Genomic DNA, 72,089 nt, shown 5'->3' on the forward strand with positions numbered 1-72,089 from the left:
CCTTTCTCATAATGTGAGTTATTATTCTTCCTGACTCTTGGAAGGCAACAATAGGCTTCTATTTTCTCGTGTATTTTTTTCCAAGGCTCTCTTTAACTCGACTGATATGGAAGAGAGCCTCCACCTGGCTTTGGAACTCACATTTGTAATGTTTATTTTCAAATGAAATCCAGATTGCTTTGTTAGAACAGGCTACACATTAAGCATCCAAGCTACTGTGTCCGTAGCTTTTCATTTCTTCTGAGAGAGTGAAAAATTGTAAGAGAACACCATAGGCTCATACTCTAGAGCGCAACCTTGACCATGGGGACTTAGTCTTCATTTAAATGTCATGGATCCAGAAGAACTCTGTCACCAAGCTCAGTTAGATAACTACACTGATCAGAAGGATCCCACCCCACCATGCACATCTCTGTGTATTTCAAGGAGCGCAAACAGAATTTTAATTACACTTGAAACACTGCCCGAGGTAATCACATTGCAGAAGCTACAGAAGCGCTCATCTGAAATTCATTTTTTTTTCCTATTGCAGGCAACACAGAAGACAGCTGGAATAAGAGTAAAACTCTTGACTGCCAGAGAATTTGAAAAATAAACAAGCTGGTTCGGATGGATTCTATCTTCTCATTGACCAAGTTCAAGTCTCTTAGTGTTGGAGGCCAAAGGGCCTAATAAGGTCACGTGATCACATCCCTCCACTAAGTTCCATCCACATTATTCTAGACAGAGGTGGGCCTGGCATGTCTGACTTGGCGAAGTATTCTGGCTCAAATGGTTTACAAAGGATTCTCCATTTATTGTGTTTCCCTAGACTGAGGCAAAACAGAGCTCCCCCAAAAACTTTTTATTGTTCTTTGCACTGCCCGGTGGAATTAGCCGAGTAAATCTAATTAACTCCTGTTTCACATGACAGTCTTTCAAATATTGGATGATACCTTCCGTGACCAGTCATCTGTGGGTTCTATGGTTCAATGGTGTTAATTTTATTTCTTTTGATTTTCTCTGCCCTGCAGGGATCCGGCAATGGGGTTAGTTCCTTCTTGTTTCTGAACCAGAATAGAGGTGTGTTGTCTAATGGTTACTTTTCTATGGCCTTTAGAGAGGCTTTTTGCTAAATTAGGCACCATGCCCACTTTTACCACGTCAGTTTGTAGGTGGACATATGTGCCATCTGCTGTGTAAACTTTCTGATCATGGCTGATAAGCCTTGGGATTTTAAATGAAAGACTATTCTGATGAGACCATGTATAATGAATATAATGAATAGAGCCTCTTATTGTAATTTAGTTGAAGTGGTATCTCCCGTGTGCTCCAGCTGAGTGATGCTTGCTAGAAGTGTGCTCGTCAGGTATACGGGTATCATAGATATGTATGGGGCTGACTCATCTTGTATTCACAGACCTCAGGTTATGATGACGAGAACAGCAGTTGTCACTCACACACTGTTATCTGATAATACCAGGGAGACAGGAACTTGGCAATAGCAATGGAGTCTCACACCTGTAAGCGTGTTTTTCTCAGATATGCAAGCAGACATATGGCTTACGCCTTGGAAATTCACTTGGTAAATGTATTTGCTGAGCCTTTCTGATATGCATACATTGCAGATGAATGGCTACTTTTCTGAAGCCTGGATGTCATTCCTCCTGTTAGTCTAAGTGACAGGTGGAAGGCAGTGTAGCCAGAAACTTCCCAAAATTCCAGGTCTTGATGGTGGCCAGGTGTTCATCAACCAAACGGCATCACGTGTCTTGTGTGTTACTGTAGATAAACCAGTTCTCTCAAGTGAGGTTCTGTGTACTTGGGAAAAAGAAAAGAAACCCGAGCAATTGCATAGGGGCTTTCCTAGACTACTTCGTGATGCCCAGTTTTGTGTGAACACTCATGGTTTCTCAAAAGTTACTATCTGAAGACTGAAGCTTTCAAGTCCATGAAAGCGGGGGGAAACTTTAATTTATTATGGACGTTCCACATATCCGGAAGATAAAACTTGATTCTGTGGCTGCAGCAGTGCAGAAATCCCATAAAGCTACTCAGCCCTTAGCTAATGGCCTAATATCACTAACCCACCAGTTAGAGTGTGGGAGAGAAGCCGCATTCAACTGGGCATCTAAGGTGCTTCACCGATGAAGCAGGACCAACAGCTCTGTCTGAGGAACCGCTGTGTGGCATTCCCCTGAACCTAATGGGATTTCGGTACTTTTATTAGCCTTTCCACCAAGCACCCATTTAATGAAGCTTCGGGTAGGAATTAACACTTTTCCCCCTTTAGTACTCAAAGAACTTCTATGTAGTTAAGGTCACGCCACTTCAAAGCATTTTTCTCCCTACTCCTCAAATACAGGAAAGAAAGAGGACGTCTACTGCTTGCCCTTAAAAAGTCCAAAAGCAGTCTGATCAACTTAGAGCCTTCTCAGATGATACACAGAACCAGGGGGAAACAGACTCCTGAAGATGAGTGGTTCAGGAAGATGAACCGTTTTATCAAGCTGGAAAAGTCAAAGATGACATCTCTTTTCCACATAAAAAATTTAAAACCAAACTCTGGATGCTCTGGAAGTCCTTAAATGTTTTTTTCCTCAAGGGAGATATAAAACACAGAATCAAAAATACATGAGTATTTAGAATTTTTCAAGTGTCAGTACAGATTTTGGATGATGTAATAGACTATAAATATTAATTTAGAGACATTATGATTTAGAGTTTGGTATTTTAATCTTACACGACATTCACATATGTGTTGGCACAAAAAAAGTTAAGGAATTTAAGTATATAATTATTATTGGTCAGTGAATCTTTATAGCACGTATACCAAGAACAATAATGTTTAGAGATTTCATTAAGAAAAGAAATGTCAGACAAGGCCTTTCAAAGATACCTGATCTGTTGGAAAATAAGAGCAGACTTGCAAATAACAATGGGACATGTATAATGTGGAATGGCCTGGAATACAGTTTTAACAGGGGGGACAGCAATGCAAAGAAAATGTCACTGTGGGATACAGCCGCCACAGAGCACTGACCCTTTTCATTTGAGAATTCTTCTACAGGATTAATAGGTATTTAAAGTAAGTATATAAAGCAAACAATTATTGATAATAAACCACAAGGAAATTCATGTTAAAACAATTCTTTGATAGTGAAGCACATTTACCATGAGATAAAAAAAAATCTGCATGCTGTTGAGATGGGTTTGCTCATGTTTTCTTCCATAAATAATTGCGACTTGGCCAAGTATTGAATACTTCAGGAGGCAGACTTCCTTCATTGTTGATAGATACTTTGATTTTATTGGAGTTAGTGCTGAGAACGTCACTTCACATAAACATGTAGCTCAAAATGCTGGAAGTAAGTTGAGGGCTGTTTCAGAAATTCAGTCCTCTATTTATGATAAAAATCTACTTGATGAAAGGTTTATGAAACTCCTGTCAGCGACTCAAACAGGGAATCTTTCAAGTGAGATATTACAATACAACACAACCTGAAGAAATACTAATTTAACCCTTGTGTACTGAGAAATGATCTTAGGAAAATAGCCAGACTTTGTTTTCTGGAATTAAACTGTTATGTTTCTGAAAGAGCCAAGGATTTGCAGATAACAGTAGAGGCCCTGCAATTCACAACATACAGGCCTCTTGAATCTGAGACTAGATTCAGGAACCATTTGTTGAAGCTGTATGGCAAAGTGGCAGGCACAGCGCAAGGTGTGTGTGGTGTGTGTGTTCAGAACGCACACCCCAGTGAAGTCACACAACACAATATGGGTGGGTTCTGCCAGCAACAGTTTCTATTTGCTACACCTTGGGTCTTGAAATAATTGTTGCTCATTGAACATTCAGACAGCAGCATGGGGGGGGGGGGGTTACAAAAGCTCCAAACTTTACGGGAGTAAGGTTCTTTCTAAAGCGTATGAAAAGATGAAAGGATGGAACAACTGGGTATGTAAGGAAAAAGACATTTGTCTAGACATAACACTGGGAGACACAGCTGAGTGAGCGGAGTGGTGTCATGGAGGTTTTAAATACTGAGGGGCTGATCAATGTAAGTATCGGAGAACTTCGGAGGACTTATGAGTAAGGTGGAGTAGCACAGCAAAGAGCAGAGGACAGCAGTGTCCTACTTAACCCTTCACATGCCTGTGTAATGTAACCCAGGTAGCACCCAAACATCCCGTGACCAGGATGCCCTAGACTGTATTGTGAAGATGCAGGGTACTGCATGAACTACAGACCGATACACTGCAGGGTGGTAGCTGGCTTCTATTACTCTGGCCATAGTGATTTTATAAAAATGTGTATGGATATGTGTGTGTGTAGGTGATGTATGAAGGATACATACATGTTCATTGTACATGTGGATGCACTTTGCTGTCCAGTATGCAGATAGAAGCAGACGACTTTGGGTATGAGCCTTAGGAATGCCATAGTCCTGTAAGAAGGAGTGTCTCATTGACTCACTTATCATCAAGGCTAGATTGACTAGCCAATGGGCTTTACAGATGCCTCATGCCTCCATCCTTCAATGTCTGGGTTTTAAGTGAGTACCATGGAGCTCAGCGCGTAATAGGGGCTCAGAGATCAGAACCGCAGACCCCAAGCTCCGGAGGCAAGCATCTTACTGACTGAGCCATCTCCCCAGACATGAGGGTAGTGTCAGCAGGAACAAAGAAGGAAACCAGGAGGTGGTTGAAGGGTGTGTGCACACGAGGCGAGGAGGTTCTGAGCCACAGTTTTATAAATAACCTGAGATTAAAACAGGTCTTCAATACAAGGTCCAGAATGATTTAGAAGTGTTCTAACTTCTGATTCTGATCTAATGAGGTCAATATCCTTCCTGCTGCTTGGACTCAAATATACACTTTAGCTCAGAAACTTCTCCGTGTCCACTGGTGTTTTATGTAAAAGGTACCCATTTGTGATTCATTCACTCAGTGATTGCTGAGCAAAATAGCACACAGCTAGCGGCCAAGGACATGTTAACTGATGCCAGTTGTAAGTATGTTTAACAGCAACAGCAAAAATAAGCAAACAAGAAACCAGATCTGAGCAAGATCCTTACAATTCAAATGAGCAGAATGCCCCGAATGGCATTAAAAATGTCTGTGTCTTCATTTGGGGAGAGGAGTCAGAGACGGCTCAAATCTCTGATGTTTCTCAGAGACGGTGTGGGGAGGGGTACAGAGCACATTTCAAGGTCCCCTTCGTCCTGATTAGTGGAGAAAATGGAGCTGATTATGTTAGTGAGCATTTTATCCCTGAAAGCAAATCACCGAAGACTACTTTAAAACACATTCCATTAAGAACGAGCGATAAGCAAAAGTCTCGTTTCTAATCCATACACTCTGCAGATGCACTGATAGCCAGGAGTGGAATTCGATGGCCTCTGTGTATTCGCACACACACTCTCAGTTGGGGAGAGGGGTTCAGGTGTGAGTTTTCTTTTTATTTTAGGGGCCCTATACATGTTAAGCTGGCAAAATCTATCACATTTTGTGACAGGAATGAGAGATAAGAACACAAGGAAAGGATGCCCTTATCCTGAAAAGAGCTTTACAAATTCACATCACACAAAACTGATGAGAACCTAACATGCAGGGCACCACCCTAGACCCCACGTTCAGCAGGTGATGGCCATCACAGACAGGCTCAAAGATAGTTTTGAAGATTTTTTTGTCTCATATTGCTTTGTTTGGACATTTAAAAGAATTTTTAAACTTATTGGTCTTTTGCTTGTATAAAACTTCTAATTCTGTGACTTTTTGAGGTGTGTGTATGTGTGTGTGTGTGTATTGCCTGTATGCGTTTTTCATGTTCTCTCTTTGTTTCTTTGTTAATTTGTTCATTTTATTTTATTCTTTTTGTTTAATTTGTCTGTTTGTTTTCTCAAGGAAGAAATAAAGAAGACGTGGAATTACAAGGGTGGGGAGGTGGGGAAGCTCTGGGAGGAGGCAGGGGTGGTAAGCATAATCAGAATATATTGAATGAAAAACTTATTTTCAGTTAAAAAATGTCAAGGGCTAAATGAAGCTCCTTATCCAGCAGAATTAGCAGTGCAATGCGTTCAAAGCCAAGAATGGTCGAGGGTGAGGATACAGAAAGGAAAAGGATTCTCTCACTGAAGATTTGCTGTGCTTTAAACCCCTGGACCCCAGGAAGTGACCTTATTTGGAAGATAGAGGTTTTGTAAGCACCATTAATAGATCAGTTGAGATGGGGTCAAATTGGACAGGATAAACCTACTTAACCCGATATGACTGTTGTCCTTTGAAGACACGAAGACAGAGACACGAAGCATGGGACCAGTGCCAAGTAGCAGTAGTGGGAGAGATTGGAGAGCTGTACTCAGAAACCAAAGGTCAAGGATTTCAAGAATGATTAGGACCTAGTAGAACTAGTTTGGAATGGATCCCTCCACAGGGTGCCAGCCCCTTAATTTCAGTCTTCCAGCCACCAGAATTGAGAGATGATAAATTTCTTATACTCCAAGCTATATTGCTTATATATAGCATTTTTTTCTTTTTTTCTTTTCTCTCTCTCTTTGGTATGTGATTGTGTGTACATACTTGTGCACTTGAACTTGTGTGTGTTGTGTGTTTGTGTGTGTGTGTGTGTGTGTGTGTGTAGAAACCAAAGGTCATTTTCCAACTTATATTTCCGTACCTTTTCTCTTACTGAACTTGATGATCATGGATTAGCTAGACCTGTTAACCAGCAGGTTCTCTCCTTCTGTTCTGGTGTTGTATGTCCAGGCCACCACACCTGGATTTTTACATTGAGTGACCGGAATCTGAACTCAGAACCTCTGAGTTCACCAGCTGATGAATCACCCATCCCTGTGTCTTTTTCATCCATAGTGCTCTTAGTCTACTACACTGATCAGGATGCCCTGTGAGTTGTTTTGTATAGCATCTCTCATATGTCCCTAAGGGGCAGTAAGAGACCTCCATGTAGGCAGGATGCTCATTCTATATTTTTCCCATCCGTCCCCGCACCCTAAGCACTTAGCTCCCTGGGACAATAGAAATGAAATTCTTTATTGAAATCAACAATGCTGAGCTGTGTTCTGCAGTACAAAGTTAAGACAGCAGAACAGGTGGCAAATGGGTGCTAAAACCTGCTGGATGCTAATTGCCAAATGAATGAAGCCTCCGGAGTGTATTGGTCCTAAAGCTGTCTATTTTACTTTGTAATTGTTTGCTAATGATTTCTATGTTGCCTGCTTCCATAAAATATTTTCCTTAAGTGACACAACTCACAAGCAAACAGAACAATTAGAAAAAATTAAAATGTGGTGGGGGAAGAAGGACAAGGAAAGATCTAGTTTCGGCAGGAAATTGATTACTATAAAAGAGTGTTAAATATACTTCTGAGATTCCTGGCAGCCAAGGAAAAATGGTTCATAAATGGTTTTGACTCCAGGGAAAATGTTGAACTTCTACCTGAAGAGGTGATTTTTCTCATAAATAGTATTTATGTGAATTCTTTATGTGAAATTGCACAAATCTAATGTGTAGTCAGTCGACTAAAGTGCTGGATTCTTAGATAATCATGCGGTAAAAGGAATTGATGTGCTATATAAACAGAGTGTAAATAATCCATGAAAGGTCTTGGAGGATTTTATGTTTAGTTGTTCACTTATCTCGCAGTAATTAGTGAGTACTTATGTGTGGATGTGTGTGTGTGTCCACGCATGCACAGGTGCATGCATATATCCAAAGACTAGAGAACAACCTTAGTATTATTTCTCAGTCACTGTCCACTACTGTTATTGAGACATGGTCTCCCCTGTGTCCTGGTTCTGGTTAAGTGGTCTAGGCTGGTTGCCTGGTGAGCCCCCCCCCCCCATGCCTCTGTGAGTCTATGCATTCCCAGGGTGCATCATGATGCCCCGATGTTTTAAGCTCCTGAAATCTGTTGACCATATACAAGACGCTAAGCTATAGCTGCAAAATGTGGACACACACACACACACACACACACACAATAGGGCCTTGAGACACACAGAGTCCATCTAGAAAATGCCATCAAAGTAAAGTTTTAGGGTCTTAAAGTCCTAGGGTCCAACTGCATTTTTCCCCAAGTAAGCTGGTGATACTAGGAGAGGTATGTAGACGGTCCCTAAGGCTGCAAATTAATAATCTATGATCCTAATATGACCACCAAAGTGGATTCATTTTACACGTCCAACCATGTGCCACCTTTTGGTAAATGTAAATAGTAAAGTTTATTTTTGGCTTCTATTAAAATGTTAGAGACCTGGACCCCAGAGCAACAGCTGGCTTCATGTAGTGGTCATAGGTGTTTGATGAGCCAGTTTTCTGGGGTGGATCCCAGAATAGCTGAAACTCTAGTGCGCTTATGGGGTTTGCGGAGTGGATGCCTGGGACACTCTGGGGCTCTCTACCAAGCATCAATGCCCATGGTGAGGTTTGTAAATCAAGGTCCTTCAAGATGCAGATGTGTCACTTGACTGTGGAAGTCTCAGAGTTTGCTTCCTTTGCTGCCCAAGTGCAAGGTCCAGCTGCTGTCAACCAATGTGGGCTGCAAAGGCCCTGCAAAATAGGCACACAATATTCTTCCCAAGAGAGAAGAGGTCCCCTCCCTTCCAAGCACTAAGAAAAAAGAGACTCAGAGCCCCTGAGCCCTCCCACACATTGCACAGCATGTTACATGGAGAACAGACATCAAGGCAAGTCACACTGGGCACTAACATGTCAAGTGTTATGCTTTGTGTGTGGTTACATCATGTTTCCCATTTCATCCTTACAACCATCACCAAGGATCTGAGGCTTAGAAGTTTGGCCATCTGCTCAGGGGCCCAGTATTAATTCTCAGGCAGACTCTGAACTCAAACCCAAATCTGCCTGCCACCCAAATCCAAGCTTCCCAACCCAGGATGCTTCCACCTTCAAAGCTAAAGGTCACGACAAATCTAAAGTGGACATCAATCATATATGTGTGCATATATGTGCACATAGACACATGATATGTGCCTTTGTAGCTGTTCTATTGCTGACACCATGAACCATACCAACAAAGCAAAGCCTTTAAGTGGAGACTTACAGTTTCAGAAGCTTAGTCCCTTGTTCTCATTGCAGGGAGCATGGTGGCATTCAGAGAGGATCTGGAGTTGAGAACTTTACACCCTGATCTGCAGGCAGAGAGTGAGAGAGACTGGGTCAGGCATGAGCTTAAGAATCCTCAACTGCCCCCCCCCCACCATGACACACTTTCTTCAACAAGGTCACACGTATTCTAAGGCTATCTAATCCTTCTAATCTTTTCTAACAGTTCCACACCCTGGTGACAAAGCATTTAAATATGTGAGCCTATGGGGGGCATTCTTGCTCAAGCCACCACTACACATAGCATACAATTCTATTATTTCTGTAATTTGCCAATGATGGGAGACACATCCTGTCTCAAACCATTCTCATAATTATGGGTTGAATGAAGATATTATGAAATGAGGAAATTTCCTGAATTCCAGTTTCAGACAGCTTGGCAATCTACAGGGAGATAAATCAATGAGGACAGTCAAATTGTTTAGCAGACAGTATTGAGAAAATGGATTCATTATATTCAAAGAACTAAGCATATCTATAGAAATCCCATTAGAAATATTGATATAATATAACACTTTTATTGACAAAATCAAAGTCTGGGAAAGCCAAGTACTGTTAACAATGTGGACAAAGGAAGAAAAGGGAGTAAGGAGGGGAAGGAAGGAGGGAGTGTGAGAGGGAGGAAGGGAAAGAGGGGGGCGCAGAAAGCTGTTTTCAATCAAACAAGTCTGACCTCTTAAATTGCAATTGTATGACTCTAAACTCCCACAGACAAATGTCTTATTTATTTTCATTTCCTATTCTAGAAATCTGTTTGGAATGTTTTGCAACAACACTGAAAACAGGAGCCTCAGGAGACAGCGACTATGTTTATAGCTATGACAGAACTTCCCCCATCCTGGTCCTCATGACACGCAGCTGTCATGGAGAGCTACTTGCCTCCATTCTTTCTTGCTACCTCTTGATTCAGAGTTCGAGTTAGGAGTCAGAAACCAAGTCTGGGCTGAGGAGACAGGTCAGCCAGTAGAGTGCTTGCAGAACAGCCCTGACAATCTAAATGTGCTCCCTGAAACTCATGTCATAAGTCAGGAGTGGTGGTGGGCATTTGTAATTGCCGTGTTGGGGAAGCCGAGACCCGAGAATGTTGGTGGGTTCACTGGGCACCTAGCCTAGCCAAATGGGCAGTTTTCATGGCAGTGAGAGACCCTGTCTCAACAAACAAGGTGAATGGTTCCTGAAGAGTGACAGGCATGCACACATACACACACATGCACTCACTCACACACATACACACACACACACACACACACTTATGTACACACACACAACACATACAAAAATGTTCCCGGCAGTGTTTGTGAAACAGGCTGGGGACGTACCCTTTTGCACCAACGGTGTTGATGTTTACATTAAGTAGATCTTACAGCCCAAGTGATTATGTCAACCCAGTCTAAAAGTGACCGCCCAAGGATGGAAGCAGATCAAAGCTAATTATTAAACAATCAATAACACTGTCACTTTGTTTAGAGATTTGGGTCTAACTCCCCCTAGGACAATCCTGTATGTGCTTTTAAAGTAATTGCAGCAGTAATTGCTTACAGAAGACACAAAGATTTTTTTCTTCTAAAAAGACACTGGAGAGTCAGTATGGGAAGCAGGGTGAGAAGGCAGCCTACCCCACCCAGATAAAGGATTGGACAAAGCCTGTAAAGCCAGTGCCTCTAGGCATCGAAGTCAACAGACTCATTTAGATTGAAATGAATCTGGAGGTACCAGCTCATTCTAGACTGTCTGGGCTCCACATACACTTGAGAGAATGAATTTTTCTTTCTCGAGTAGCAGTCTCTGGACTTGGATAAATACATTTTCAATGCATGTAGCAGCTAATCCTTTAATAACAAAAACCAGTGTAGTGGCTGACACTTCAATGCCCTAAAAATTACTGTACTCAAATAGTAGCTGTGAAACTATGTACTTATATGCAGGAGATATGCATGAAGAGCTGTGTCTTTAAAATGCCTAATCTGTTAGAAACAGTCTCCTCAATCTGTCTGAACACAGTCTCTGACACTTGAGGCCCCATCATAGCCATATGAATGCATGTGTGTGTGTGCGTTTATGTTCATATGTGTGCATGCGTGTGTGCATGTGTGTGTTATTGAAGAAAATGTATCCCAAATTATGCTCTAGAATAGGAAGTAAAAAGCAAAATATTTGTTTTGCCAGGGCATAGCATCATGTGATTACAGTTTAAGGTGCCTAACTTAATTTAATTAAAAACACAGATTTTTTTACTCTCCCTTATCCCTAACCCTTTCTCCTCTCCCCTTCTCACTCCCTCCCTTCATTTCTTCCCCCTTGGCCTTCTCTACACTAGTTATTGGGAGTCACAAAAAAAAAAAAAACTAGCGGACATGAAAGTTATCCTCAAGTATGACAGAAAAATATTCTTGTGCTGACTAATTCTTGTTGGCAGCTTGACTGAGTCTGAGGTCAGCTGAAACACGAGCCCCTGGGCATTCCTGGGAGCAGAGTTTTTGATCAAATTATTTGAAGCGAGGCAACCCACTCTAAATGTGGGTGGTACCTTCCGGTGGCAGACCGGAGAAAAGGACACTGAAGAAGGAAACCACTTTGCGTTTGCTTGCTTTCCCTCTTGATGGCAAGTTCATCTAGCCCGTTGCTGCTGTTGCTGCTGCATTCTGTCTATGATGTTAGAATTGCCTTCGTTGGGTTGTCAGTGTAGACTAAAGACAAGCAGCTCTCCAGAAATCTTCCATGTCTTCAGCACAAGATTGGGACTGCCCAGATGTCAAGCCTTGTGAACTGAGTAACTACTGTGAACTGTAACTACTAGGTTCCAACTCTCCAGTGTGTGATAGCTTCGTTGGACTACACAGACGGTATTGTATGAGCCAATCTAATAGATTAACAAAACACATATATTATGTATTCTTTCAATTTTGTCCTTTTAGAGATCTCCTAATTCCATACTAAAGAATAAAGCAGAGTGGGCTATAAGAGAGAAATAAAATTCTCTAAGTGAGCAAGTGAAGAATCTCATAATTTGAAAAAGAGCCAAGACCTGGATACGTTAGAGAGTTTTCAGGTGAAGGTGACACTTCAGTTGGAATGATTGAAAGGTAAGAGGTGACTAGATTAAGAGAACTGATATTAAATAATAGTGCAAAGACTCAGGGAAATTTTGATGGTATATGACTGGCCTTCTCAGATTGGACAGTTTCATTTCAAAATGTAATGGTTCTGAAGATGTTGCATTACTTTTGATAGCTAACATAAGTTTAATATCCACATTCTGGAATTCCTTAAGGTACCAGGTGTGTGTGTGTGTGTGTGTGTGTGTGTGTGTGTGTGTGTGTGTATGTGAGTGTGTTTGTGTGTAGATAAATATTTTATTTATTTTAGGTTCCCATTCTAGCATGTCATTTGTAATGTTTTTCAGTAACACATACATCAGATGTTAAAGTCACAGAGTACAATTATCAATTAAAATAAATAACATCAAACATAGACTACAAACTTTGAGTGGACCCTCATTTGAAAAGACCAGCATTAAGAAGTAGTTTTAAAGGCCACCAATGCAAGACGGATCAGACTTCTATGGGCAGGGCTACAAATGTGTGGGATTTTCCTCCAATCAAGAATGACCATGTTCTCTTGTCGACATAAGAGGATGCTATTTTTCTTTTCAAAAGGGACGTGCAGAAAAGATTTTTACAAATGCAATATTATGGTTTATGTAACCTACCTCCAAGTGGTTCCAAAAACACAGATGTCGGATTTGTATTTAAATAAACTATAAGTAGAAAAACACGAGTCAAATTATTAACTCTGGGAGATGGATCTATTCATGGTATCAATCTTCCAAATTTTCTGTATGCTTACAGTTTTTCACAAGAATACCTCAAAGGATAAAAACTCCATTCAATAATTGCCAGCAGTTGCAAGACCTCTGAAGAGGAGCAGGCTTTCATAGTTCTGCCTGCTCCCAGAGCTTTGGCCATTTTCTTTCCCTTTGGAAATAATATGAGATAATTTCCAGTCTAATCTGCTTGGATCTCTCCTATCCGAGAAGCAATTTTTAAATGCCATACATGGCTCTGAATACAGAGTTATAAAAATGAGTTCAGGAGAGAGGTGTTTTTTATTGTCTCTGGAACCTTACACTGAAGAAAGAACCCGAGTTCACACACCTGGATGTAAATATCCCATCTTTCTGCCTGCTGCATCTGTGGCTTGTTAATGCACAGTACAGACTGCCATGGACCCCAGAATGTGACAGTTTTATTCCATTTCAGCAGACTGAGGAGCGCTCCCTTTGAAGGCATTCTATTGGGGGTTCTCTCGCCATTGCCCATGGAGGTGCGTTCCCAGTCCTTCCCCTCTTCATGCCTGAAAGAAAAGCCATTGAATTGTTCAATCAGCCTCATTAGGAGGCGAGTGTCGAGTGCTTTTACAATCTCTGTTGCGATTTGATGGTATCCCCTCACTTTGTTATTTTTTTTCAGCCCTAATTGCACCCTATACTTTTGACATCTCTATTGGACTGATGTTAATGTCAAGTTGCCCCGATTCATGTGTTTCATTGAAATCTGGGACTGAAGCAGCTGAGATAGAAATCGGCTGAAGATCGTTTGAAGTGCTCTGCCTACGAGCCTTTCTTTTTGACTTCCGTAGAACCTAGGAGTATTTTTATTTTTTTTTTCAGAAAAGAATAAAGGCGTATGAGTTTGAAATCGTACACAGTGCTAAAAGTGCACCCACTTATGTTCAAATTAGTAAGGGAAAAAGCAGAGAAAGTGGTACTTAATAGCATGCAAGTTTGAAGAAAATGAAAATGTTTAACCAGAAATTATTTTATAAAGTTAGTACCTTCTTATGGCAGGGAAATAGAAATTTATGTGCATGTATGTACATGTATGTACACATATATAAGTTTTAAAAAGAAAATGGAAAATTAGTCATAAATCCCTCTCATTTGTTACTCTTGTGGAACAACTTCAGAGATGTTTCCTCCTACGCAAATATCCAGTTACTTATTTTTAACAAAAGCTAAAATCTGAAAATAGATATGCATTAGCACCTGTAATCCATGCATCAAATGCCATAAACCATACAATTTAATGTAGACATTTATAACTTGAGTTCCGTGGTGGTCCTTTCTTCAAGACTGAAGTCTCACAGTTCCCTGCTGATGTGTGGCTCTCCTGTTTGAAAGCGTTCCTTTAATGGCTGCATGTGTCTACAAACTCTTCCACTCCCACCAAGCCAAGCAGTTGCTCATTTTTCACATTCCTACTGTGTGAAAGTTTAGTCCATGTCCTCCCAAAATGAATTCTGTGACAATTCTTCCTCATGTAAATTTGGGAACCATTCACAACAAAATAAGGCAGTGTTCATTCCTCTTGGGATTCCTGGAGTTTTACTGTGGTAATAATTCCTGAGCATCAACAAGAGCAGGGCAGCAATCATCTCCCAAGCATATTTTTTCTCAGCGTTTGGGAAGGACTTTGTGTTCCATGGAAAACGATTGAAGACACCAAGTTCTGACCCTCATGTGACCCCCCCCCACCATAAATTCATTTCTCTATAGATATCTTGCTGCCAACTCAAGTTCAAACTTGTTCCCCATAGATCTGTCATTTTTATAAATGGTTAAGAAAGAAGAACACCCCCATGAAAGAAAGTTTAATGGGTAGCTCTTACAGCCAAGAGTTATCTAAAGTGCTGGAATATACAAGAGAGCCAAGTCCATATGTTCGAGGAGTTTGTAGTTATAAATTAATAGGTGATTTTATAGCTTTAATGACTTTTAATGTTTTGCTGTCCTATCAAAGAGTCTTAGTGTCTTGACCACAAATACTCAGTCAAAGCCAATCACTTGTAACCCGGGGCTGTTGGTGTGCCTGCTGGGAAACATCTAAGTCTTTTTTTTTTCTTTTTTCTTTTTCAGTCTGGACCAACCATCATTCTCTTCACTCTCTTCATTTGTTTCTGGTAGGACCAAAGGAATTGCTACTACAGTAGCTAATAGCCTTCTGGTGGGTATTCACCATATTCTCCAGGGACTTGTTAAGTCTTATGGTCACTGGGACTTTTGGGCACATCTCATATCTCTTGATACTGCTAAAGCCACAGAAGATATGTGTCAATTGTTTCCTCTTTCCTTTCTTTTTTCTTTTTTAAAGATTTATTTTATTTATTATGAATACAATGTTTTGTCTGCATATATGCTGGCAGGCCAGAAGAGGGCATCAGATCTCATTACAGATGGTTGTGAGCCACCATGTGGTTGCTGGAAATCATACTCAGGACCTCTGGAGGAGCAGTCAGGCTTCTTAACCACTGAGCCATCTCTCCAGCCCCGAAACAGCTACCTCTTACTGCCTCTGTCTTTAAATCAGAGAGAAGCCAATTATGAGAGTAGTTTTCACAAAAATTCAAAGTCTGGAGGTCAAGTCAAATCCCTGATAGCTGAATAAAAGATGCGGGACAGGTTCCTGCCATCTACGATGTGGAATCCCATCACATGAACTAACTTCAGTTGCAGCTCCTGTTACTTGTATTTAGCAAGGTCCTCACTAGTATTTTGTTTCTCCTTTTAATGAAAACTGTCAAAGTGCACCAAGAAGCTCCATTGGCTGTGGACGAGCAGAACTAGGTGTAAAGGAAATTCTCTTTTCATGATGTGGTAATGTGTAGCATGACTCCTAAAAGCTGGGATTTTAAAAACTCTTGGATCTCAGCTTTTTCCCCCTTATATTCTATCTAATTTTTTCTAGATGGGGAAGCACAAGGAATTATGAAGAATTCAAGATTTTGTTCTGGTTGTTTTTAGCTGCTTGAGATTTTACTCTATGTTGTCAAATATCCAAACTGTATGATCTTACATAAAGCTACATTTCACAAAGCCTGAGTGAATCCAAATGGGTTATCACAGAGGTCCCTGATTCTGAGTACCCTCAATGTTCAACATCAAGCCCCACCCCCAAACTTAATAGTATGTTAACTCATCATCTTGTAGGCGGCGTAATAACCAGGCTAGCTTAATATGAAACAGCAAATTTTAATGAAGGGATATCTTACAACACCAGCGATCCAGCGATGAGCAGGAAATACAAAAAAAGAGACGGGGGGGGGGGGGGGGGGGGGGCTCACGCTCACCAGATTTATATGTAAACATTAGCCTGAGGCGAACACGCCCCCTAATGGGCTGGGCTTATCCCTACATCATCTGTTTCATTCATCCCATCCTGTAAACCCCTTTAAACAAGAACTCTTTCTCTGGCTGCCTTCTGCCAAATCTCCATATCAATAATTGATAGCATTTTAAATTTTACCTACTTTTTAAACAATTTTTTAAGTTAGCATACAAAGAAATGAGTTATGGTATGGTATTTTTATATATGCTTTGTTCTTAGTCTTCCCCAACCCCACCCCTGCTCTTGTCCCCTGTGCCCCTGCCTGTCACACACTGGTCTCATTTCTTCACCCCAATAACCCTTCTTCCTATTTCCTGCCATATGTAATTCAATACCCTCTCCACCTCCACCTCCTACTCCCTCAAGCCTCTTCTTCATTTCATTTGCTATTGGTGCCGGAGAGTTTTATGTCAGCTTGACACAAGCTATCATCATCTGACAGGATCTCTTGATTTGGAAAATGCCTCCTTAAGATTGGGCTGTAGGCAAACCTGTAAAGCATTTTCTTAACTGGTAATTGATGGGGGAGGGCCCAGCTCATTGTGAGTGATGCCGTCCTTGGGCAGGTGGTCCTCGGTTTTATAAAAAACAGGTTAAGCTAGCTCCGAGGAGTAAGTAAGCCAGTAAGCAGCACCATTCCATGGTCTTTGCATCAGTATCTGTCTCTAGGCTCCTGCTGTGTTTGAGTTCCTGTCCTGAATTCCTTTGATGATGAACAGTGATGTAAAAGTATAAGTCAAATAAACCCTTTCCTTCCCAACTTGCTTTTGGTCATAGTGTCTCATCACAGCAATAGAAACCCCAACTAGAAGACTACTTTTCTAGTTCATGACCCCCACCCCGTATATACACACCCTCACACACCACACAAATTTAAAAAACAGGTTCCATATATGAGACGAAACACAATGTCTTGTTTCACATGTTTTATATTGAATAAGGTGATGATTTCTGAATGTGTTGTTTTTGAAAATCTCTCTCCAGAATGGCATTTTTCTGAATCTCCCTGCTGAAGGTTGAACCCTTCAGACTGTTTCTCCTCGGTATTCACACTCAGGTTCCTGGCACTGAGATCTTTTTGTAGACTGATTGATGCCGATATTTTGAATAATAAAACATGTTATATTGTGCTCTTTGTCAGTTCAGATGAAGTAGGCCTGTAAGCTTTCCTTGTACAATTCTAATATTCCAAGCTGTAAGAACTAGATCAGATATGATCAAACTGGATAGATCCCGTGATGTCAGATGAGTGAACGTGTGTCTTGCAAACTAGACTTCTTTCCTGAGTATGCCAGAGCAAGGCTTTGATTGCAAAGTTTTCCATTAATTTCATTTAGACTTGAGATTGACTTTCAACAGTTATTTATTTATTTATTTATTTATTTATTTAGATAGGGTCTCCTGTATCCCAGGCTGGTCTCAAACAAATAGCTGAGAATGACCTTGAGCTTTTGATACTCCTGCTGGAATGTCAGGACTTTCCCATCAGAGCCTTATGGAAGCTAGGTAAGCATTGTACTAACTGGACTACACTCCCATCCCCAAAGAAAATAACTGAGACCCCTCCATTTCAGGTCTTTTACCCACCCCCGTTATTTCCCCTGACTCATGAGTAAGACACACTGAATTCTAATGCAAAACAAAACATCTTGCTACCTAGGTGCCTTTGGGCCCATAAAGCTGACTTTCTTCCTTGATCCAGAAGGGAAAATAGAATATTTCACTTAGGAAATTATTTTATTATTTTGTGTGCATGGATGTTTCACCTGTATGTACATCTGCACACCATGTGTGTGCCTGGTGCTCACAGAGACCACAAAAAAAAAAAAAAACAAACCATCAAATCCTCTGGAACTGGAGTTACAAATGGTTGTGAGCTGCCTGCCCTGTGGCTGCTGAGAATTGAACCCAGGTCCCCTGGAAAAGCATCCAGTGCTCTTAACCACTGAGCGATCTCTCTAGCCTTGATGTTTACATTTTTCGATCCATCCACCAGCTTGCAAGCAAAACGAAATGTAGGTTTATGACATTCATTTGACCGTCTTTAGAGCCACCTATATTCATGTGCCCAATGACTCTACAAGATTGAGATGCCAAATCAGGGAATACTGTGGCCTGTGGCTTCCCTGGAACAGGATGGAAAGAAAAACCAGTTTCTTTCTTGGCTAACTCTTTAGGGCAGAATTAAAAAAAAAAAAAAATAGACCCTTTGGTCAAGAGTCAAGGGGAGCAACAATTTTATAAGACAGAAGAAGAAATATAACACAATAAAAGGACTCCCTTTAAAGAGGCAAATAGAAATACAAAGAAAAACCAGGTAGAAGCCCCTTGAGAAATCTTGAATTTAACTGGTTTTCTCCTTAGAAATTTTGCAGTGCAGGCCTTCATCCTTGGCTGCATTATCACGGAAAAGTTGTATTTGAGGCCAAAGCTAGACATGCCATGACTTCCAAAACAGAAATTATGGTAACACAGTGCTTACCAATATCAGTAGGTTAACTTTTCTAATAATGATATTCCTGTTTCCATTTTCTTTGTGTAAAAGGTGAGCTTTGTAGTTCTTTCGTAAAACAATATAAATACATTAAGTAAACGTGGTGTCGTCTGTTTAAAACAGGTATTACAATAATATGCATCACTTCCAATTAACAAACTGACTTGCTTATCTGCAATTTCTGAGACAGTTTTCACTGATAAGAACTGCTTGGCATAAAGCAGAATATATAATGGGGCTGCTCAGCATTAGCCAATCGGAGCAGTCAGTGCATGTGAAGCTCAGGTTAAATGAACGACTTATGGAACAGGGAGGGTTTATTTGAAATCCATCAACATTGTGTGCTGCATGCAAACCAGAGCTGATTCTCAGTGTCTGTCCTTCAGCCACTTAAAAGACCGCACAGACATCCGCCTGGGAGAGCAACTAGAAGAAGTTCTCTCCTCCCTTCAGAGGGAAGGCTCTTCAGTGCTTGTCATGCTTCCCAAGACATTGTCCCCTGGATGGTGGAAGATGCTGGCCTCAGAGTTCTACTGGAATAGTTTCAGCCACTTTAACTGGCTCTAAGCCAACAAGCCTGTGCCATTATTTATTTTGCTTGACCTGGGAAGATGGCCAATAGAGTATGGGAAGGCTTGGGACATAGTTGTTTTTCCAAAAGTCTTCCTTGAATTTTGACTTTCTATCACTTCCTTCTAAGCACTAACAAGATCTCTCTCATATTTATGCTGACGGACACATCCTCTTGGATTCTGGAGGACTGGGCACATCCCATGGGGACGTTGCTAGCTTCTGATTAGTGAGTGCTTCAGATGAAGGATCACAGGGGTTCTCTCTCTTTGACTTAACTCCAGCTAGCTTCCTCTGAGTCCTCTTTTTGACAAAGTTTCAGTTTGAACTGTGCCTTTGGCTCACTTATTCCAGGTTTATCAAGAATTCTGCAGGGTCAGTTTAGCAGGAATCCTTTACCACGCTTGGGATAGTTCTCCCTATCTCAACATCTGAAAAAATCCTGCTAGATCAGGATGGCAAATTCCACCCTTAGTACATTCCCCTTCCCTGACTTCACACCCCCTCCTTGGCTATAAATTCCAACTTCTTATTGTGTTTGGAGTCCAGTCCAGTCCCACTCTGCTATGAGAAACTGCCTTGAATGAGTCTCTCCTATTGTCCTTAGCAAGTGGCGTTGGTGGTTTTTTTTTTTTTTTTTTTTTCTTCTTTAACAATAAGAAGTTAACCCCACAGGAATGCTGCCAGCTACCAGGAGGACCCAGATGCCTGGGTAGAAAGATCCTGGGCTTTGCTGTCAAAACTCAACACACACTTTGACATCTGTCAAGTAACTTAATTTGAGCTGCAGGTTCTCATGGGTAAATTTGGTTTAATAGTATTAGCCTTTCAGGTTCTGTGAGCGTTAAAGTAAGTCGTACTTGTGAACTTCCTTTGTGAACTCAGAGCAAAGTCCTAAGCTTTTGTTATTGTTAAAGGCATTTTACTCGTTTACATTCAGTTAGTATGTTTTGCAATAAAGCAATTTCCCCAGGAAAAAAATCAAATCATACTTAAACTTAATTCTTGAGATTTTAAATATCTAAACACATAATTGAGTTCTATGTTATAGGGATAACAGACATTAGTCAGTATGCCTGATGTATGAGATTCAAGACCAGAATGTCTTGCCATACCTTAATGAAAAAACAGTTACATAACTCAGGAAAACAAGATGAACAGAATGATCTTCTTCATGCTTTCAGGAGCCGCTTCATCTTTTAATAGTAAAGGCCCAGATTTTCAGAATTTATGTGGCTTGAGGTGTGCAATAACGCAAACTTCTGTCCTACTTGATAAACCGCCATACTTATAGACTCTTTGGACATTAAACCTATCCCTCCCCCCCCCCCCCTGCCGCCAGAATTTAGTGGTCCTTAGCTGGTTCCCCTGGTTGAGCTCTTCTGCACAATTCTTGCTTAACGAGCTGATTAACCACTGTTACAGAGAATTAATGAATCAAATCACAGTAGCAATCACCACACTGCAAATCACTCCACGGTATCAGGTTGTGATGGAGGCATGTACTTTACATTATGCAGAGAGGACGCCTTTGGATGATGAAGTCATGTGAGCAGACTGGCGCTTAGCTCTCCTTGAAGCTTCAAGGGTGCTTTGGCTGTGAGGACGCCCTTTAGGATTTCCTAAACAGAAAGCAACAAGCAATTGCATTTGTTCCATTATTGGTCCATTATCATGGAGAGTACTTTTGCAATCAGTTAGCGTCATACCCTTCTCGTTATCCAAATATGTCGACATGCTGACATCTGACGGGGAGCCTGCTTTATCATGACTTGCAGCCGGATGGGGAAGTGGAAATTGTCCCCTGGGAAGGGATTTTAGTTTTGACAATTTATTGCATTTCAAGATAGTTTTCCGCTAAGATATATAATAAAATCAATTTCCACATGGAAGATAGCTGTTGAAATCCTAGTCTTGAGTTTTGAATTCTGTCAGGGATGCTATAATAACATCACAGCTTCTCAATAAAGCTGCCATTAAAAGATGGGAAAGATGATTCTGCTATGTTGCTATGTGCTAATATCTAAACTTTGACGTTATAGTTTTCTAAACACTTAGTTAAAAGCAGAATTATTTATTAACTCATAACATTTCCCATTTGCACCACAGCCTCACAGTTTAAACATTTAAGAAAGTCATTCAAAATGATTTATTGCTATCATACTGGGAAAACTGCTGATTAAATTATTTTTTTAGTTAATGTTGAGTTACATATAAGAAGTTTATCAAATTCAGAATATTTGAAACAGTTTCAATGTCTATAATTTATTCTAATATATGAACAAGGTAACATAAGAAAAAATACACAGAAGGCTGTGTTCTGAGATGGTTCCTGGGAAGTACTCAGAGATGACCAGGGTTTCCTGATTGAGGAGCAGCTAGCTAAGACTGTCTGACACCCCTGCTAAATAGTATATATTTTCTAAGTAGACATTATTTCTAAGAATACCTCCATCCTGTATTACATCGACTTAATTTACTGTGAATATGTGCCGAATTTTCCCTGGGTTTATCCCAACACCAACTATTTTTATAAACATGTCACCAAAACCCCTTCCAGGAAATGGAGTACACACCATAAGTAGATGCTCCAGAACCACATTACCTGGGTCGAAATCTAGTGACAACATTTATTAGCTGTGTGACTTGGGATGCATTATGGAATTTCTCTATGCCCAGGGTTTTTTTTTTTTCTTCACTTACAAAGAATTTTTGGAAGATAACATGAGCCAATATGGAGTCACTGCTTGGCTACTCCCAATATCAAGCACACATTCACTACAGACTAGTTATAACTAAGGGAATGAGAGCCTGGCAGGTGGCAGAGATATACCTGCCTACAGCACTGTGTCTGATTCTCACAAGAGCCTCACTCCTGGCTTTGTATCAGCATCGTAGAGCTTTTAAAGGCAACTGATGTAGGCCACTGTTTTTACCTCTGATGGGTAAAAAGGTGTAAATGTCATCACCCCTGTCCTCAACAAAAACGACAAAGCCAAGCACAAGGCGGTGACTTTCCTGGATCCCTCAGATGAGTGACAGAAAGGGGCAAACCAAACCCTGCAATCTAGACAGAAGTGTGAATCCAGTGTGTCTCAACTACAGTCTGCTCACCTGGAGCAAGGGCTTCAGGAGCCATAATCTGGAAGGAATGACTAAATAACAGACCGTGAGGATGCTTTACTAGGGTCTGGGTGTGGGCCAAGGTGAAAATGTGGGCTCCTGAAGCAGAAGCCCTGGGAGAGGGCACAGCTGTGTGAACCTCCAGGTCATGGTGAGGTGCAGAAAAAGATTCCCTCCTGGTTCTGGAGGGAGGGGTAAAAGGTGGTGTTTGAAATTGCTGAAGTATCTGGAATGTTCTCCAGAGCAAACACTTCTCGAGGGAGATTTTTGTCAGAGCCTTATTCCATACAAGGGAGGCCATTTCTTTCATTTCAGTGCTTTCTCTAACATTCCTATGTTATAAAAGAAAGAGAAGGAGAGAGAGAGAGAGAGAGAGAGAGAGAGAGAGAGAGAGAGAGAGAAAAGAGAGAGAGACAGAGAGAGAATCGCTTGGGAAGATGCAAGGTACAGCAGAAAACATGGGCCACTAAAATGAGAAGATTTATTTAGAATACAGAGCACACTTGCTTCCACTCATCCTGGCCTGAAACATAATAAATAATAAATCTCAACAGCATGGCTGTCTAAACAAGACTTGAACAATTACAATAATAGTTGATGTCCCAGCATTGATGGGGAAAATCTCAAGAGACCCCAGCCCTAGATGAAGAGCTATGAGCAATTAGCAGCTGATGAGAAAGGGGGTTTAGTTTTCCCCAGGGATGAGTCCCCTGACTGTAATCCACCACCAAGTAGCCAGCCCTAGAAACATGGACATCCAGGCAACAGGGAATGGACCCAGCAAGATGCATTTATTTCCTTATGTGCATAGACAAGAACTCAGGTTATCAAAGAGGAAGACATGGATTTGCAATGGAGGGAGGGGCAGACATGAGAAGGGTAAGAGGGAAGAAAAGGAGGTGGGAGAAAATGCAACCATACTTTAATTTTTTAAAAACATAGGTTTCAGTTCTACAGTGCACAGTATCTCCAGGAGAGCCTTAGATGAGGCACTACCACTAGGGAAGAAAACACACACAAATTTGGAACCTTCACAGATGCATTTACTGCAAATATTTATCACATGACAGCTACCACTAAAACTAACATAAAACCAACATAAAGCCTGGCACCTAGAGGGTCCTTACCTCAGTTTCCAGTCCTTCACAGCAGTGACTAGTGTTTAACGGGTTAGATTAAACATGATCTGAAGAGACAAGGCAATGCTCAAAAGTAAACTTAACTATGGGCAAAGTCTCTAGGGACATCTGCTTTGCCTCCATGTTAACCCCAGAGAAAAACTAACCTGCCACCATCCTTTCCTTAACCCAGCACCAAGCCAGGCATGCTCAAGAAACAGGGTAACAATCGGTTTGTGCCAGTCTTTCCTGGGCACTTGTTGACATCTCTCAGGATGGGTAAAGAACTCAAAAGGTTATTTTCTAGAACAAAGCTCCCATCTGGGTCTCTGTGGCTTTAAACACATCCTGATGACACGGCCTTTATAGCTGCAGTTAAAAGAGGCAGGCAACCTCTATCGGTTTGACTCCCAGGTCAGCCAGGGCTACATAGTGCAGTGACCTTCAACCTGTAGGTCGTGACCCCCATAGTGGTTGTAGGTCATATATCCTGCATATCAGATATTTATATTACATTTGTTGCAGTAGCAGAACTGTAGTTGTGAAGTAGCAACAGAATGATCTTATGGGGAAGTCACTACAAGATGAGGAACTGTATTAAAAGGTCTCAGTATTAGGAATATTGAGAACCACTGACATAAGAAGACTCTGTTAAAAATAAAAAATCAATAAATAAAATTAAAAGTTACACAGATGACATCTATCATATAAGACCTAAGAACTCTCCAGAACCAGCCACCTTATAGCCTCACTTATCAAAAGAGAGAAAGGGGGAAAAATGGGGTAGGGGTATTCTGAGCACCCTTTATGTGACTTGATCACTACCAAAATGTTATATATGCTAATGCTAAGATAACTACTGCGATGGTCCTTTGTGGAGTCTGTATCCACACTGGGTGTGTTCTGTTCTCAGCAGTTCTTGCTTAGAGAAGGCCACACCCATGCTTCAGGGTCTTTCCACCTGATCACCTCCATTTCTCCTGAACCCCTACTCTTATACCTGATATTAAATCTCTCATAAAGTCTCCAACTTTGCTTTATACATCCTGCTCTAAAACTCATTTCTGCATCTAAGCCACTACTTCTTGTTTGGCCTGAATCAAGGTCCGTAACAAACTAAAAGAACCACTCAAGATGTTGAGGGTGGCAGTGTGAATGGAGCTGGGTCTTTGTCCCCTCAATGCCCCCATTAACACTTAGGAAAACAGCCCATTGAGCATGCTCCATACAAAACTTGTAACATGATTGCTGTAGAATATTAGTTAAAGATGTGTTACATTTGTTTATGCTGTGGAATATTTATTTAATGATGCGAAGACGTGTTGCATTTGTTCAACCCTGTGAAGGTGCATTACTTTGCCTGCCTGATTGATCTAATAAAAAGGTGAACAGCCAATAGCTAGGCAGGAGAAAGGATAGGCATTGCTGACATGCAGAGAGAATAAATAGGAGGAGAAAAGGGAAGAAAAGAAAAGCAGAAGGAGAGGAACCACCCAGCTACATAGCAAGCCAAGGAGAAAGAAGTAAAGAAAGGAATATAGAATAGAGAAAGATAAAAGCCTAGTGGCAAAAGACAGGATAATTTATTTTAAGAAAAGCTGGCTAGAAATAAGGCAGGCTACGTACTGGCTTTGTGGGAGCCTAGGCAGTTTGGATGCTCTCCTTACTAGACCTGGATGGAGGTGGGTGGTCCTTGGACTTCCCACAGGGCAGGGAACCCTGATTGCTCTTTGGGCTGACAAGGGAGGAGGACTTGATCAGGGGAGAGGAGGGAAATGGGAGGCGGTGGTGGGGAGGAGGCAGAAATCTTTAATAAATAAATAAATTAAAAAAACAGCCAGGCGGTGGTGGCGCACGCCTTTAATCCCAGCACTCGGGAGGCAGAGACAGGCGGATCTCTGAAAGTTCGAGGCCAGCCTGGTCTACAAGAGCTAGTTCCGGGACAGGCACCAATGCTACAGAGAAACCCTGTCTCAAAAAACCAAAAAAAAAAAAAAAAAAAAAAAACCAGTAGAAAAAAAAGAAATAAGGCAGGCTATGACTTATATATAAGAAAGAATAAGTCTCTGTGTATTTATGTGGGAACTGGGTGGCGCCCTCCTCTGCCCCATAAAGAGTAATAAAAAATCAACTACACATGTTCACTGAACAAAGAAGTGATGAAGAGAACTCATTTCTCCATGTATGTGTAGGAAAAGCTAGAAATTTCTTGTGCCTCCCACTGTTCCCCAGGGCCATACTCTACCATTCGTCCTCCTGATATGCTGTAGTGCTCTGTGGATTTTCCTTATGTGATGTATTATAATACCTAGGTAATTGACAGGTCCCATCGTCATATGATATAGGCCATTATCACCATTTCTGTCAAAATCTATCTACTGATTTGTTATTCTCTTGGTTACAGGGTTGTTATTTGGTAAGCCCCACAAGAAGACCGGACAATCTACATTATAATGGTTGATTCGAATCATTTTAAGGATCAGGCAAATACAGAGACTCTTGTGCAAATAACAGGCTCTGGTAAGGGAGTGTTTCTGCTAGAGTTGAAAGTACTTTCTTTCTAGGAGGTATGACGTAGGGGTGGGTCTCTCCCCAAACTGCTGCCACACTTTCAGGACCTAGAACCATCTACCAGCTGACACAGAATTGGTATCTGACACTTCTTGCTTTGTTGTCCTAGGCTCAGCTTCTGGCAGGCACGGTAAATCCTGTCGGTGTCCAGAGCCCTCACTTCCCTCAGCTGCTGGCAACCGCTGTATTGTTCCCAGAGCACTAGGCTTTTGTGTAGTGTCTACATGGGCATTTGATGTATAGTTTAGGCCCAGACCTGCTGATGCTCCCTCACCTGGCTGGCATTAGTGGATACACTAGGACCCCAAATCTATCTGCTAGCCAGAGAGGCATGGATGTCTCTTCCAAGTATCTTCTTTATTGCCAGGTGGTTACAGCCTGGCCTTGGAAATACTGACCTGGTGAGCTAACTAGCGTTTATTACCTTGTTTCGGAAGGAAACTTTTGACTTGTTTTCCAAGAGAATTCCAAGTCACCCACTGGAATCCAGCCCAGTGTGAACCCCGAATACTTGGTACTCACCAATCCGAAACTCCATAGAGGGAAAGACCACATGAGGCCAACCAATGCCTAGCAATCAGCAAATAGGAAGACAGGCAATTGGCAAGTCCACCCACACGAGCATGGAGGCTGGAAAATAGCAGCCAACAGAATCCTTCAAGGACACTTTGGGGCAGTCTGGGAAGCTCAGCATAGCTGTCATTATCTGGGAGGCAGCAAGAGCCAAGGGTGGTTCAGGGGCTCAGCAATCAGCGATAGGGTAGCTTGGTTGCCACAAAAACATCACGCTGATCATACAGCCTGAAATGAAGGCCCGTGAGTAGCTGGGAGTGACAAGAGCCCTTAACCAAGCAGCTCACAATACCCGAATCAGTGTGAGGGGCAGCAGGTCATAGGCAATCTTTCAGAGACCTTCCTTAGAAAGGAAGAAACAACATTAGTATTTTGCTTGCTTCTCTGTGAAGACATGACTTATGTACTGTGGTTTAAAAAAGAAAAAAAAGGGGGGGGGGAATAATTTAGAATCTCATGTCCCTTTTGTAGCTATGCAAGTTATAAATTATAGTGTTAGAAAATGTAGCCGTTTTAGTTCCCAGTGGGTCCTGTTCTTTGTGTGTGTATTTATCCAATTGTCTGATTCACTTAAGTTTCTAACTACAGGGTCTTGTTCCGGGTTTTCCAAATGAATAGTTCTAAAAAAGTCAAAGCAACAATCAATTTTTTTAAAACCCAGATTTGCTGTGCTCGAAGTCATGTGAGGATAGTTACATGATTACCCAGAACTGCTCCGACCTGGAGACAAAAGGCCCTGGCAACACCCGCTAGCAACCACAATCGTCATGTTTCTTTGCTTTGAATGGTTCTCCATCCTTCATTGGGGTCGGAGCTCAGCCTGATATTGATCTCCTGGGCCCTGTTCAAAGTCAGATGACGGGTCTACGTAGGATGATAAGTAGATAAGGATTATAAATTCACCTTGAGAATAAACACAAATAGCTCTCTGACATCTTTTACAAGAAAGGGAAGTTAGCCGACTTCATAGCAAGCAATCTTCTTCCCTTCCCAGCTATTACATTAGCTAACAAGCTACAAACAGGCTTTTTATTGGATTTTAATAATTTTTAAGCTGCTAAAAGAATTGTAGAGCTCCTTTTTAAAAACCATCTCCCCCAATCTGTACCAAGAATCCTTGCTTCAGACTTCTTTTGTATTACACTTATTTATTGTGCGTGCGAGGGGAGCATGCCTGTAGAGATCAGAGAAGTACGTTTTCTTCTTCCACCAAGTGGGTCCTGATCAGGCTTATGCCACCACCCCATCTTATCACCTCAAAACTGAGGACCTCTAAAAAAATAAAGAGGATATACAATCCCATACTTGCAAAATAATGTTCTCTGCTTCTTCCAGATTCCAGTTATGCCCTACCTTTCATTTATGAAATAAAAACTGCAAACATAAATTTGATTTAACCTTACAGACTATGCAGCATTAAGAATGCCTACAAATCTGGGCTGCAGCGAAGGCAAATTATTAATAAATGGGGGTAATTTTATCATCCCTTTGCTGTTCAATCATCTCGTCGTGTTTGTTTACCTGGACTGGGGTCAGTCTTGATTGGCAGCTTGATGGGAATTAGAATCACCATGGAAACCGAGCTCTGGGCGTGATGGTAGGATGATATTATCTAGGCTAGGTGAGCTGAAGTAGGAAGACATACCATAAACATGGGCAGCGTCATCCCATGGGCTGGGGTTCAGAGCTGAATTAAAAGGTAAAAGTGAACTGAGCACGCGCATCCGTCATTCTCTGGTCCCTAACTGATAACATAATGGTCCAGCTGCCTCAATGGCCTGCTGCCACAACCCCACCTCCATCCCCTAGTGATGGACTATACCCTCAGATTATGCACTACAATAAATCTTCCCTGCCTTATGTTTTCATCAGGTATTTTGTTGTGGCAACAGCAGAAGTTGGACCTCTATCCAGCTTCTATGTGCAGGTATTTAGTGAATGTCTCTCATGTTCCGGATACTTGCCCGGGTCTTGAGACTGTTTAAAAACAAAGCATATGTTCTCTTGCCTCTTACAGTTAATGTTTCAGTGAACTGAGAGAAGCAAGCCTGACATGAAAGGGTGATGTTTTCTGACATATGCTTTAATAATGTGAGATCAGGATATTCTTGAAATGCAAAGAAAGGACATCACAACACATCAATCAAGGGCAACCTCTCAAGTCTTAGGTGTTGTGGAAACTAGAATGCACCTGTTGTCACATGCCAGAACTCAACAGCAAGAATAATTATCCCCACAACATGTGATTATTTTAAAAAAATCCTATTAAAAATAAAGGTGAAGTTTGCAGGGAGACCTTTCTATTACATTTTTCAAGGTCTTTTGTGTGTATAATTATTTTTAAATAAGTTTTAAGAAATATTACCATCAAGTTAATACTGAAGGAGTGTCCTTTCAACATTGTGTTATGCAGGTCTGACTCTTGTGTACATGGGGCCTGCACAGTCACATAAGTAAGGGCCCTGCTCAAAACATCTAGAGATCCTTTTAATGCTCACCGAAAATGCTCTATATTTATTCAAGTGAATTTTCTCCAGATCTAATGGATTTATATTCACATTGGTTCACACCCTACTTCTGGTACCAAAGGATATTCCAGTTTCTTTTCTGTTGCTGTAATGAAACTATGAGAAGGAACAACTGGAAGACGAAAGAGCGTGTTCTTCCATTATAGATTACAGTCCATATTTAAGGGAGGCCAAGGCAAAAATCTGGAGACAGGAACAAAGGTAGAGAGTACAGAGGAATGCTCCCTACTGGCTGTGTACCCTGGCTTGCTCAGATGCCTTTCTTACACAATCCAGAACTATCTGCTTGGGAGCAGCATGGCCCACAATGGTCTGGACCCTCCTCCATCAACTAGAAATCAAGGAGATGTGATGTGGGAGTGTCATATATCAATCTGTTGATTTCATTGGTTAAGCAATAAAGAAACTGCTTGGCCCTCATAGGTTAAAACACAGGTGGGTGGAGTAAACAGAACAGAATGCTGGGAGAAAGAAGCTGAGTCAGTGAGTCACTATGATTCTCCCACTCCAGGCAGACGCAGGTTAAGATCATTCCTGGTAAGCCAACTCATGGGCTACACAGATTAATAGAAATGGGCTAGTCCAGGTGCGAGAGTTAGCCAAGAAAAGGCTAGATATAATGGGCCAAGCGGTGTTTAAAAGAATACAGTTTCCATGTAATTATTTCGGGGCATAAGCTAGAGCTAGCCATGTGGGCGGCCGGGTGCTGGGGACACAGCCTGCCGCTCTTATTACTACAAATGGTGCCCACTGTTGGATGAATGTACGTAGGCTTAAGAGAGAGAAGAAAAAGAATATAGAAAATAAAGTTAATGGTTTTTTTTAAAAAAAGGTAAAGTCTTTAAAGAGACAGAGTACAGATAGTTAAGAGATTAAAAGAAATAAAGAAAAATAAGCCATGTAAAAATGGAAAATTCACAGAGAGTCTAGATTATGTACATTGTGTTTTCTTTAAAATTTTTGACTGTGAAGGAGCTAAGTACAGAGAGACATTTCATTACATGGGCTGCCAAGCTAAACCAGAATGGATATAAGGGTATTACGATTTCAAAATTTGGGTCTAAGGATATGATGCTTTGGAGAGGGTCTTCTTTTGTTTTCACAGAGGACCAGACCCTGTGGATTTCATCTATCCCAATATGGTATGATAGACCACGACCTCCCAAAAAGGTCCTGTGAACACCCTCAAAAAATTACTTCACTCAACTGCCAACTGAGATAAACCTGGCACACAGGTTACACCCTAAATGATCTGATTAACAGCACCGCCATTCAGCAGGAAGCAGTTTGGAGAGAAAAAACTGCGCCCATGTTCCCAAAATATTGTTTATAAATGTTCTTTTACATTTAAAGGGGGAAATGATATAGGTAAGAATAATTTGCATTGGTATGGATTTTAAGGTCAATTTTGTTATATGTATATGTATTTCTTGATCTTGATTAAGGTATTGTGATTGTGTAGTTCATTTAAAAATGTAATGTATATAGGTTGTTAATCATTAATAATAGTCAAGTTTGCAGTCATGTTAGTTAGATTTTATAGATATATAGAGATGCATTTCAGTTAGATAGACATTCTTCATATCTTTCAAAGATTGCAGAATATGGCATTTAAAATATTTTAATAACTTAGGGTTTTTCATGACAATGAGACACGTCTGCTCCTGACAGTGCCAATCTACTTAAAGAGGAAGATGGGCATTGAAGAGGATCCTTATGGAGTTGGTTAGCCATTTGGGCAAGAAACTGCTCTTGCATGGACTGATGCATAAACTGGACACAGAGAAACTGCAGAGAGAGGACTACTGAACTTGCCTAAAGGTGAGATGGTCTTTCGGGGTTCCTGATTCATGAAAGAGTCTGCGAGACATTCTGCAGGACACAACAGATAGTGACTGAACTGTCTTTGAAATTTCCTGCTTCATTGAAATGTCTGCTGGATACTATGGGCCTGAAGGCTAAAGATGGATGCCCCAACGGTACAGAAGAACTTTGGGTGCCAGGCAGCGACATGTCTCTGACATTTCTAGAATTTTCTTATTTCTTGTTTACTTAGGTAGTATTATATCCTTCTGGAGTCTTTGATGGAGTTGAAGAATGAATAGATAGTTATAGTTTTCCTTAGTTATGATAAAAGATAAAATAGATATAAATATTGTAATTGTGATTCTTGCTTGATAACTGTTTTGTTATATGTAATTTTACTATGTTAAAGTTAAAGCCTTCCTTTTTTTGTTTAAACAGAAAAAGGGGAAGTGATGTGGGAGTGTCATATATCAATCTGTTGATTTCATTGGTTAAGCAATAAAGAAACTGCTTGGCCCTCATAAGTTAAAACATAGGTGGGTGGAGTAAACAGAACAGAATGCTGGGAGAAAGAAGCTGAGTCAGTGAGTCGCCATGATTCTCCCACTCCAGGCAGACACAGGTTAAGATCATTCCTGGTAAGCCAGCTCGTGGGCTACACAGATTAATAGAAATGGGCTAGTCCAGGTGCGAGAGTTAGCCGAGAAAAGGCTAGATATAATGGGCCAAGCGGTGTTTAAAAGAATACAGTTTCCATGTAATTATTTCGGGGCATAAGCTAGAGCTAGCCATGTGGGCAGCCGGGTGCTGGGGACGCAGCCTGCCGCTCTTATTACTACAGAGATGCCTCCACAGACCAATGTGATGAAGGCAACTCCTCAATTAAGAGTCTCTCTTCCTAGGTATATCTAGGTTTTTGGTGAGGGGACACAACTATGACAACCTTCTCAGTTATTTTAACATGGTCCCTGCCGGTTAGTCTTGTGCATGGTCTCAAAATTATGTAATTCTGTCTGCTATCTTCAGATGAGTTTCTTACATTTTAAAAATTGAAGGTTTGTTTGATGGGGGGGGGGCAGTCTCCAGAGAAAGAGGCCTGGGTTGAGAACTGCATAAAGAAAGAACTCAGAAAAATTGAGCGTGAAATTAGATACTCAAAGGCATATTTGTGCCTATAAGTCACCTATGTCCAATGATGATTATTCCTGCAGCATTAATATTCTAGAAGGGACTAAAGGACCCTGTATACTAGTCTTAATAAATAATCATGTCCTGCTACTAAGCCCAGTAATATGGACTTTGAGTTGTGATAAAATAACTTTTTGTTCTTGTAGGCCAACAAATTTGTGGGAATTTGTTATGGCATCATATGCAACTGATAAATAACTTATAGACTGCATTTTAAGAAGTAAATTTGTATTATTTTTAGTTAAATATGAATATAAATATAAATAACACCACACTTATGCTTGGGTCTGCAGGTGCTGAAGTAGGCCAGAAACACCAGATCCTCAGGGGGTAAAGTTATAGGCAGTTGAGAGCAGCCTAGAATGGATGATGGGAAGTTAACTCTGATCATCTAGAGGCGCATATACACCTAACCTCTGTGCTATCTCTCCAGCTCCAACATACGATTGGTGTTTAAAGACAATACCCCTAGGGCATGAATAGTGCAGATAGAAAACAGGATTTGGGGGAGGTAAGCTGTGGAGTCTCCAACATTTAAAAATAGGAAGAAAAAAGTTGTCCCAAATGGGGAAGTAACTGCCCCGTATGCAACACCACGGGTGTGCAGTTGGAAATACTCAAATAGAACTAATTAGAGAATTAGTTCATGGAGATTGTAGGTGATTTCTCAGGAAATTTGTATAGTTTGATGGGCGTGGTCGAACAGTAGGCTGGAATTAACCAGACCAGCTCAAAAACAACGAATATAATTTAATAATTGGAAACGGAGAAACTCACACAAACCAGTGAATGATTTGGCTTAGCGAGCATCACACGCAGCCAAGAGAAAGCAAGCGCACCTGGATCCCCATGTCTTTTTTCTCTGACCCCAGGTGGCCACACCCTAGCCAAATGTGATTGGCTGAGCTTCCCCATCAATAGTTCTTAGGAAATACACATATTTCTGCTAATTATGTGTGCTAACATTCCATCCATCTCATGTGTAGCCCAAGGGCCGGGCAGCCTAGCTAAGACCTTGGTGCATCATGTGGGACAGTCACCTGATAACTATTTGATTTGTCATGATAGCAAACATTCATTAAAGAGAAAACGTTGCTACCAACACCGAGAAACAGGGCGAATGAAACAACTCACTGCTCCTTAATGCCAGTTTGAGAACTAGAGTGCATGGGCTATGCTATGATGACTTCAGGTCCTAGCTCTAAGTAGAAATGAGCCTTATCACGCATCTGATACATTTGTTCTTGTCACAATTAGACTTACGCTAGACTATGTAAATCTTTGGCAAATTCAATCTCTGCTTCCAAAACTGAGAGGTTCCCGGCTGAGTTGGGAGTCTAAGTGCATCTTCACTTTTAGTAATTTGGGTTCATGTTTTCCTCGTACAAAGCAGAATTAACTGATGGCATAGGCAGTCTTTTAATGAAATAATATAAGCCAAGTTCAGTGAGTAAAATGTTCTTGCTTAAGTCAGGTTGCCTCACTGAGGTGAGAGAGATGGGTGCCGGGTTTGCTCACATGATTAAAAGTGAATTCTTCTTCCAGGGACTCTACCACATAGAAGGCAGGAAATTCACATGCATTCCCAACTCCACAGCAACCCATTCAAGCCAGAAACGATGCTGAGGATGGCTGGCCGGATGCTGTAATGATTTCAGATTATTATTATTTTTTCTTTTGCTTCTCTTCCACCACCTCTACCCCTCCTCTTTCTTCTAAAAAGAAAAAAAGAAAGAAAAAGAGAAATAAAGAGTGGAAAGGAAACAAAAACAGAAAAGAAAAAGTCTTGCTACCACAGACAAATGAGGCAAGGCCATAAAATCCTCCCAATAGACAGGGTATATTGAGTCAATTCAAAGGCAGGGAACAGCAGCTGTGGTCCCGCTGGGGAGATGAGTTCAGAGGTGGTTTCTGCACTGCCAAGCATCAGCAGACTTTTCATTTCATCTTTCCTATCAACACTGAACAAGTGTAGACTTAGAGAAAAACCTATCTGCTGCGATTTTAGCAGCTAACCGTCTGTGTGGCAACATGGACAAGAAAGGAGAAAAGAAAAAGAACTGGAGAGAAATGATACTTTTCAGCGTTTCATTTCTTTCTTTACCAGACAGATGTGAAACAGATTGACCTTTTATTACTTCTGAGTTGAACAGCTACCTCTCTTTAAAGCTTCAATTATATTGTAGGCTTTAATAAAAATGATGTTGGGAGATACCATGGTAACTTAGGCAACGAAACCAGCCAGGCTGTTCCGTGGGTTGGGCCATGACCATAAACATCTGCAGCTTTATCAAGCTGGCATCAGAAAGGACTAAGACACAGTGAGTTTCCTTAATTTTCTAACCACAATTAGAAAAATTGATTTTTTAATGAAATATTAAGTATAAAGAGAGGGAAAATAAAAAAAACAATGTGTGTATATGTGTATGGCAGATTAATTCATTTGATGTATTTTCTTAAGTGTGAAGGAAAAGATTAGGGTTTAATCAGATATGAAGTCATTTATAATTCTATGGGAAATAATGTTATGTTCACAGTTAAAGAAAGATTTAGTAGTCTACTCATTTAAAGTCTTTTTGGTGGTGAGAAATTATTCTGATATCTGAAAAAAAAGTGGTTATAATAAAGTTAGAGGGGATAGAAGTTATTAATCAGAAGTTATTATAGTCACATGAATCCAACTGATAAAAACAGTTGATGTTATATGACATCATATTAATTTAATGTATAAAAACAACAGGTATTATGTAACATTGTTGGAGTTTAGTTGAATTACATTCCATGTTCTACATGGTTTCAAGTGTTGACTGGTGTAGCAAAGAAATCAAAAAAAAAAAAAAGACAGACAAATGGACATAAAATACTGGGAACTGGTAGTCTGGGCTCTCAGATTGAGAGGCTGCAGCTCCCTGGAACTCAGCAAGTTTATTACATAGAATTGCATAGGGAGGTGAGGTTATTGTATGTAACTGAGCAATAAGTGGGGCTACACATATAGATAGATAAACAAGGAGGCTGGGTTAGCCTATCCAGCTGATCCAGGAGGTAGGTTCAGCTAATTTCAGGAGGTGCAGTCTCTGTAGGGGAGCAGTCTTCAGGTTGTGAACATCCAGGGAGAGAAAGCCATAATAGACATGTTCTGTGCACACAGTATTCTTTCTCAGACCCAAGGAAGGCTTTGCTATTCTTCTAAGCCTTTCCCAGGGAAGGTTTTGCCATTGCTACAGGTTTGAGGCATTGGGGTCCTTGACAGCCTGTCCCTATAGCTTCGCTCACTCCCTACAATTATATGTATGAGTGTGCCTACTCAGAACACAGGAATAATGTTCATGTTAGCTATCTTTTTTTGGGGGGGGGGGATTTTTGAGACAGGGTTTCTCTGTAGCTTTTGGTTCCTGTCCTGGAACTAGCTCAGGCTGGCCTTGAACTCACAGAGATCCGCCTCCCTCTGCCTCCCGAGTGCTGGGATTAAAGGCATGTGCCACCACTACCCGGCCATGTTAGCTATCTTAAAGTTTATAATCATATATTCTCTTAATGCGCTTTTCTGTTCTGTTTGTTTCACAGATTTATAGAATGTCACAGTTTTGCCTGATTGCCCTCATTCCCGAGGTAAAGTCCGTCATTCCTGTTGTTGCAGCATGCTTCACTGACATCAGAAATGGATTCTTCAGTTCTCCAACGCAGACTGAAGACTAGTATCTCTCCAGGAATTGATCAGGACTCCAGTGCTAGATTAGGACTGCAGAGACAGCCAGCCTCATGGACTGAACAACTCCTAGGTTCTCAGCTTCTCTATTGTGAGACAGCCGTTGTTGTACTTTTTAGGCCATATCAAGAAAGATAATCTAATAAATTATATAATATATATACATACGTGTGTGTGTGTGTGTGTGTGTGTGTGTGTGTGTGTGTGTAGCGATGAGGCCAGCAAGTCTGCTTTTCGTCCCACCTGGCTCCCGCATGGTTAGCTTTACACCCAAAATAACAACACACAAATTGTATTCTTTTAACCACTGCCTGACCCATTAGCTCTAACCTCTTACTGGCTAACTCTCACGTCTTGATTAACCCACTTCTATTAACTTGTGTAGCACCACAAGGTGGTGGCTTACCGGTAAGATTCTAACCTGCGTCCATCTCGGAGAGGAGAGCTATGGCATCTGCCTCACTTCCCTTCTTCCCAGCATTCTGTTCTGTCTACTCTGCCCACCTAATTCTCTGGCCTATTAAAAGGCCAAGGCAGTCTCTTTATTAACCAATGGAAGTAACACATAGACAGGTGACCTTCCTACATCGTGTGTGTATGTAGTTAGGTAGGTAGATAGATAGATAGATGATAGATAGATAGATAGATAGATATCCATTCATTATAACAGTGCTATGATCTTAGGGGACCCTGAGTAATAGAAAAGTATCTGATCTTAGATAGAAACTCAAGAGTGTGGCCACAACTCAAGAGGCTTTCTGTGAACACAAAGAGGAACCATGCAAAGCATCTAAGGAGAAACATGGTTTTCTACATTATGTTGCTAAAAGAGACCTGAGTAAAGTTTGGGGAAAGAAGATTTCGCTGTCATTTTTTACCTGATCCCTTACAGCTTCTATCTGGCCTCTAGAATTCTGTGAGTTAAAAGGGGCAGGACTGAATCATGGTGGTGACATGTCCAATGCTGTCTGCTTCACCTTTCTCTGACCAATGCTGGAAATAAGTTAACAGAGCTGCACAAAAAAGGTTATTGCTCTGTTTTATTAATGTCAATTTACCCATCCTTAAAGGAAGGGGGGATCAACCATTTTTAAAACTCACTTCAAGAAAGATGATGAGACTCACCTATGCCATGGTCAGTCTGTGTCATTAAGTATAAATGAGTTCGTGATGGGAAAAGTCCAAGCTCCATTATATTAGTCTTAATTTGAGTGTTTATCTTTAGACAGCTAATTTGCCTTCACATTCCCAACCTTTGAAGCACAACCAGCTCCTGATATCTTGGTTTGCCCTGCTGGGAGTGTCACTGGACACTCTCCTGATGGAGCCACAAAGCAATGAGGACTGCTAGATTAAAAAGAAATCTCTTCATATATTTGTGATTAACTGGTGAGTATACTAAGGAGTCATGGCGAAGCAGAAATAAACAGAAAAGGTTAACAATATAGGACATGGGGTGACCATTGACATGGCAGGAAGAAGACAGAGAGCATACCCAACGCTGCCGTCCTGTATTAGCCCGTTTGATAAATAAGTAATGGGAGAAAGGACTTCCACCTTAAGATTTACACATTTCACACTCTTCTGGTTCTGACCTTTGTACTCAGGCTCAAATACATGCTAAGGAGAAAAACTATCAATTATGCAAACAAGAGGCAGTTCAAAGTAGTTTTGTTAGGAATGAGTAGCACCTATGTAACCTTAGAAGGCAGTCTTCCTAATAATGCCTATTTGCAGTTTGAAGGATAATATGCACCTATATAATTATATGTACACATATATAATTATATGTATTAAATTAAATTTATATTTATATCAAATTTCTGACAACTTTCTTACTTCACTTATCACCCAAAAGATTTTCTTAAAGAAAGCTCTTTTGTCTAAAGGTTGGAAGAATAAAAGGATAGGGTGAAAGACTTGTTGATAGGAAATGTGGTTAATATCATAAGATAAAATTTAGGATTACACCTTTGAGGGAAAATGTTGGATGAATAACAGACATTCTAAACAGAAATATGTTGTCTCGTTGTCAAAGATGCCTATCAGGAAAGTTTCATTGACTCCATTAAGGTCTGGGGGATGGTGTTCTTGCACAGAGATCTGATATCAGAGAATAGACATGAAAACACCAAGCAGTCACAACTATAAATGTGAGTGATGGGCAGAGTGTATATGATGGCTGGCTTTAATTATCTTTAAAAAGAGTAAAAGCCATGGTGGCACATGCCTTTAATCCCAGCACTCGGGAGGCAGAGGCAGGCAGATCTCTGTGAGTTCGAGACCAGCCTGGTCTATAAGAGCTAGTTCTAGGACAGGCACCAAAGCTACAGAGAAACCTTGTCTCAAAAAACCAAATAAAATAAAATAAAAAAGTAAGACAGAAAGAAAGAAAGAAAGAAAGAAAGAAAGAAAGGAAGGAAGAAGGAAAGAAGCCGAGGGTAGACGAGCTGGCTTAGAGAGTAATGGATTTTTCTGATGACCTGAGATGTTGAATCCTCACAACCCACACAGTAGGACAGAACTGGCACTCACAGCTGTCCTCTGCCTTTGACACTCTAGGAGTGCCACATGCTCTCATACACGCTTACAAACACAACAAATATTTTTTTTAAAGACAAATGGGTTCTAGCTATATTTACTAACAGGGATTCCAAGACACTAAGTAAGAGTGGTTAAAACAAATACATCAAGCTGGATGTGATTCCTGTGAAATACAAGGTCTCACAGCATCCCACCTCATGGAGTCCAGAACTCCTACTACAGGAAGCTGTACATACAAAGATAGTGATTCTAACTAAACAAGTTCCCCCTACTTATAAGAACACTGCTTCCTTTACCCCAGAATTTAACTGGCCAAATGTTGTTTTCCACATACAATATATTTTTTATTCCTTGTCATTAAAAACATAAAAATGTTATGATTTTTTTTTCATAGCCAAGGCTGTTGACAGAGTCTTCTATCCCACCCAGACCTGCAGTCATTCAGTCCCAAAGAAACACACAGTGATCTATGTTAATCATAAATGGGTTGGCCTATTAGCTCAGGCTTCTTATTAATTTTTACATTTTACATTAACCCATAATTCTTGTCAGTGTTAGCCACATGGTTTAGTACATTTTATCAGTGGGGCATTCTCATCTAGCTTCCACTGTGTCTGGGTGACAACTGCAAACTCAGCCTTTCTTGTTCCCAGAATTCTCCCAATCTGGTTGCTCCATCTATACTTCCTTCCTGACTACTGGCCAATCAACACTTTATTAAACCAATACAAGTGACAAATCTTTGCAGGATATAAGACCAATTGTCCCACAGCAGAGACTGACTCTAAACTTCCAATTCTTCGTTGGCTTCCTTCTGGGGTTTCAGGTGTAGACCACCACTGAGACAATCAATGTATAATCCTCATGTGTAGTTTCTATAACCCATGAGATAGTAACAAATAAGAGAGCTGTACTATAAAAGTTGGAATAACATCACCAAGGTCATTGCATAGAATTCACACCAGATGCCAACTACTCAGACTGAAGCTGCCTCTTCTCCCTCCTTCTTGGCCCCCAAGGGGTTTCCTTCCATGCAAGAGCCTCAAATCCATGCTAATGGTGCAGTTATTCATATTATAATTAGGAAGTGTAGTTTGTAGGATTCCAGGACTCTTATTCTCTGTTTAATCCTAGTAATAGATTTCTTTTTCTGGGGCGGCAAAGTGACTGTTTCTTCTCTTTTTAGATCTCTTGCCTGAGACCATGGTGGTTTTAACACTAGCTGATATATGAGTGCTCTACACTTGAGCACTTGTCTATACTGCCCCATGTCCATGGTAGATAAGGAACACCTCGTTCCCTGAGCAGGAACCTGAATTACAGCACCCAACTTTGCGGCACTTGGAAGGATTTCTCTATTCTGTGACTTTTTTTTTTAAAGGCTCCAGTGTGTATCTGATTTTACAGCTTGGACAACTCATAGCCTATAGTTAGGCCTGGCCTATCTGGAGGCATCTACGTCTCCATGGAGAAAACCCACAGAATCAGTCCTTACCTATGCTTAGTGTGGATAAGATGGTGATATGTAAATAGACGTCTGTATGTGCACAAAACTGTCTACCAGGGGCCTAATTTATGATGTTAGCTAAAAATAACTTTGAAATACACAGAGACCTAGGAGACCAACAGGATGATCATAAAAACCACTGAAGAAAACAAAATGCTTGGGAGATTTTGAGAATTTCTTTCCTATATGTTAATATCAGGCCCTTAAACGGTTATAATTTATTAAACCTTTTCATATTACTTGTGTAATTATGAATCACCTGGCAATACCTAGAGGAGAGAGATTCTCCACTGGGTCCTGGCTGAGAAATCCTACAGTGGGTAGACTCAGCAGGATCTCAAACCTGGGGATGAAAATGGTGAGCAGTGTTTTGGTTTGAATATGAAATGAATTAACTCGAATCCTGAAACAAAAGATTGAGAATGGAGATAATGCTATGAGAAAATGGCTTAGGTGTTTTCCTTGCAGTTAATTCACACAAAGCAGAGCATGACATCACATTCAGCTTTGGTACAGCTTAATGAGCACTTTGCCAAAGGGTTGGCAGACTTACACAAGTTGGATGTCTTGAAGTAAATTCTGTATCTTGCCTCTGGTCTCCGGGCTCTTGCTGGATGAACTTACTGGATTTGTCATTTTCTGAGGCACAGTATTAATTCTATTAAATTTCAGATGATTCTTAATGAATATATCAGCTCAGTTAGATGAACATCCATTTAAGTGGTTGTGTTATATTGTACTGTGTCACTACATTGTGCTCTGAGTAATGGGTGCTCAGATATGCTAAAAAAATTATGCTTTCCAACATGTATGTACCATGTGTACTTTTCAAATGAGTCCTGTGTTTCTTTGATAGATATTGTGTCCCACCCACCAAAACAAAGCGCTTCTTTGGTTTCTAAATGGGATAGTTCTTTGAAAAGGATCCATTGTCATTATGTTCACATCCTCTAATGCCTGGTTGACCTGCCTATGTAAGAGATAATACTTGGGAGTCTCTACTGAGCTAGCCGAAGGACTGTAGTGTACAATGCTTGCTGTGCAGAGAGACCTGGAAAATATTTGTAAATATTTAAATAATAGGGAAATGAAAGTTAAATAGAAACACCAAGTAAGAGAAGTAATTTTGTTTACAGTTGTTTGATTCAATTGTTTGATTCAATCCTGCCTTCCCATAAGGGTCCCCTTGCACTACAAACCTATGTGATAAAGGCCTTCTACCACAAGACCTTCCAGTCCAAGTCAGGCTTGAGCACTCTGATGCGCCATATTCCTATGCTAGGTACATATACATCTGTTTTTGAAGATAAACAGGAAAAAATAAAATTGAATTAAAAGTCTAAAGTATAGACTCTAGCCCAAAATAGAACACGGGCTCCACTGGGGAACCAGGACTCCCACCCCTACCTCACCCCTGTGTGTATGTGTGTGTATGTGTTTTGTGTGATGACAGAGTATATTTAATATATGTTTATGTGTGCATTAACACAGTGAAGAATCTCTCACCTTTGTGTATACCTGTGGAGCTAGAAGATGGTGGGTTTTTTTGTGTATTATTTTCTTTGTTTTTATTTATGGATACAGTCCCTTCATGGAACGTTAAGTTCCTAGTCTTGCTATTCAGGCTGCATAGTGAGCTCTGGGCATCTCCCCGTCTCCGCCTCCTTGTAGTGGGGTTATAGATAGTTGTAAACAAACTTGGGTCCTCATTCTTACACTCTACTCACTGAACCATCTGCCTAGCCCCAAAGTAGGAATTTATGATGTCTTCGTCATTGATGTGTCTCAGTATCTGGACCAATTATAGAAAGAGGTAGATGATCAAAGGATTTTTTAATGGAAAATATAATAACCTATATAAAATAGGTATTTCACAAAGAAGAAATGCTTATGACAATTGTTTTCAAAGGCTTTCACAGTTTGTAATCAAAGAAATTCAGTTAAAACAATGGGATGTGCTACGTGATCAGTTAATGGGATAGATGTTCAAAAAACTACAGTATATCATCTGTATGTTATGGAAAGCCTATAATTTTTACCCTATTTCAAAATAACCTTCCTGAAATTCAGGTTGGCAGTATTTATCCAAAGGCTTGTTTGGGTTTTGTTTATTTGGTTTTTGCTTATTTGACTTTCAAGACAGGGTTTCTCTATGTAGTGCTGGCTATCTTTTTACTGCCTATGTAGACAAGGTTGGTTTTGAACTCACAGAGATCCTCCTGTCTCTGCTCCTGAGTGCTGGGATGAAAGGCGTGCACCAGCACTGCCCAGCTCAAGAGGTCTAATTCCACAAAGAGAAATGTATTTCAAGGGAAGAACTGTTGTGCATAGATTTACTTTGAATGATGCTAGAATGTTGTTTACACCTGTAAAGTTCTGAAGCACCCAAATGTTCAACCTCCAGGCAATTGGGTAGATAAAAGATGATAGGCACTATAAAATTGTTATTCTATTATGTATATTGTGGTGTGCATACACATGCGTTCACATGTGCCTGCATGCCACAGTGTGCATGTGGAGCACATATGACGACATTCAGGAATTGGTCCTCTTCTTTCACCTCATGGAGGCAGGGTCCTACGGGGGAGTGGAGTGAAGGCATAAGGAATAGATAAAGCCCTGAGGGAATATATGTTGTTGACAGGGTCATAGCCATGTCAAAGACACTAATGCCTCAAACTTATAGAATTGTAAAACCTTCTCCCGGTCAGGCCAAGGAAGAGTCCAAACCTTCCTCTGGTCCATGTGCATCCTATGGACAGTGTGTGCAGAAAATGTCAACCATAGCTTCCTTCTCTGGTGTGCTTACAGCCTGGAATTTCTTCCCAACAGAGACTTCCCTGCTGAGATTAGATTAAGCCCTCTATTTTGTTCAATTATATACAATAAACCCATATCCTCCACTCAAATACATAAAATAAACAATGAGTTTCCCTGCTGCTCTTACTGGTAGCCTCCATTAAAGTCCGCATCCTGCCCAGTTTCTCTGTGTCTGTAGTTTCACCCCTTGTTGCCCCAGTTAGGTCTGTTCCTAAACCATGCAGGTCATAACAACATCCTTCTTCTTTGTCCCACGCTGCTTACTCTAAGCTAAACTTCTGTGCAGTTTTCTGCCTTCCAATTATCTGCAGAAGTGCTGAGACGACATACGCATGCTACTTCATACAGCTGCATGTAGGGTCTACGGATCAAGCTTGGATCGTCAGGCATGAGTGGCAGCTTGCTCTGATATGGAATTTTATAATGAAATGCGAGTTAACTGTTAAAACATTATGCATGATTACCTGTCTTAGGGTTTCTATTGCTGTGAAGAGACACCATGACTACGGCAACTCTTACAAAGAACCCATTTCATTGTGGTGGCTAACTTCAGTTCAGAGGTTTAGTCCATTACCAACATGGAGGGAAGCAAGGCAGACATGGTGCTAGAGAAGGAGCTGAGAGTTCTTACATATTAGCTCACAAGCAACAGGAAGTGGTCTGAGATACTGGTTGTGGCTTGAACATGTGTGAAACCTCAAAGCCCACCACCAAGTGATACACGTCCTCCAACAAGGCCACGCCTGCTCCAACAAAGCCACACCTCCCAATAGCGTCACTCCCTTCGGGCTCATTTTCTTTCTTTTTTTTTTTCTGTTACTTGTTTATTGGGCAACTTAATCTAGAAAGGCTCTTTGATGAATTTTTCTTTCAAACCACCACATTACCTTTCTTCTAAAAAAATCTAATGCATGTAGGAAGGTGTGAATGACACTGTTCTAGAAGTGCAATTGTACAGAGACACATTGAGATCACTAGATAAAGTTGTCATAACACGTGCATCACAAATACAACCATGACTACTGTCATGTTTATTCATCTTTCTCTCTCTCTCTCTCTCTCTCTCTCTCTCTCTCTCTCTCTCTGCTTCTACAGTACCATAAATTACTCTGATAATGAAACAATAAATTACTTTAGCCTAAAATTTTTCCATTAAGATATGTAGACTTGCAAGTTACCCTGTTCTGAGGAATGCCGAGACTTTCTTATTATGTCATTAGCATGGATAAATTAATCGGATCTTAAGCTCCTTAAGGGCAGGGTTTATATCCTTTCTTTATTCTTGAAAGTATCTTGTACTCCTTCTGGCTGCTTAATAAAAACCCACCACTCTGAATTCAGTCCAGTGCAATTTCAATTTCTCCTCTCATTAAGTGTCCCCTATAAATCAGTTTAAGCAGTCCTAGCAATAGCAGTTGCCCTAAGGTTTCTTCTCTTCCACTTTAGTCTAAGGCAGTGCTTCACAATCCCCAAAACTAGGGGAGTGGACCTTGTGGAGCCAGAAAGTATTAGTTTTGTGTTGCTACAGGTTGGCTATATGAAATAATGGGGACATCCCCCTATCTAACTCAACTCAGAACTTACAATTATTAAGATGGGCATCGGAAGGTGGTGGCTGTGTTATGGGACCTAAGTTTCTGTTCACTCAGGAGATCTAAATGCAGAACATAGTGCATTGCCAATGGTGCTGATTTTTTGCAGAAGTTGCTGTATCGTATTTGTCTTAAGTTTCATCTGCTGCTAGGGAGATCCAGGCCGAGGGGAAGGTGAAGTGCATAGTGATTTTCCTGTTACACAAAACTGGCCTTTGGATTCTAGACCCAGAAGTCATTCCTAAAGTCCCACCTCATCTTACATGATTTTCACAGAACCCTCCCCCTGTTGTATGCCTGTCAAGAGCATGTGTCTTCCTCCCTCCAGCAGCTATGACAAACAGGAGCTCTCATTGGCAGATTAAGCCTTTAAATTGTTATTTTTTAAGCTAAGTGTCCTGCCGAGCTATGGATGTAAATTGCTTTGAGGCACCCTTTCCACACATCTCTGTGAGCTTGGATCACGTAAGTCGGAACACCGAGGAAGAGTATAAATGTTCAGTAATGTACCTGAGCTGTTCTGTTCCCATAAGTAAAGATGGAATTCAAACTCGGATAGGTTCTACTGGAAACTACTACCATGATGATGTGGTCGGTGGCCAATAAGTGCTGTCAGGGTTTGCACAGACCTCAGGCAGAGCTTTGGGGAGCCGCTCTTGCCGGTTCCATCTCCCTCCGTTCTCTTCCTTGGTTAGCTTGGCATTCCTTGACCTTCTCTCCCTTCCTGATTCAGTCATCACTGAACTCACAACTACCTCTGACCATAGTGTTTCTTCTAATGCAAAGGTGCTAAAAGCACCCGTGATTAGCCACATGATAGTGTCTCTGAGAGGCTCTTGACTCTCAGCTCATGGGCTGTAGGTTGATGCTGTAGTTTTCCCCATCAACTTGACCTGGTTGCATAAGAGATGCCCAGATGTCTGGTGGAGTGTTGCTTATAAGTGCCAGTGGAGCTCGCTCTTGCTTTTAATCCAGCAGACAGAAGTGGAGGCAGGTGGATCTCTGTGAGTTCAAGGCTAGCCTGGTCTACAAAGTTGAGTACCAGGACAGTTAGGACTGTTACTCAAGCAAACTCTGTCTCGAAAAACAAACAAACAAAAACTTTGGAATGAATGAGCTCTAGGTTTGTTTTGACTCAGTTTCAGGGGATTCAGTTCACAGTCTTTCAGCTTCATTTTCCTGGGTCTGTATAGTGAGGTGGACATTATGGTGGACAAAAACTGGTTGAGGAAAATTCCTCACCTCATGGTGGCCAGAATGGAGAGAGACAGAGAGAGACAGACAGACAGACAGACAGACAGACACACACACACACACAGAGAGAGAGAGAGAGAGAGAGAGAGAGAGAGAGAGAGAGAGAGAGACAGAGAGAGAGAGAGAGAGAGAGAGAGAGAGAAGCTTTACAAGTTATCTTCTTCAAGGGGCCCACTGACCTACTCCCCAAGTAGGCTCACCTCAGATTTAACCACCTCCAAATAATCTGCTAAGCTATTGATTCATTAATGGATCGATTGATTGATAAAATCAAGGTCACTGCCTCACTGGGGTTCAAACCTCCAATGTAGAAGCTTTGGAGGTTTGGAGGGACGCCCGGGATTCGCTCCATTCCACTGAGCTATGAGGTTTGTCGTTTCATTACTGCCTTCAGGCATCAACTCCAGTGGACTCTGGGAACCCTGCTCTCCCACCCCCAGTTCTCAGGTCTTTAGCCTTAATTAGGAATTATACCATCAGCTCTCCTAGCTTCCGGGTCTTTGGGTATAGACTGAATCTCACTGTCCATGAATACTCCTTAGACTCCTTAGCTCTTGGCTCTGCAGAGAATACATTTGGGAACTCTTGGCCTCCATTGCCATTTGAGCTTTTTTCCACAACCAGAGCAGAGTCTTCTAGAATTTTCAGCACACTTCAACATAAACTGACATCTAACAGAATGAGCTATATACATCTCTTCACAGATGGCCTATGTGTCCTTGGTGACATCTTAAGAGGCACGGGACTCCTCAAAAAGGCCACTGTGTCATTCACTTTCTTTTAATGAAACAGGACGCTCTGGCTGGAATCCTTTTCTGGTGCACACAGTTCTTGCAGCCCTTTCCCAGGGAAACACAGCGTATCATACATAGCCATTCCTCAGTTCTCTCCTTCTCTCAGACATGTAGTACGTTTCTGGCTGGAAACGCTCTTGCTTCTATGACAGGCAGTGCTAAATGTCTGAGCATCCTCATTCAGCTGTGAACTCATGCCCTGCTTTTAACTCTGTGTGCAGTCCTAGAATCTTGGGCTACGGCACAGTTAGATATACCAGGTTTATCTGCCACAGCCAGAACAGCCCAGGGGATACTTATTCATAGCTAGTGCCAGGAGGATAAACTTGTTTATAAATATTGATGGATCTTGATGCCCTCTTCCTGAGTCCTTAAAAAAAAGTGCATAACTACCCTCTAGGGTTTTTTTATTTTGTAGGGTTTTTATGAAATTAATGCAACAAATTCCCTTTAGTACTATTTAGACAGACACCGTAAAGTGTAAAGAAAAAGATGTCCAAAGAAGACCTTTAGGAAGCATGAAGCCAGAGAGGAAGCTTAGGGAATTCTAATCCAGTATCTCCTCCATCACAAAGGATGTCACCTGTCTGCTTCTGTGTCCTTTACACTGAGGTGGTTTCACAGTGCTGTTGCTCTCCAGTCTTGTCCCAGGGTGGTGCAGGCATGGTGGTTAACCTGTGATATGTGCACTTAGTACACTGAGGCAGAGAAATTGCATAAGGTTACATTCTTCTTCACAGTGAGTTTCAGACCAATTTAGCCTGTGGAGAGTGAGCTGGTGTCTCAAAGACTGCTCTCAGAAAAAAGGACAGGAGGGATGGAGGCAAGAAGCAGGGAGGGAGACTGAGGGCAGACAGATGGAGAACCCAAATCCTTTGGGATCAGTCATGCTCCACGCAATGTTTTTTTTTTATGATGTCATATTCAAATACATTTGAAAGGTATGTTTTTGTAATCTTACTTAATTGGCAGTTATCTCCCAGGAACTGGGAGTGGTTTTATTTGTATGTCTGTTCCTGAATATTAATATCTAATATTTCATAATTCATCTAGCTATTTGTTTGTACCAGTTTCTCTGTCCACCCACACTGGAGTATAAATTTGTAAATATGAAGATGTTGACTGTTGATTCCTGGATGTAACCTTATTACCTAGAGAAGATAATCATGAAGAAGTTAATGCTACACTGAAAGATTTATTAAAACATAATCCATTGATGTGGGAGTGATTTCTTATTAATAAGGAAACTGCCTAGGCCCATTTGATAGGCCAACCCTTAGGTAGGCAGAGAAAACAGAACAGAATGCTGGGAGAAAGAAGCTGAATCAGTGAGTCGCCATAATTCTTCCACTCCAGACAGATGCAGGTTAAGATCTCCCCTGGTAAGTCACCTCGTGGGCTACACAGATTATTTGAAATGGGTTAGATCAATATGTAAGAGCTACCCAATAAGAGGCTGGAACTAATGGGCCAAGCAGTGCTTAAATAAATACAGTTTCCATGTAATTATTTCGGGTATAAAGCTAGCCAGGTGGTGGGAAGCAGCCCGCCGCTCTTATCACTACAATCCATTCTATGAATGAGTGAAGGGGAGGCCGTGCGATGATCAGATTAGACACAGAAACATCATTAAAGTTTAACACTCACTCATAGGAGACTTCCTGGAAATTTGGATAGAAAACACGTTACAGGTCCTGGTATGGCCAACCTGGAGGAGCTGGTCTCAACATGTGGGTGGAGATCTCTTTGGAAAGTCAAATGACCGCTTCACAGGGGTCACATGTCAGATATCCTGTATATCACAAATTTACTTCAATTCATAACAGTAGCAAAATTACAGTCATGAAGTAGAAATAAAGTAATTTTATGGTTGGGGCTCACCACACATGAGGAACTGTATTCAAGAGGCAGCATTAGGAAGGTTGAGAACCACTGACTTAGAGGTAATCAGTAAACATAAACATCAGCACAGTTGTACTTTGTGCATCAACTTGACACAAGCTAGAGTCATCAGAGAGGAAGGGGCCTTGGTTGAATAAATACCACCATGAGCTCCAGCTGGAAGGCATGTTCTCAATTAGTGATCAATGGGGGAAGGCCCAGCCCATGGCAGCTGGCATAATCCCTGGGCTGGTTGTTCTGTGTTCTATAAGAAAGCAAGCTGAGCATTCCAGGGAAAGCATGCTATCAAGCAGCACCCCTCCTTGGCCTTCTTATCAGTTCCTGCCTCCAGGAAGTTGCCTTGCTTGAGTTCCTGTCCTGACTTCCTTCAGTGAAGAACAGTTAGTTATATGGACATGTAAGCTTAATAAACCTTTCCCTCCCCAGCTAGCATTTTGGTCCTAGTGTTTCATAACAGCAATAGAACCCCTAAGACAACAGTCTTGGTTCAAATGTAACAGGACTTGCTTCTCTTAACACCTTCAAAACTACATAGATAATTTAATTGCAGCTTAATTTTCACTAAGATGTGTGTGCTTTGAAAGCACATTCTACGATTTATAAAGCAGAGCAAAATGACCAATCGCAGCTAAAAGTTCTTTAAAGAAGGAAAAGGGGAGGGAATAAAGTGACATAAGTCCTTGTAATCAAAACAAGGAGGTATTCATGCAGAGAGACTTAACTATTCAGGAAGCTCAAGGCAGCCTGGGACAGGCCTCGTGCGTGAGTGGGAAAAGGTGGGTCAGCCCATGAATAGTTCTGGGAAGCCTGATTATTCATAAGAAAATAATTAAAGTTGGCTTCTTTGTAATATACATAATGAAATACCAGAAAAATTTAATATCTATATTTGAAAAGGAAAAAGAAGTTTAAAATAGAAAAGTTTAATATGGAAACATTTTATAATCTTGAGGTAGAAAGAGATTTCTTATATAAAATACAAAATTAGTATCCATAAATGTTTGACAAATTAGATTTTGTTGAAATTAAGAACTTCTTTGCACTTTTATGGTCATATCTAGTATTCAAATTATATTTATACAATTATGAAAATACATAAAATAATGATTTAAAATAGAAGATAGACATGAGCGGAAATGCAAATGTCTGAGAGGTTTATATAAAAAAACTCTGTCTCCTTAGCAACTTAGAACTCAGTGCAGGAGTGTCGGCTATTTAACTGCAGGTTGTAAACTTATTTTCCAGAAAAGCAGAATATCATTAGCAAGTCATGTTTCCCATAAGAGAATAGCAATAACTTCACATCGGAAAACCTATTAATGTAATCCATCTCAAAGCAAAACACACAGAATAGTGTGTTTAAAAATACCGTGTAATGCCTGATAAAATAGAAGAAGACTGGTGATGGAGATGTTGAATCCGTGTCCCTTTATTTTCTGTCCATGGAAGTTTTAATGGACCCATCTACTTTAGAAAGCAACTCATAATTGTCTTAAAAACTATATTCCACAATGTATTATGATTACATTCTTTCCCCTCCCTCAATACTTCACAGAGCTTCACCAACCTCCCTATGCACTAAAGTTATGCTAGTTCTCTCTCTTAAATCCCCCTAACCAAACCAAAACCACACACACACACACACACACACACACACACACACACTCACACACAAAGTCCACTTTGAGTTGGCCAACTACTCCTGAGCATGAGCTCTGCCCTAGGGTGTGGTTATTAACCCAGTGTCACTCCACTGAAGAAAACTGACTTTACTTTCCCTATCATCTGTCAATTATAAATAGCTTCCTGTTTAGGGTGGGACTTTGTACCTATTTTCCATTCTCTGTGCTTGTGTTTTGCGTGTCGTGAGCTTGTGCAAATCACATGCATGCTGTCAGTCTCTATGAGTTCCTATGTGCATCAACCCTGCTGTGTCTGAAAAAAGCGATTTCCTTAGGTCATTTGCCTCCTCTTGCTCTTTCCGCTTCATCTTTTACATAGATACCAGGGCCTTGCGAAGGGGGTTTGATAAAAAAAAAAAAAATTCAATTAAATCCAAGTATTCCAAAGTTTCCCAGTCTTGGAACATAGTTCAATTGTGGGTCTCTGGTTAATTCCCATCCACTAATGAAGAATTCTCTTTGATGAGAATTGAGTGAGGCTCTGATCCATGAGCATAACAATATGTCATTAGGACTTACTGCTGTGCTTGTTTTGCAAAATAATAGTGGGTTTTCCCCCACCTTAAAACTTATGTAGTCTTGGGTTCTTGGTACCATTTACGGTGTCAAATATGGGTTCCATAAAATGGCTTCCTTTTACCCATGGTTCCATCTTACAGTCAGCAAAAAGTGGTTGATTATTCCTATAACATTTGTGCCTCTACTGCACCAGTGACATTGCAGCCAGGTCACTATTGTAGCTCAGTGGATTTGTAGCTGGGTGAAATTGGTGATTAGTTTTTCCCTTTCATGGTGTGTATAGAGCCTTCCCAACACTATCCGTCCTAGTCAGTAAGGCTGTAGCTTCTAGTTATGTACCAACCCTATTTCTCCATGTTTGATGTTTGATGTCATAGGTATGTGGTAGCTTCAGCAACAGAGTCAGGTTGTGGATGGTATCCTATAGCCTTGGCAACAGCCTGCGATGTTTCAGGTGGTCCATTAAACACACACAACTCTGCAAGAGAGACTGTCAGTGCTCTGCCATTACCCTTGACCTAGGCTGCAGGTTGGCACTAATTAACACACATCAGCACCTGCCAGGACATGGCAGTCTCTCCTTTGCAAATTAGAAAGGGTCATTTACTTTGCTAATTTCTCTTAGAGAATCCCCTAAATATTAAGTTTTAAGGAGTAGTAGATAAACAGTCCAGCTTTCTTGCCCCTCAAAGGAACAATTATGAGATTTTGAAGATTCCCATGAGTGTTATCTCCAGTGGTAACTCATTGATAAACCACGTAGTGTCTTTCCTTCTTTTCCCACCCCACTCTCCTGCTCCTTAATAAACTCATGCACCCAAGTCTGTCTCATAAAATGCATTTTTCAGAATATAAACTAAAATACCTTCTGACTGAGCAGATCCACCCCTATATAAACACACTTGAGAAAAGTCTATATGAACAGCCGGTCATGGTGACACTTGCTTGTTATATCAGTATTGGGGATGTAGAGGCAGGAGGATCAGGAGTTTAAGACAGTCGTGATTGCTTAGTGAATTAAAGATCAGCCTGAGCTATAGATGATATTATCTCGGATGTTCCCCTCCAGAAAAGTAAAAAAAGAAAATTTTCTTTACCCATACCCACCCTGCAAAATTCTGATTTGGTTTATAGGAGATGTGATAAGAAAATATCCATAAATAACTTTTAGTAGAAGAATGGTTGTATTTGTTTGAATAAAAATCTTCCCCATTGACTAATATATTTGCATGGTTGGTCTGCACTTGATACAACTGTTTGGAGAAAACTAGGAGGAGTGGCCTTGTTAAAGGAGGTGTGTCCATGGGGTGGATCTGAGGCTGCAAAAGCTCAAGCTTTTCCCAGTTAAGTCTTTCTTTCTGCCTTGTGGCTGTCATAGCTTGTAAGTACCTTTTCTACCTGCCTGCTGCTATGCGCCCCACCATGATGGTCAGAGACTAACCTTCTGGAAACATGAGCCTCAAATCAAATGTTTTCCTTCATAAGTTGCCTTGGTTGTGGTGTTTTATCATGTAATAGAAAAGTAGTTAAGACAATGGTTGTGGCAGCAATGGTTTTAGTTTAAGTACTGTGTAAGAGTAGAAAATAATATATCTACAGACATTGGCCTCAAGTTTTGGGAACATAATGCTGACCAGAGTAATAAGAATCTGAGTTTACAGATAAGAATACAGTAGTTTTGTTAAATTTAAAGACATGTAAAATATTTATTAGCAGAGGTTGATATATTATATATCATATATCACATATATTATATATACAAATATATTGTGTTATATGTATGTTGCATATATGATATTTAATGTATATATTAAATCTTAAAAGCAAGGGGATGACAACACACCAACATTTATGGCAGGAGTTACTTCTGAGAATGAACAAAAGAAGGAATTATATTCCTTGGTGGGGTGGTAGGTTCATAGACTCTTGCAGTAACATGTTATCATGCTTCATGGATAACATGTTTATTAATGGAAAATGAGAAAAATAACTGACTTGTCAAAGAAAACACAGATATTTATTAAACCATGTGTTATGCTGTGAAATGTGCATGATATCATATGCCACAGTACATTAAATAGTTGAATATCACACCCAACAGCTTTACATATTTTCAGAAAATTTTTCTGGTTCATGTTTTCCTATTGAAAAATATGCACAATTTATGAAAATGCCCTCCATGGGAAACTGTGGCAAACATTTCCACTGATTTCATAAGTCTCTTCAAATAGCATTCAACACAATGTCATAGACTGCCCAGATCAAGAGACATACTCAATAAATATTCTGTAAGTGATAATATGTCCAAATAAGTGATTTTTAGAGTTATTTCCTTTAGTGCACTCCTGACTTAGTTTGGAAGTAAGCACCATTTGCACTATGGTAAGCACTCAGGTATTATACATTAGGAGTGCAGGTAAATCCTGCAGAGCACAATAACTTACGTGAAAGGCACACCTTGACATTGTTTTTCTTTCTGTTCTACTTGAAAGTATATGGTGTTAGAATAAGTGTTTATGTGCATAAACATTCTTTTACAATGGTTATAAATTACTATGTCATGTTTTATGAAAAGATTTGTCTAGATTTCAATGTTTAAACCTGCATATAAATACCATATGATATATGTATATATGTATGCACATATATGGTATATGATGAAACTGAAACACACTATCCAAACCATGTGGTTGAAGTTACAAGGGAGTTGTGTGGAAAGGGTAAATTGGGCTTTATTTGTTATCTGCTGCCTAAATACTGTTGCCAATCCCAAAATGCCATTGAGCAAATCTCTAAGGGAAATAAGAAATACCTAACTTGAAGCATGTATTTTACAATAATAAGATTAAAAGGATACAAAGTAAAGAAATGAAGTCTGAGTATCTACTTAGATAGACAATTCCATGGGTTATATATACATAATTAATTCAGAGAGAATCAGCAAAGAATTGAGATGGAGGAAATCTTGCATTTGTGACTTTGAGAGTGTTGATGGAGCCAAGAGTGGCCAGGAAGAACAGACACCCTACCGTGACCTTGAGCAGACCTTCTTCTAATTTCTGTAGGGATGAGAGACTGCCAGGACTTCTAAGGAGGAAGATGTACATCCGCTTTGCTGATATACACCCAGCGCTGACCACTTCATGAGGTGGATGGGAATAACTTTACAATCCTTTTTTTTGAATTCTAGACATGTAGAGACATCCCTTATTCCTGTCCAAGCAGGGGGGAACTGTGATCTACTGATTTCTACTAAGTTTATGAGCTTTCAAAGTGATTATTTTTCATGTTAGAAAAGAAAGACAAAACAGAAGGATTGCTTTGAGATAGGAGTACCCCCCCCCCTTTTTGACATGATGTACCTGTATTGTGACAATAACTTTGGAACACGGGGAGAGAAATGACTCCAATTGTGTGTGTGCTTATATTATGGCAGGTGCTATAAGACAGTGCCTAAATTTCTTTCCCATTTCTAATACAGCTTTATACAATTATGAATCTTGAAGTGGCATACTATTAATAAGAATGTCTTGCATTCATAAAAAGCTTTGTAATTTATGAGAAAGCCCTTATCTAAGGGGAGGAATACTACCATTTATTGGATGCGAACTGACTACATGGGAGCTTCAAGATTGTGAACATTTTAAGCATTAACAATGTATTCATGATATACTTAGCAGAGCGGCGCTATTTCTTTCATATGTCAGACAAGGAAACAGTTATCAGAGAATGTGAGTAGTTCATTGGAAGTCCCACCTGGGAAGCCTGGAAAGTGGGTTTTAAATTCAAATTTATATAGACCACCACTAAAGCTACTAGGTTGCTGTTAAGCTACTTAGTATCTACAACTTACAAAAGGCTACACTGCAGGGATATGTCGACTGAGTCTCTGTACTTGGCTGTCCAAAGATCTCTTTTCTCTCACTCACTCTCTTCTGTGAATGCCTGAAGTAAATGCATTAATAAAAGAAACATCATCCCTTATTTTCAATTTTGCAGATGAGACTCCAGTGTCTTTGGATGAGATCAATGGTTCGTAATAATCTTATTCTACCTGGTTAAAAGCATACAACAGTAGAAACAGAGACCACACAGGTTTGTCTCAAGGGAGGGGAAAGCCCATGGTAGAGAAATAAATGGGCAAATCCTGTCACTGAGAATACTGGAAAACTGGAGAGTAATGGAATGCAGTGTTCCAGTGTAAATAATATTGAAAACTGATTCCTGAAAATCAGCTAGCTTTGATAGCTCACCAGTTGTGCCTCTTATCGTGGCAGCAGTAAATTTGCTAGCACAAACCACAATTCTTAGCTCCAAGTATTAATTACATTGAACTTAAGAAGGTCTCAGCTAATCGCCCAACCACTATCCATGTCCTTTGTAAATTAATACAATTCAAAGCCCATTTGCTATACAAAAATGAGGACAAGGTGTGGTTTGAAAGTGTAATCCCCTCCTAGGCTCCCGTGTTCAAGCACTTGCTCCCTAGCTGCAGGCTCTTCTTAAGAAGGTTCTGGAATCTTTAAGGGGAGCCTCACTGAAGGACACCAGCCACAAATGACAGGCTTTGAGACTTTGTAACACTGCTCTACTTCCTAGACCCTGGTTACTTCCTGTGTGTGGATGTATTGTGGCCGACCAGTTTCCTGCTGCCGTGTCTTTCCAGCCTGGGTGGAAAGTTGCTCTGGAACTAAAAGCTAGAATAAATCCTGAGTCTTTTAGATTGCTTCCTTCAGGGCACTTGGTCCTAGCCATAGGTAAAGTAACTAAAGCACGTGAGGAAGCATATCTCTTTTCAAAAGACTCTCCGGGGAAAATAAGCTTTTGGAGAAAGCCTCCCACAACGTCTATGTATTTGGTGATATATTTGGTCTTTCTGGTTAGTGTTTCTTTTCTTTTATCACTTGAATTTACTTAGCAAAAGAGTTTTCTAGAAAGTCTCCTAGCCCTGATTCTAAATCATTCTCTTCAACATTTGCCCAGATTTAACCCTAGGATATACAGGACTGATGTGCATAATTCATTTCCACCTAGGTACCTGAAGGTTACCTGCTTTGCCAAGTATGTATGGCATCTTGAAAGGAACTTTTGGCATGTTGCTTTGCTTATGTGTTTGATGAGCCAGGCTTTAGTGGTAGAAAATAAAATGATATGAAATGAGAGAAACAGGAACCATAGAGGCTGAAGAGTGACCTAGAAATCTTAATATTAGCAATCATAGCTGTGGCTGAATTCAAGTTTACAGCAGCAGGGATGAAATTATGGTACAAATTACCATGCTAGGCCCAGGAAATTATTCTCTGCTGCACGGTTATTAACTGATAGATAAATAAATAACACTCTATGACTGATTGACAAAATAGGAGTGACCTAAAAGCTAAAAGGGGCACCATGCAAAGAGTAGCATGTAATCACTAGGCATTTGGAGTCTGAAATGGGGCTTGTCACAGCGGAGAAATCTAATCTGCTCGAGCCATCACTGAAACACTTCATTGAGAGTCCTTAATCCCAAGGAACTTGCCACCCAGTGCCACAATTTTGTCTTACTTTTGAAAAAAGACAACTGATGACCAAAGGAGGTGTTTCTATCAGAAATGCTCACAAATATATTTTGGCAAGGAGACAGCAGTTCCCTTTTCTTTACAATTTACCATCTTTTATACTTAGCGATTTCCTAGATTTGATGAGATGGGATCCTAGAGACAGATACTTGTGTATTCTTAAATATTTTCTGCCATCCCAGTTAGAAGTACACAGTACTAGTGAGCCACGAAGGCGATAGTTCTACAATGGATGACACTGTGTTTTTGCTTTTGGCATTAACCTTTAGGGGCTTTGCTAGCTGACAGAGCCCTCTGCCTCCAGACAGCCTTAGAATGCAGTGGCATCATGAACCGGAATAGAGGTTGAGACCAGTGTTCACTTTGGAATGTCTTACCACTGGGAATGAAGGGTAACTTCTTGGAAAAGCACCCAGCTTGTGCCATTTATCAATTTATATTCGCCTTATGTTTATCAATTCTCAGTACTATCCAGTGGTATCAGAATGGTTTTCTATCATTATCTGGCCTCTGAATTTTATCATTATAACACTGATTATATTTACCAATGAACAAGCGTTTGGATACTTGGGCAATGTTAATAACCCCTCCCCCACTGCCTCTGTATTTCCAAAGCCATTTTCAAAAATACAGAACAGACAGAATTGCAGAGTATCTACAGAGGTATAATTAGAAAGTAGTTTGTCAAAGATGAGTCCTGTGTTCTGGAACAGGGTTCTCTGAGAGGAAATACATTCTTTCTTGTGTTGCGGCCCGGGTCTCATGGCCTGCCCCTACAGGAACAAGAGCGATAGGAAATAAATGGTTCATTAATTTGTCAAAAATGGGGAGGCTTTGAAAGGTCAAAATTACCAGCTGTAGCTACTATAATAAAATATTAATCTTGGATTTAAAACATATCTGAAGGTCAAAGCATGCCATAAAATCATGTTTATTGAGTTTTTCTCAAAGCTACTGACTGCAGATTGTCTCACAGCCACTCAACTGTTTCTTTCTCTGCTACTTGAAGGTAAGTACATCTGGGAGCAAGAGGGGATGTGGCCGAATTCAATGGTATGCTTAGCTACAAGGCTGAGAGCACCAGGAGGGCGGGAGCCGGGGACCTGTTCAAGGTCAAGGAGTTTTGATAAAGATATTGATGTGGAAAATCTGCCTCAGTGCTTTGAAAGTATATATTTTTTTCTTTGTTAATATGTGCGTTTGGCACGTGTGTGTATGTGTGCATGTACGTGTGTGCGTGTGTGTTGGAGATGGTCTGTGTCGATTTATATAGCTGTGTATGCACATGGAAGCCCACAAAGAATGATGGGTTTTCTGCTCCATTATTCTCCTTATTTTTTTAAGGCAGGGTCTCTTGCTGAACCTGGAGCTAGGCAGTCAGACAGCAGGCACAGCCATTGTCCTATTGCTGCTTCCTAGAGTGCTGGGTTTTAGACATGTGTATGGCCACCCCAGGCTCTTTAATTCAATGCTGGGGCCTGAACTCAGGTTCTCAAGTGTGCACGTCAAACCCTCTTTTCCACCGAGTCCTCCCATGAGTCCCATGCCCCTCGATTTTGCTCCCATTTGGAGGTGTGGACTCCGGGAGGAACTTGCAATGCTTCTTGGCTAACTAAGAGCAGATTTTAATAAGCTATCACTTTGGCTTCACTTCACATCCCTCACACTACTCCATATCACTCCTATTATTTTATAACCCTTACCAACAAGTTGTCCTTGCCGCAGAATGTTGAAATGTATTTTCTTGGGACATTATAACTCATTAATGTCAGCTATCCTCTGTCTCCTAGAAAGGTTCAGTTTGTGATTGAGAAGGACACAATTTACTGCAAGCTCAGAAAACCCATAATGATGGATAATGCTTCAGAGCACAATTGGGGAGCAATATTTTTGCCCCCGGAGAAGGATGTATCTGACATAATGACACGCAGGCTGGGCCAGCTATACTTTTGGCTTTGAAACGTTGAACTTGATTATTTAATGTTAAAATGTAGACTTACAGAAAAACAAACTTTAATTCTGATGCTGAAAGTGATTTCCTGCACACGAGAAATCCTGTGCAGACATCTTGGCTCAGCCTACCCCTACTGCATGTTCTCACCCTCTTCTTTTTAATTCACACACCTAGCAAATACTCAGTGCCTCTGTCTTCTGTGGTCATGCTAGGTTCCTACCATATAAATAAGATCTTCGAGGCTTAGAAATTATTTTTGGCTTCTCTCAAAGGCCTAATTTCCTCCTACAAATGAACTGAAAAGTCATCAATGATAAAGCCTAAGACTTATCCACAAACCTGGTCTTGTACTTGACGACAGTGTCACTGGACTCTGTTTAGTTGGCACATTCTTGGTGTGAATCAGCTGGTGACTGTTGATCATGTGCGCCCACAAACTGCTTCCTAAAAGGTAACCGCGTTTGCCTTTGCAATGCAGTCTTCATGTTACAGTGAGAGCATGGTAGTATCTTATAGAAAAGCAACTGAAGGACCCCCAGAACCCGGCAAGTTAGATAAAGGAGATGGAAGAGATTTGAACCTCTACTGGCTGAGTTTCATGAATTTTCCTCCTTCTATTTCTATACAAATGTTTTCGTTTTGTGTATTTTGTTTCACAGTTCTTAGTAGTGGAGATGGTTCACTATGTGGAGTATTTTCTGAAGTTTACTTACTCACTTATCGGTAAAAAGGTCACACTGGTCACACCACCTGTTTTTGTGTATTTGTTTTCTTTCTTCCTTTCTTTCTGTCTGTCTTTCTTTAATCTTACTTTTATTTCTTTTTTGTGTGTTTGTTTGTTTGTTTGTTTGTTTTTTGAGACAGAATTTGTTTTCTCTGTGTAGCCTTGGTAATTCTCTTGTAGCCCAGGCTGGCCTCAAACCCACAGAGATCCACCTGCTGCTGCCTCCCAAATGCTGAAATTAAAGGTGTGCACCAGCACTGCCTGGCTCCCGCCTGATTTTAAAAGGAGAAAAATGAGTAGTTTCAAATCTGGAGGGAGGGAGGGAGAAAGAGACAGATGTGGGGAGAGGAGAGACAGAGGAGAGGAGAGACAGGGGGAGAGACAGGGGGAGAGACGGGGGAGAGACAAGGGGAGAGACAGGGGGAGAGACGGGGGAAAGACAGGGGGAGAGACAGGGAGAGAGACGGGGGAGAGACAGGGGGAGAGACGGGGAGAGATGGGGGAGAGACGGGGGAGAGGAGAGACAGGGAGAGGAGAGACAGGGCAGAGGAGAGACAGGGGAGAGGAGAGACAGGGGGAGAGACAGGGGGAGAGGAGAGACAGGGGGAGAGGACAGACAGGGGGAGAGGAGAGACAGGGGGAGAGACAGGGGGAGAGGAGAGACAGGGGGAGAGGACAGACAGGGGGAGAGGAGAGACAGGGGGAGAGACAGGGGGAGAGGAGAGACAGGGGGAGAGGACAGACATGGGGAGAGGACAGACAGGGGGAGAGACAGGGGGAGAGGAGAGACAGGGGGAGAGGACAGACAGCGGGAGAGGAGAGACAGGGGGAGAGACAGGGGGAGAGGAGAGACAGGGGGAGAGGACAGACAGGGGGAGAGACAGGGGGAGAGACAGGGGGAGAGGAGAGACAGGGGGAGAGGACAGACAGGGGGAGAGGAGAGACAGGGGGAGAGGAGAGACGGGGGAGAGGAGAGACAGGGGGAGAGGAGAGACAGGGGGAGAGGACAGACAGGTGGAGAGGAGAGACAGGGGGAGAGACAGGGGGAGAGGAGAGACAGGGGGAGAGACAGGGGGAGAGGAAAGACAGGGGGAGAGGACAGACAGGGGGAGGGAGAAACGGGGGAGGGAGAGACAGAAGTAGGGGATAGAAACAGACAAACAGAGACAGAGAAACCGGGAGGGGGGTCTTTGTTTCACTCTTTTCATTCCCTACATTCATGTTGCTAATAGTTAGCTCGTTGTAATTCTTGAGTGCCGAGTTCTTGCCTTAGAGGATGACAGCAAACATATCTTCTTCCCAGTATCTGCCTTTTCCTCTAACAGTTGGCGCTACCATTTTCTGTTTGAAATGTCTTCAAGATTTGATTGATTTCATCCCTAAAACACTGTTCATTGTTAGACTACTGCTTTTTCCTCTACTTACTGCCTGGTTCTCCTTCCTCTGCCCTTCCTCACTGGTCCTTCTAGGTCCATTCCTCCATTTCTTCCTTCTACATTTTCTTTCTTCCTACAAATTCCTCTGACTCCATCACTGACAGTTGCTTGTTTATTTATTTATTTATGTCACACAATGGAATCTTTATTGAATGTCTCTGATTAGTGATGTGTGAATTTTTTCTCTGAGTATTCACTGAAATAGCAAATAGCTTGTTTCTCATAAAATGGAACAACATATTCATTCTTTATATTCTAGCATTTAGTGCGTTTGCAACTCTCTTCTCCTGAATGGAGTCTTTTTCTTGAATCTTCAAAGGATTTGTTCAGTTTAGTTTCTTTCCATGCTGGAGTCTATATCCCTTAATCTATGATGATCTTGATTGGCGTTCAGATTGAGAATTAAGGGCTAAGAAGGTAGCTGAAGTAGCCTGCTGCCATGGACAGAGCTGTGCTCTTCATGTATGTGTGAAATGCCAATTTCTATGGATCTATTCTAGGACTATTCAGTTTCTTCCACTATAGAAACTCCCACAGGACTGTCAGTTCTCATTGTGGGCTCTAGAAAGATCAAAAATCCTTTTAGAGCATGAATTGATGGACCACTGCAAGGTCCAGGACATGCTTAAGGCCAGCTGTGTGGGGGAGGAGGGGTCTCTGAGAACCAGAAAGTTCCACATGTGGGGGCAATCCCCCTGTGTGCTTTCTTGAGTCTTAAGTCACCTGATTCAGTATGTGGCTTTCTCATGGCCTGGGGGTGTGGGCTGCTCTGATTCTACTAACCCTCAGTGAACCATTTTTTTCCTCAAAATTTGATATTATTTCTCAAAGGTGCTTGTCTTTACCCCGTTTTCATTGTTATAAGGGAAGAAAGAAAAGAAATGGCAGCTATTCCTGAGAAAAGCATGCACCTCTGAGGCCCTTTCCTGGCAACCTCAACATGGCTCTGTAATTCCTGAGACAGCCTAGAGTCGCAGCTACTGATGGGGCCTTCCTATCACAGACTTACACTTCGCAGTGGTGGGATAGCTGTCTGGGTCACGATGTTGAGTTATGCACCTTCATTAAATTGTGTGTTAGACTTTTCTTCGTTGGCTTTTTAAGGACCAAAGTCAAGCTTGAAGTTCTTAGTGAGAGAAGTTTGTTCACTTATGTATATTTTAGATTTGGGATTATTTTCATTTAAGGATACTCTGAAATCACAAGACAGTCTATTTAAGGAACAAAATAGGTTACCACCTACAAGTTCTAATTAATTAATGCAAATGGCAATCATCTCTCACGCTGTACAACTAAAAATTATACAAATCAACAGGAAACAGAAGATTCAGTTCATTTATAAATAAAGGAAGTAAAGCTTGATTTGTATTATAAATATATATATAAATGTATATGCCTATTGACATTCCAAGTCAATTTTAAATATTAGATTTGTCCAGGCAACCATATTGTTATAATTCATTATTTAAAGAAAAAACTCTTATTCATGTGAACTGAAAATAAATATAAGAATGGCACTTTGGTTTATGAAAATTATGACTGGGAAAATATTTTTCTTGGCCAGTGAAAGAGAGGGAGAGGAATAGAGGAGAGAAAGAAAGAGAGACATAACATAGCAAATCTTTCACAGACTAAATGATGATCTTCAAGTTCCTTTCCGCTCTGCAATTTTATCTTTGTAACTCTCTTACATAGCTCTGTCTCACCTCATCTGTAAAATTGCTATAATAATACCTGAGCGCAGAGAATTATGAGTGTCAAAAATTAGGAGCTGTGTGAGGAACCATAAATTTCTCTTGATATATGATTTATTATTACTAATCAAATCTGTGGAGATAGAAAAGGGGGAAAAAGGAAATAGTTCAAAGAATTATCATACATCTTGCTCCTGTCTCTCTTCTGTTAGCATTTATATGTATCACGGCATCTGTGTGTATTCCTGTATCCTTGAGCCTAACTTAACCAGTTGAGCAAGTTGACACACTGGTTTGCTGCCACACACCACACCTTCCCAGGAGAAGCTCGTGGGCTATAATTATGCAGTTCTTAAATTTCTCACGAAGTCTCTTCTGTGCCCTAAGCTGACAAAGAAAACTCGACTTAGAGATGGGAAGTCTGCTCTTTGTTCTTGCCGTGATCTCTTTCATGCTCACTGTACTGTAGGCGTGTGTGTGCTTAGAACAGTCATATAAGTTTGCCCCAAATATTTATGGAATCCTCCCATTTCACTCCAGTCCAGCTTTTCAGCTCATATCTGTACCTTCAGAAGCCCCTCCCTCGAGCATATGGAAATTAGAAGTTGATATGGTTTTATGGTTTTTACTGAAGCTGCCAGAGATTCTGCGCTTAGAAACATATTTCATATTTTTCTATATGGGTTTTATGCAACAAACAGTGGTACAGTGCTTTCTCCTTTGAGTCCCAGGAGAGTTCAAAGGTGATTTACTGGAGGAGGAAAAGTCTGCAAAAGAAATCTTCCCTTCCCTTCTCGAAGTCCATTAAAAGCAAATCTGAACATTGTGAATTGCCAGTTTCCCACCAGGGATTCATACCCAGTGCAATACCCCAAACAACCAAACACCCCGAAACCTATCATCCACTTTCCATGAAGGCATCACATGCGACATCCATCTTTGTCTGTGGACATGTGTAGATTAAGTATTCACCTTGTCTTGCTGATACCCATCCTGGATCCATCTCTATCCCAACGTGACTTTGCTCTTCCATCCATTTTAAGGTGTGCTTATAATGTGATCTCTAATGGCAGCAGATAGCTCCCTCCCCTGATTCCTGGTGACATGGCAAGCCTGAGGTAAGGATGTTCTCATCAGAGAACTCAACACTCATGCACTAAGGAAACACTGTATAAGAAATGTATCCAACATGCACAGCAGTGGTTGCTGGCATTTGTCATTTATAGGAAACATTCTGACTCCCATAGGCAGCTTTCTTTCTGCAAACAGATGAGCATACAAGCAAAAACAAGAATAGCAACAATGAAAGAAACCAGGAAATCCTATCACAGTGTCATAGAGTAAAAATATTAGATTATAGGGCTGGAGAAATGGCTCAGTGGTTTAGTGCAATGGCTGCTCTTCCAGAGGAATGAGGTTCGAGTCCCAGCACCCACATGGCAGCATACAAGCATCTGTTACTCATATTTCAGGGAATTCAGTACTTTCATTTGACCAATATGGGCAATTCATACTTATGATACATAGACAAAATATAGGCAAAACACCCATATACATTAAAAACATACTAACAAAAACAAGAAAATGACCTCTACATTCCATGACCAATTTCCTAGAGACAGTCTCTTATGAGACAAATACACTGACTTCATGAGCCCAATATTTCATTAAAAAAGAAAAAAAAAACACTTGAGAACAGAAGATACTGATGCCTGTGTCACTCTGGCAACACTTGGATGCATGGTGGACATTCCTGCTCTTCATACATGAACCAAATGGCCTCACCACCACGAGGAAGCCTGGGAATTCTGTAAATGCTACTCTGCTTCATCATCCATATTAATCGAGGGAAATCCTCCAGTTAGCATTTTACTCTGTTGCCAGTTTCTAATTTCATAAAATACTAAAAGGTATGCAAAACTACTGAAAATATTTTATTTTAAGAAAAGTTAGGGGAGGAGCTATGATTCTTAAAGTATGCAGAGTTCTTTTCAACCTCTTCATCACATAATTATGTAGAGAAGTTGAGAAGGTAGCCAAACAAGGTCTGACAAACTTAAGCATTGAGAACTAAAAGTCACTTGTGGATGTCATTTTTCACCATAGGAAATCATTAGGAGCAGAAATAGAGCTTGTGCAATATCTGATTAGATGCCTTTGAAGGTAACTTTAGTGATGGACGAATGGACAACTGCCTGATGCTCACTTGAAGTTCATCTGAGTACAAGCCATGTGGTGTTTACTGTAATGATGAGTGTCCTGATACTATGGTGTGACATTTTACAGCTTGGATAGTTTGGCTTATTCAAAATGCATTCTTTCTACTAAAGGGTTCCTTGTAAGTCATAACATCCCCCTCTCTTCAATCTTTCTTTCTATTCTAACAGTTTAGAGCCAACAGAATGTTAAATGGCCATCAGAATTGCAGATAAGTGACTCAGTAAAGAAGAGAAAATATAAGAAGGGAAAAACAATAAAGTCCACGGCCATGTTAGTAAGAACAAAGCGGAGTATTAAGGTGTCTATACTTGCTAACGTGATGCTTCCAGCGGGCTATAGCTCTTGTCTGTAGGAGGAAGGCCGCTTGTTGGTTCCTGTCTGCTTAGCCCTGAAATAATCACACAGAAACTGTATTAAGTAAATCACTGCTTGGTCCTTTAGCTCTAGCTTCTTATTAAATAATTCATACATATTAATTTAATCCATCTCCATTAATCTGTGTATTGCCACATGGAAGTAGCTTACTGGCTAAAGTCTTGGCATGTCTGACTTTGGCAGCGGCTCCATGGCATCTCTTGACTCCATCCTTCTTTCTCCCAGCATTCAGCTTAGCTTTCCCTGCGTACCTAAGTTTTGCCTTACTATAGGTCCAAGGCAGTTTCTTTATTCATTAATGGTAATCACAGTATACAGAGGGGACTCCCACATCACTTGTCCTTCCCAAACGAGTAAGAAATGCTGAGGGAATAACTAACTCACTGAGTGCAGAGGGAAAAGGGGCTGAAATGGGTTGAATTCAAGCCTGAAAAGCTTCCTCCTCTGTTCTCCTTTATCTATAGGTACCACAGAATGGACCAAACTCAGTCAGTGCTACAGAGTAACAGGCCTGTTCCCAGGTCCCACTATTCCTTTACTGGACACCAACTTAATATCATCAGTGACCCAGAGGGCTAGGCAAGTACACTTTCCTTTCATGTGTGTTGGAAGAGCTCTGTGGCTAACTAGCTACTGCCCAGAGCATAGAACTCAGCAGAACACATACCAGGAAATAGGCACTTCCTGACAGATGGCATTGTGAGCCTTACTGATAGGTTTTGCACAAGTAAGCTGCATCTCAAGTCATTCTCCAGAGGTTATTAGAGGGGCCCAATTTGGAGGCTGTTTGCTCTGAGTATCATAGTCCTGAGAATATTTAAAAGAGATAGTTAAGATAGACCACAATTTGGAGGAATATCTTCACTTATATATTTTTTCCATTGGTTTGTAACTTAAATGAAATATGCTGAACAGATATCAACTACTAAGGGGCCTTAGATAAATCCAGGCATTTAAAGCTATGTTCACAGCAGCATTAATAATATAGCAATACCCACAAGCTATAATACAGCCATAAATGAGCTCATATGATCTGGATCAGGTCAGTCCAGAAAACACAGTGCTGGGGAACTAGATTCAATTTGTAGCTTCAATGGAACATAAAAAGCCTTAATAATCCTCTCAAAAAGAAAGAGACAGAGATACAGAGACAGAAAGCTAACACACAAAGAGACACAGATAGAGACAGAGACACAGAGAGAGAAAGATAACAGAGAGAGACAGAGACAGATTCAGAGACAGAAAGATAACACACAGAGACAGAGAGACAGAGACACTAGCTAAATAAGCTAACACAGTAAAGCAACCAATGTTCTGCCTCACATGATAAGAAGCTGAGGCTGATCTCTAACTCCCCATCAAGGACTACATCCACATATTAATTTAACCCATCTCCATTAATACACCATAGGCATGCCTTTGACTAGATCTTTCAGCCTCAACTGAATCTGGCGATGTAGTATCAGGAGCCTGAATCAGAATACCCCAGCTAACGTACAAAAATGCTGATTATAAGAAACAATATTGTTAAAATAATATAATTAAATCTACATGGACAAATATTTAAATTATAGACAGTAGTATAAGAACATTAAAATACCCATGAAAAAAAATGTATAAAAAGAATTACTGAACTGCAGGTTGCCTACAATAAACTCATTTAAAACATAAAAGCATAGTTAGATATAATGTAAATGACTATGAAAAGACACCCCATACAGACCTAAGTGATAAAATTAATTTCAGATAAAGTAGATTTCAGAGCAAAAATTTCCAGAGATAGAATTCTATAATGGTATTAATTTAACAAAACTATAACACTCCTTCATAGACATAGCATACATCTGACAGCAGATGTGAGAATATGGGAAGCAAAACAGACAGAATCTAAAGGAGAAATTGATACAGTCTTAATTATAATATAGACATAACTCTATGCTTATATTTATCTATGGAAGTAGAAGATTGAAAATCAACAAGAATATAAAATGAATGGATGACATTCTCAACCAATGTGACTAACTGAATTTTATAGAATGTGTTGCTACATAGCAGGAGAATATAGATTTTTATCAAGTGCACTTTGAACAGCCACAAAGCGGAATCTCAGCCATGAGGGGAGAAAAAGTGGGAGTTTAAGAGACATCTTAACATGTGAAATTAAATTGTAAAAGTAGACTGCCTACTCTAGGAAGGTAAAGTGGAATCAATAACAGGGTAACAGGGAACATCTCCAAGCCTTTGCAAACTAAAAAAACATCTTTGTAAAAATAGTTCAAAGGTCAAGTAAAAAGTAGTGAAGCCAGAAAATGCACTGAGTTAAAACAGTTGCATCAAATTTTGTGTGCTAGCACTAAAGAAATGTTAATAACAAAAACATAAAACCAACAGGGGAATCAGTGAAGACTGACTCTTTAGAAAGATCTGCAAGATAGGAAAATTCCAGCAATACTGATAAATTATGAAGGAGATAAGAAAAAAATTGCTTAGATCAGGAATATAAGAAAGGATGCTTCTATACGCTGTGGTCACTAAAGTAATAATGAGAATAAAAGCAAATCTCAACACATCAAGTCACTGAGCACAACATATTTAGGTTAAATAGATCAATCACTTTGAAAGCCACTGACTTCTGAAACTCATCTAAGTTAGGGAAATACCTTCACCATCTTATATCCACTAAGTAAACTTAATTCACAACTGAAAACATTAAATAACAAATTCCCAGATACGTGAGGCTAAGTCTATCAAAAATTTAACACATAAATAAAATTTACATCATTTGACAAAATAGGAGGATATATTTAATAATTCATTGAATGAAAATAGTGTTACTCTGATAACACGCTAGCCAAATGCATTGCAAAAGAAAAGAATTAGAGGCCAGATATCAACATCTGGTGCCTTTACTCAGCACTCTATTTTTGAGAAGACAGTTCTCATTGGACTTGGAGCTTGACAATGAGCTGTCTAGCTCAATCTTGGGATTTTGGAATCTTTTTTTCTCTGACAACACATGCTGCAATGTACTGGGATTTTGGGTGTGAGCTGCATGAACCCACATTTTAAGTTAGTGCTGGGATTTGAACTCATATTATCATGCTTGAGTGCCAAGTACTTTATTGACTGAACCATTATTCTTTCCCTTTTACAAGGATTTGTGTGTGTGTGTGTGTGTGTGTGTGTGTGTGTAGAAAAGTTGATTGTGCAATTATAAGTAAATGAAGACACTAGAATAGCTAAAATATTTAGGACAGATAAAGTTGGAAGGATGGAATTACCCTTTACAACTTACAATGCAGCTTTGTATAGCAGAATAGAACACTGGTGAAGGTACAGATGCACAGATCAACCAGTGGAGCAAATGGGTGTTCTGTGGAGATAGATTCCAGTGTGGCCAATTAAATTTTGAAAATTATACAAATGTTGTTGTGAAATGGAGACTGCATGTTTGTTTCCCAGGCACCCAGACCCGAATAATCACACAAAAAACTATATTAATTACAACACTGTTTGGCCAATAGCTTAGGCATATTCCTAGCTAGTTCTTATATCTTAAATTAACCAATTTATATTAGTCTGTGTATCACCATGAGGCTGTGACCTACTAGTAAGGTTGTAGCATCTTTCTCCTTAGGGAGCCACATAGCAGCTCCTTGACTCTGTCTTCTTTCTCCCTGCATTCAGTTTAGTTTTCCCACCTAGATCTATTCTGCCCTGCCATAGGCCAGAGAAGCTTCTTTATTAACCAATGACAATAAAACATATTCATAGCACACAAAAGGGAATCCCACATCAGGTTATTAGTAGAAAATGATAGTATTTTTCATAAATTAAATTGGAAAAATAGACATTAACACTTGTATTCAAAATGGTAAATCTTTATTTATATCCATACTACAAATAAGAACTAATGTGTACTAGTTAAATATAGAGTCCAATCCTATAAAATATGTAGAATATAACAAGAAACTATTTGTGATCTAGAGACAGGAAAAGTGTTTGTAAACTAAATAAAACAAAAAACTCTCACAAGCCATAATAAAACTGACACCTTTGATTTCATTAAAACAAAAAACTCACAAGCCATAAGATTGACACCTTGGACTTCATTAAAGCATAGCTTTTGTTGTGCTCAAAGGAACAAGAGAGAAAATTTTGAACAACCTGTATACTGGGAGAAGGTGTTTCCAAATCATGTGTCCAACAAGGTCCTCACATTGAAAATATATTTTTTAAAAATTTCAAAACATAATTAAAAGTTGGGTTCAATGGCTCAAGCCTGAAATCGTGTTTACTTGAGAGGCTAACGCAGAATTGCTTATGTTCAAGACCATATTGGGCAATATAGTCAGATCCTGATCTCAAAATAAGAAGATCTCATGTGGGTTTGGAGAGACGGTTCAGCGGTGAAGATCATCTACTGCTCTTATAGAGGACCCGAGTTTATTTCCCAGCATCCACATCAGGTAACTCACAACTAACTGTAACTCTAGCTCTAGGGGACCTGGTGCATACTTCTGGCCTCCTCAGGCACCTGTGCTAATGTACACATAACACACACAACACATACACAAAGATGGTAAAAATACATATTTTTTTAAAAAATAAACAATACAAGTAAGTGAAAAAGAGGGCCCAAGATGTCAATCAACACTTGCCTAGTTAGGTGAGGCTCTGGGCTCTGTCCTTTGTAGAACAAACAAACAACAATGAACAAAGAAGAAAATTGAATAAGAAACAACCCAAATAAAATAGTCAAAATATTTTAACGTGATACAGCAAACATCATAAAATTCAAGTACACTCCTATGGCAAGGGCTTAAAATAAAAATGGAAATCTGGGACATTGCTAGGGTTGGGTATAAAATAGCATCCCCACAGAAGGAGAACAATTGGGAAGTTTCTCATAAAATTAAATTTATGCTTACTCGGCAGTGCATTCTGGGCTGTTTACACTAAACAGAGAAAATACTGGATGTTTACAGCCTTCCCTGTCATAACCGCCTACAAATGAAGGAACAAGATTATTCAGTAGATGAATGTATGCACTAGGGCATATCACCACAAATGAAAACAATAGGACTGAGGAGATAGTTCAGTAGGGAAAGTATTGGCTTAGCATGCACAAGGATTTAAGTTCAGAACCTTAGAATCTGCATAAGAGCCCAGGCATGATGGTGGGCATCAATAACCCCAGCACTTGGGGTGTGGAGACAGGAGAATCTTTGAAGCTTGCTGGCTTGTCAAATCTGAGTTTGGTGAGAGACCATCATCAGTAACAACAATAACAAGGTGGAGAAGTGATTGAAGAAGAAGAAGAAGGTGTCAACTCCTGACCTCCACATGCATACAAATACATGTGCTTATGAGCCTTCAAACATATCAGTCCACGTGCATGCACACACACACACACACACACACACACACATGTAAACGCACGTGCATACACACACACAAAAATGAAAGAGACTCCTGACACAGTAAACATCTTGAATTCATATCATTTAGGAAGATAAATTCCAGGGATAGAGAAGACGTCATTTGCCATGGTTTGGGAACTTAAGAAGGGTTATGATGACCCAAGACTACAAAATGACACCATGGGAAATTTGCAGGTCATGGACCAGTTGTTTCCATATTGTGGTGGTTATTTGAGGCTGTACAAGCACTAAAAATCTATAGGCCTACATATCCAAAATTTTTTACTGTTATTTAATTTTAAAAAACAAAATGGAAATTAATGTAAAAGCTCCACACTGTATAAGAATGGATATTTTTAAATAAATGCTAGGCATTATCTTAAAATCTAATGGTGCTTGAAAACACACACACACACACACACACACACACACAACCTTGCTGATGACTGGAGACTCAGGGACTCAGAGGGCTGAAGAACAAAAGCTGTTGAATCGTGATCCTTATTCTATGTACTTAGCTGTGATTGAGGACATTCCTGGTACTTTTCCTGCTGACAGGAGAACAGTACCAGTGAGTTGTAGATCTGACAAGGTGCAAGTCAAATCTGAGGCAAAGACCTGCACACACCAGACAGGCAGTTGATGGGCACCCAGGAGCAGGCTGCTCTCAAGCAAGGCTCATCTGTGCTACACTGCTGACCACAGGGGAATCATGGGGCTCCGAGCATTGCAAAGGTACACTAAAGGCTTGGCCTGCTCACTTTAAAATTAGGAAATTGCCTATGGGCAACAATGTTCTTCCCTGGCTCTCTGTGGATCAGTGTCTTGGGTAAAGGGATATGAGGATACCCCCAAAGTTTTTATGTAGAATGTGTGCAGTTTTAAATAGCTCAGAATTAACAGAAAGTCTAGGAAATGACTCCAAACACATAGGTGGTATGAGCAGCCATATCCAGACAGTTTAACAAAAGAGACGTATCTTTATACAAAATACATAACTTGGAGCCACACTTTTATTTAAAAAATATATACGGTACAGCCACTAAAGCAGAGACAGCCTTTTGTGTAGTGCCATAGACATCTATGCTGCCTGCAGAACAGATCTGTAAACTCACTCTTGTTAAAAACAATTTCATGTGAATCTATGCATAGATGCAGGCACTATTCTGTATAGGTAATATAGAAATGTGTGTGTGTGTGTGTGTGTGTGTGTGTGTGTGTGTGTGTGTTTTGTGTGTGTGTGTGTGTGTGTGCGCACGCAAGAGAAAGGCAGGGTGTTAATGAGATGATCTCAGAGGTGGGCTTGCTCAGAGGAGAAAATAAATGCTGGAAAGAAAAATCTTTTGTGCCTTATAATTTAAGAAATTACTTCTCGTCCTAAATTTGAATAGCACACTTATAATTTCCTTGAAATGAGGGAAAAGACAAATGGATACCCATCAGACGATACCATTGACTCTCTTAGTCTGGTGAAATGAGCCGGAAACTTTATCTTCTTTTATCTTCTGTGATTTTCTGCATTGCCGACATTTCTGTAGTAAATAACTATAACATTTTAGAACAGTAAAACATTGTTTAAATTGCCCTGCCGAAGAACAAAACTTTACTACGCTCTATCTCCCTTTCCCAGAACACCTCCACTGTAATTAAAGATGGCATGAGCTTCTTCAGTTCCTCGCCACCCAGGTTCTCCTCCTAAACTTTTCATTTTAAAAGTAGGCAAACTTTCATCTCTTAAAACAACAAAAGAACTTATATCATTGGTTGAGAACTGATTTAAAATTATGAATCAAGTACAAAGTTCTCCAGCTTTCCAAAGTGACCCCCTACGTCCTCATTACCCCATACTATAGGAATCATTTTTCTTCCCAAGTCTATGGTTTATTAGTGCTCATGGTCATATAGTTCAATAATTTGATCACCACATAGACAGCTAATCAGAAGTACTTTCATTAGCAAAAGTTTTTAAATATTTGTATTGATTCCATTTATTGATCTAGCGATCTGCATTTGCCCAAGTGTTTTTGAATGCCTACTAAGAGTTGTGAGCCGGGCCACAGGCATTTGAGATGGACCCTCTGTCTGTCACAAATGCTAATATTTAACCATCTGAAGTGAAGGC

This window comes from Microtus oregoni, unplaced genomic scaffold, assembly GCF_018167655.1.
Source record: "Microtus oregoni isolate MIOR12 unplaced genomic scaffold, Mior012 000033F_ref0000390, whole genome shotgun sequence".
Lineage (NCBI taxonomy): Eukaryota > Metazoa > Chordata > Mammalia > Rodentia > Cricetidae > Microtus > Microtus oregoni.